The 72,089-nt window shown below is 43.0% G+C and overlaps 1 protein-coding gene across 1 annotated transcript; it reads right to left on the bottom strand.

Moving 5' to 3' along the window:
- Positions 1–42,959: 42,959 nt before the first annotated feature.
- On the bottom strand, positions 42,960–66,705 carry SUB1 (SUB1 regulator of transcription). Its single transcript, XM_029060755.2, has 5 exons — positions 66,636–66,705; positions 60,008–60,080; positions 57,053–57,169; positions 45,806–45,914; positions 42,960–43,909 (listed from the first exon to the last, which is right to left on the bottom strand). Exons 2-5 carry the CDS (start codon positions 60,077–60,079, stop codon positions 43,830–43,832), a joined length of 378 nt encoding a protein of 125 aa, XP_028916588.1. The 5' UTR covers position 60,080; positions 66,636–66,705; the 3' UTR covers positions 42,960–43,829.
- Between the last annotated feature and the right edge of the window lie 5,384 nt (positions 66,706–72,089).

Raw genomic sequence — 72,089 nt, 5'->3', positions numbered from 1 at the left:
TTCTCATAGAGGGCTCGCAGTTTAAGAAAGAGGGAGAACAGAGCCTCACGTGGGACAACCCGATTACCCTGTATCTACCCCAGCGCTTAGAACAGTGCTCGGCACATAGTAAGCGCTTAACAAATACCAACATTATTAACATTATTAACAGTTATTTTGTTCCTATTTTGCAGGTGAGGAAACAAAGTCACAAAGAAGTTAAATGACTTGCCTATGGTCACTCAGCTGGTAGAAGTGGCAGAAACAAGACTAGAACCTGGGTCTCTCGGACCACCAGTCCATCTTCTTTGTGCTGATCCCTACTGCCTCTCTTTTATAAACTATAAAGCTGCCACAATGTAAATTCAGAAGTGTTGAAATGCCACTCTTCTTAACTTGAGACATTTTAAATCAAGACCGTTTATGGTTTAGTTGGTGGACTTCATTCTTTTGCATAACGCTAATCTTGGCCACACAATGAAAGTCCTCTCAGAGAAGCAATGCGACCTAGTGGATAAAGCACGGGCTTGTGAGTCCGAAGGACCTGGGTTCTAATCCTGATTCTGCCACTTGTCTGCTGTGTGACCTTGGGCAAGTCACTTCACTTCTCTGTGCCTCAGTTCCTTCATCCGTAAAGTGGATATTAAGAATGTGAGTCCTATGTGGGCTCTTTGTGGGCAGGGAATGTGTCTGCTTATTGTCATACTATACTCCCCTAAGTGCTCAGTACAGTGCTTTGCACACATTAAACAGTCAACAAATACAACTGAATGAATGACAGAGACTGTGTCCAACCTGATTAGCTTGTATTTACCCCAGTGCTTAGCAGTGCTTAGCACATAATAAAAGCTTTAACAAATAGCAGAAAAAAAACCCTGCAACAATGAAATTTCCAAATAAAGGTAGAAGGACCCCCCCCCCCCAGCCTCCTAGTAGGAGGAAAGATGAAAAGGAGCAGCAGAAGCAGGGTGGTGACCCTCTCTGAGTTTCTTCTCCTTCTCAAGCCTTCTCCCTCCTACTACTGGACATTTTCATAGAGCCAAATCCAGACCAGTTTACCACCCTCCACCTCCTCCTCCTCCCCACTTGCCAGGAGCTTACATGTATGAACAAAACAATACAAAACCCATTTTGTTTTTGTGATTTCATGGGGTTCAAATAAATACCCATTGTGCTGTATTATTCCTTCTGTCTCTTATCAATCCTGAAAATAATATCCCCCACGCAATGGGTAGTGAAAAATACAATATGGTCCTTAATCTGTCTTTCTATGTTTATGTGTTGGCTGTTTGGCACTGGATTGAGCAAGCAGGGTTTTTGTTGAGACCAAGACATGCTTCACTGTAGACAATGCATCTGGGCTGAATGAGGTTATGTTGATAAAGTTTTAAAGATGAACAGACCCATATGGTATTCTAGACTCCACAGCCTCTGTTTGCTCATAGGTTGTTTTTTGAGGGCACATCATGATGCTGGTAGAAGTTAACTGCCCTATCAACTGGGGCTTTTCTGTACAGTGTGTCCCTGTTCAATGAAGCTATGTCTCTGCACATTCATGGACCCTGAACCTTAATAGTATCTATTAAGCACTTACTATGTGCAGAGCAATATATTAAAAACTTGGAAGTTCTCAAGGAACTTACAATTCAGTGGAGGAAATGGGCAGACGTAGGTTTTATAATTACAGGGGGAGAGGGGAGAGAGCACATATATAACACCAAGAGTATGGAAAAATGAATAAATGCATAAATAAGTGGAGTATATAAATCTACATACAGGCATGCCCCCGACACTGAATGATGACAATACTTGCTGTTTGCAGAGTACTGCATTCTAAGTGCCCTGTACAACGATCAAGTCCCTTCATTCTTACATTAAGATGATATTGAAGCTGCTGGTTATTTACCCAAAACTCTGCCACTCTCCCTCCCTCTCACTATGTTTAGAGTTCAAAAGCTTCCTTAGTTGTTTTTTGTTTAATGGTATTTGTTAAGCATCTACTGTGTGCCAGGTACTGTACTAAATGCTGGGGTAGATACAAGTTAATGAGGTTGGACACAGGCCCTGTCCCACATTGGGCTCACAGTATTAATCCCCATTTTGCAGATGAGGTAACTTGGGCCCAGATATGTGAAGTGACTTACCCAAAGTCACCCAGCAGACTAGTGGCTGAGCTGTGATTAGAGTCAAGACATTGCTCTCAACTTGGCTCTGCAAGTTCGCCCTGCTGCTGTTCGCCCTGCTGCTGTTCGCCCCTTCCACGTACAAGCAGGAAATGTTTCTATATACTGTTATATTGGCATAGTGGATAGAATACAGGCCTGGGAGTCAGTAGGTCATAGGTTCTAATCCTGACTCCACCACTTGTCTGCTGTATGACCTTGGGCTAGTCATTTCACTTCTCTGTGCCTCAGTTCCCTCATCTGCAAAATGGAAATTGAGACTGTGAGCCCCAGATGGGGCAGGGACTGTGTGCAACCCGATTTGCTTGTATCCACTCCAGTGCTTAGTACAGTGCCTGGTACATAATAAGCACTTAACAAATATCATAATCATCATCATTATTATTACCTAATTTCCAGAGAATTGAGGAAGTATCCCAGGATTCATAAACCCCATCTAATGGTCCATCCAGTCACTGAAGGAAAGCAGTTCCTTCCCTATCCCTCCCTCCCATATCCCAGACTCACAACTTCTTAATCAACTGCCGGGAGAGGTTCTCGGCTTCGGCAGGGGCTTGGGAGAGAAGCAGCGCAAACGACACAGATCTCTTCTCTCCAACCCTGAGTCTTTGCTGTCTTTGGTCAAAGTGAGACCAAAGTGGTCCCCCACTTCCCACTCATTAACTGCAGCCTCATTTGACTGGGGGGCTAAATACATTTCCACTGCAGCAGGTATTGGGATCACACGACCTGGTATGGTAGAAATTAATCAAGGAATGTCTTCCACAGGCAATGCTAGACTATGGAGGAGAGAGTCTGGTGCATCAGTATTCCTACGTGTGGTTCAGTACAATCCTGTAAAAGTGGAGCATCAGGCAGAGATGCTGACCTGAACTGGTTAAAAAAGTCCTCCACATTTTCACTTCTAAATGTCTTAGGTCACACCCTAGGAGAAGCTGGTCCCCTAGCTACAGAAGCTCAGTGGGCAATTAGCTGGGCCAATACAGGAGTGAGTGCCTCCTGGTGCTAAAGGAGTTAGCTGGTTGTCTTCTCCAGAAAAGTAGTGACAGCATTTGACCCCTGATCTTGATCCAACAATGTTACAAGCTGCCTCTCAGCCCTGGGAAGGTACTCTCCCAAGTATTTAGTACAGTGTTTTGCACACAGTAAGGGCTCAATAAATACAACTGAATGAATGAAAAAATCGTAAGAATGCTGAAAGGAGATCGTTGGAAGGAAAAGGCAGTAATTGCTTAATGGAAAGAAAATGGAATTGGAAGACAGAAGTCTAGGGCTCTGGTACCAGCTCTGACATTGGCTTGCTGTGTGACCTTAAACAAGTCACTCAACTTCTCTGTCTCAGCTTTCCTCATCTGTAAAATAGGGATTACATGAGCCTTTGGTAGGACAGGGATTGCATATGATCTGATTGTTTAGCACAGTTTTTGGCACCTAGAAAAGGCTTAATATATGTCATTACTAGAGTTCCCATGAAGAGCTCCTTACTGGTCAGAAACCTAATGATAGAATCCTTGACTTCTCATTTCAGCCTCCAAGTTTCTGGGTCCCATGTTGAAGACAGACCTGGTGACACTCAGTAAGTTTCAGGTCACAAAGAAAATTCAGAATCAGATAAAGTTTATCCAACCCCCAGGCTTCCTTGGAAATGTTTCCCACCTTCTAATTTACCAGGGAATGCCACTGATGGCCAGAAATCCATTTCCTGCTCACCTCCAAACTCCCTCTACCCTTCCTCCCACTTATTTTTTTTATAGTATTTGTTAAGCACTTACTACGTACCAGGCACTGTTCTAAGCTCTCAGGTAGATAAAACTAATCAGGTTGGGCACGGTCCCTGTCCCACATGGGGCTCGTAACCTTAAGCCCCCATTTTCCATATGAGGTAATTGCAGCCCTGAGAAGTGAAGTGACTTGCCCAACGTCATACAGCAGACAAGTGGCAGAGCTTGGATTAGAACCCAGGTCCTTCTGACTTCCAGGCCAGTGCTCTATCCCATGATGCCTCTCTATCCTCTCCATCCCAACCACTTTTCTGCAAGGGCCAGACAGCGTAGATCAATCACCTCCACATCTGTTTGACCTTCTCTATGCTTCAGAAGTAAACACATGAAATGCAGTGTCAACTCAATAATTTTTATCTTTGACATGGACCACTTAAAAAGGTTGAAATGTAAACTGTTCCAAAACAGGTTATCTTTGAGTTATTGGCAGAATTTTTCCTGACTCCATCCAGGTCTGTAGGCAGGGTCCCTCCTTTGGTCCAACATACATCTGGAGCTCACAGTACACCTGGACTACCCCCAATTGGTCCATCATGATAGAAGACAGAAGGAATTGGTTTAAAAACAATAACAGAGTCATGGCTAGAGAGTCACAGTTTCAGGGTGAGAAATGATGACAGTCAACAGCACAGGACATGGTATTTCTTAGTGCTTACTATGTGCCAAGAACTGTTCTAAGCACTGGTGTAGATACAAGGTAATCAGTTTGTCCCACCTGGTACTCACAGTCTTAATCCCAATTTTACAGATGAGGGAACTGAGGCACAGAGAAGTTAAGTGGCTTGCCCAAGATCACACAGCAGACAAGTGGCAGAGCTGGGATTAGAACCCACAGCCTCTGACACCCAAGCCTGTGCTTTTTCCATTAAACCATGCTGCTTTGATTGATTTGACTTTAGCACTGGAGAAGTAAGTATCCACTGGAAGTAGGGATGACAGTGATGCCTTGATAACTGTAGGGATGACAGCCCCAAGTGGGACAGGGCCTGTGTCCTACCCAATTTGCTTGTGTCAATCCCAGATAATAAGTTCTTAACAAATGTTCTCCAGCACTTAGAACAGTGCTTTGCACATAGTAAACGCTTAACATATACCATCATCATTATTATTATTACTAGTATTATTATTATTACCTTACCTGGCTGATTTCCTACTATCAATCAATCAACAGCAGTTATTGAGCACTAATGTTGTTCTAAGCTGTTCTAAGCACTTGGGGTAGTACAATACAATGACACTACAACCTGGTTGACACCCTTTGCCCAACACCAAGTTACTCACTGTACCTTGATCTTATCTATCTTATCACCAACCCCTTGTCCATGTCTTTTCTCTGACCTGGAACTCCCTCCCCCTCCATTTAGGACAGACTGCGACTCTTCCAAACTTCAAAGCTTTATTAAAATCACATCTCTTCCAAGAAGCATTCCCTTATTAAGTCCTCTTTGCCCTTCTCCCTTTCCCTTCTGTGTTGTTTATGCAGTAAGATCTATACTCTTTAAGCATTTGATATTCAACCCACCCTTGGTCCCACAGCACTTACGAACATATCCACAATTTATTTGTATTAATATCTGTCTCCTCCTCTAAACTGTAAACTCCTTGCGGACAGGGAATATGTCTGCCAACTCTGTTGCAGTGAACTCTCCCAAGTATTTAGTCTAGTGCTCTGCCCAGAGTAAGTGCTTAATCAATACATTGATTGATCCTCCCACTCATTTGGAGCAATTAGCTTGACTACCACTTACATGATTGAAATTTAATGCTGGTTTCTACGGCGCTTTTCTATTTTGCCATACTCTGCAAACAAAATGGATAGAGCAAGGGCCTGGGAGTCAGGAGGTCATGGGTTCTAATCCCCACTCCTCCATTTGCCTGCTGTATGACCTTGGGCAAGTCACTTTACTTCTCTGTGCCTCAGTTTCCTCATCTGTAAAATGAGGATTGAGACTGTGAGCCCCACTTGGGACAGGAACTGTGTCCAACCATGGCTTAGTACAGTGTCTGGCACACAGTAAGCACCTAAATAGCAAAATTATCAAATTATTATTATTATTAAAATCTATTTAGGCTTAAACAATTCCCTCCTTTGACTGCCTGCACTCTCAACCTTTGACTGACTTAAGTGACATAAATCTCATTTCAACAACGATTTATTATCTGTTGGGCATTAGTCAATGAGAGTTCTTTAGTGTGTTAACATGAGATACCTTTCAGCTGAATAGTAAGCATGGGAAGCAGCGTGGCTCAGTGGAAAGAGCACGGGCTTTGGAGTCAGGGCTCATGAGTTCGAATCCCAGCTCTGCCACTTGTCGGCTGTGTGACTGTGGGCAAGTCACTTAACTTCTCTGTGCCTCAGTTCCCTCATCTGTGGCAAGTCACTTAACTTCTCTGTGCCTCAGTTCCCTCATCTGTAAAATGGGGATTAAGACTGTGAGCCCCACATGGGACAACCTGATTCCCCTATGTCTACCCCAGCGCTTAGAACAGTGCTCGGCACATAGTAAGCGCTTAACAAATACCAACATTATTATTATTAGAAGTTTGAAAATTGGATATATACATAGTCATAAAGTTATCTAATTCTTTCTCTTTTACTATTGATATATTTATACTGCTAATTGATTATGTAACAGTATTTGCTGGGGGTTTGTGCCATTACTTTTCATTACACTTGTTTTGTTTTGGTCAATTTTTTTGATCTTGGGAATATATGAATGTACTTTCTCAGTATATCCTGTGAGAAACTATACTTCATTTAGCAGTCTTTCACTTAATACTATTTCCAAGGAACCAATTAAGAGGGCTAACCAGGAAGCCCCTCCCACACCAATTTAAGGACGGCCCTCAGCTCTTTCTCTTTTCAGTTTATAAAAGATGGAGCATCCTGGGATCATGTCTGCACCTCAGTTTTTTTTTTCTTTATCTATTCTACTTCTCCAATTAGCTAGTGTGGAGAAGCAGTGGGAGCCCTAAGGTAATTTTAAGTTGGTGAGTGCATGTGTCTGGTTTCCCATTTCCTAGTTGACTTGAGACATTTTTTTAATGTGGGTTGAGGTGGTTAAAGACCCCCAGGAGGTCACACCTGTTCAGAGTCAAGTGGTTCTCCATGGATCTAAATAACTAATTTTCAATCTCTTCTCTACATAAAAACACTGAACCGAATTGGTACTTCCTTAGATGCTGGGGAAGAGAGGATGTGCAGGAGAAAGGCAGCAGGCGGCTTCAGGAACCATTGGTCTTCCTCATTAAGACATGGGAGTTATACTTGTGACTACTAAAAATTCACTGGACCCCATGTACCATGCAATGCAAAGTTCTAGGCCAGGTCTTCAAAAGGTTTTTTTCTCAAAAGGAACACCAGGGGACACCAGGACAAACCTCTGCAGGCCTATTTTTCAACTTGTCTGCTGTGTGACCCTGGGCAAATCACTTCACTTCTCAGTGCCTTAGTTCCCTCATCTGTAAAATGGGAATTAAAACTGTGAACTCCATGTGGGACGGGAACTCTGTCCAACCTGATTTGCTTATATCCACCCCAGCACTTAATACAGTGCCTGGCATATAGTAAGCACTTAACATATACCGTGCTTATTATTATTATTAACTTGGGATCAAAGGATGTAACTATTAGATTTGAGGTAGACAAAAATGATGGGTTCAAACAACTTCTGCCTGTCAAGCCAGCAGTTTCAGTGGTTAGATGCCTGTCGACTGATGTCACCCCAATAGGGTAGGACAAAGCAGAGTGAGAACTCATTGATCTTTACTCTCTCTCTCCTTGGAGAAATGTGGGCCCCCCCATAGACCACCAAGCAAATGCCTAAATACTCCCTGGGGCAGTCCACCCTTATGTACAAAGAAATCAGCTTCAGCTTGGTGAGAGCCAGAGCTGTGAAAAAAGTCAATGTCCAGTTGAACCCAGTGCCATTGGCCAAACACTAGGACCAAGGTGATCCAAGGCCTCTTTCCACTCCCATCACCCTCAAAGGTGACCATTTAGAATGAGTGACCAAGTCACAGAATAACAATTCTAAAACTAAGTAGGCTCATAACAACTACAAAGAGCACCAAGGCAGGGATCAAATACCTGAAACTAAGTGCTACTACAACTGAGAAAACAAACTCCTGTTAAAAATTGTGTGACTTTATTTTCAACAGTGGTATAGCCAAATGAGCCCTAGGGCCTGAATAAAGTAGTAGAGTGTTTGAAAATGGGCTGTAAAACAAACTCCTTCCAAAGCAGTGGTCCTCATACCTGTTCATCAGTGGCATTTATTGAGCGCTTACTACGTGCAGAGCACTGTACTAAGCTTTTGAAAGAATACTATCCAACAGAGTTGACAGACTTGTTCCCTGCCCACAGCGAGCTTACAGTCTAAAGGGGGACACAGACATTAATATAAATAATTAACATATAATCTAATGTAATTTAAATTAAATTTGACCTGTTAGAAGAAGGTTGAATCGATGCAGCCTGGGGAAAGTGTCTGAGGAAAACATTCTACAGATCAGTTGGTTGGAAGAAGCACACAAATGATGGGATTTAAATGAGAAATAATTACTGCAGGCGGAAGTGCTGAGTCCACTGAATTTAAGGGGAGGGGACAGTGGAGCTTTTATTATTAGCCCCAGCTGGAAATCAAGTGGAGACCCTTCTACATGGGAAAAACAATGCCGATACCATCACTCCCTCTCCACAAAGCAGTCAGTGAGGGTTAGTCCATCATTTATATCAATTTCTGAGACCCCAAATAGATGGCTTTTTAAATAACATAAACCTTAAAAACCTGGGTTCTAAATTCAGCTGGGATTAAAGTCCATCTCCCTCCTTGCTTAATCCCTTCGACTCCACAGAAGATTGGAGGGCTGTAGTCTCAGACAAATCAGCTTTCTGCCACACTGCCAACCACGAGGACCATCCAGGAGCTTGCCCATATAACCCATGGTCTCTGAGAGAAGCTAAGCCAAAGCAAAACCTTCAACCGAGCTTCCACACCTATTTCGGAGATTCCCGAATAGGTTAGCTTTTTAACTAAAATAAATCTGAACATCCTCAGTTCTAAGATCAGCTGGGACTAAAGTCTGTCTCCCTCCTTGTCTAATCCCCTTGACGCCACAGAAGATTGGCGGTCGGTAGCCTCAGACAAGTCGGTTTTCTGCCACACTGCCAACTCCCAGAACCAACCAGGAGATTACCCACATGACCCATGGTCTCTGAGAGAAGCTAAACCAAAGTAAAACCTTCATTCAAGCTTCCACCCCTGTTTCTGAGATCCCAAATAGGTATGCTTTTTAAATAAAATAAACCTTAATATCCTAGGTTCTAAGATCAGCTGGGAATAAAGTCCGTCTCCCTTCTTGCCTAATCCCTTTGACGCCACAGAAGATTGGAGGGCTGTAGTCTCAGACAAGGCAGCTTTCTTGCCACACTGCCAACCACGAGGACCATCCAGGAGCTTGCCCATATGACCCATGGTCTCTGAGAGGAGCTAAGCCAAAGCAAAGCCTCAATCGAGCTTCCACCCTCATTATGCTCTCACAGCAGATCGACGTGGCCTTTAGGATGCTTTCTACCTTATTGGAATGGAAAAAGGATGTGTGGGTGCCAAGCCAATTCCACAGGCTTTTCCACCAAGCATGGAGCAAGGCTGAGCAAGCCAAGGTAAGGACACAGGTTAGTCCAACATTTCTCAACTTTCCGGATTCACCAAACCTCCAAGCATAGCTTTGCCTAACACGTTTCCCTTTCATTGTGTGTCCTGGGAAATTGAATCCTGCTGTTTCACATTTGTTTGTGTTCTGCTCTACCTAATATTGTTTTGCAAGAGCCACCAATGTCTAGGAAGCCACTGGGGCTTGGAAGCAGTCTCTGAAAGCCTTTTGCCCTGCTTCTAAGGAAAAGAAAAATCACATTTTGCCCAAAATAAGCAAACTCAACCTCTCAACCATCTGAGCTGAGTCCGAATCTTGGCGTGAAAACAGGCACAGGATCCGCCCTTTGGCAAATACCTTCTCTGTCCCTGATGTAGATCGCTCCTTCATAGGAGGCCCAGTGACAATGGCCAACTGGACGCAAAGAGAAGAAATGTGTTAGGTTGGGATGACATTTATCTCCTTACCCTCCGATGAGCCCGGACCCTTTGATTATTGTCAGAATCTGTTCCACATTTTGACCTCCAGACCCTGTGATTGCAAGTTGGCCCAGTCTTTAAGAAAGTTAGCTTCAGAAATAATTATTTACAATTAAAAAAACATTCCAAGCTTCTTTCGTAGTGGCACAATTAAAAGCATCATCTCAAAGAGTGAATTCTTTGTCATGGAAAAAAAATAAGAGAAATTTAACTTCAGCCAAGGAATAGGTCTTTCATAAACTGCTAGTATATGAAAGCAGGTAATTGGATAGGTAAAAGGAGGCCGAGGTTTCTTTAGCAGAAAGCTTAGGCTGAGAACCGAGGAGATGTCCTGGTACCATGCCTGCAACCATCTTTCCCTGGGCCTCTTTCAGCTCCACAGAATTTTATAGTTTCCTCTATTCCCAAGGAATGTTGGGAAGTTCAAGATGATGATTTTGAGGGTGACATCCTCCACTTTGGTAACAACCAGGATTGTCTTTAGAAATCCAAGCAGACAGGTCAACCCCAATGGGCTGTGAAAGTTGACTGAAGCTTCGTTCAGCTTATAGGGTTTCCAAGAGAGGCAGATGGTCAGATTCAGAATGTTCCCCAATAATAACCTCTCCGATTTACACCTAGTTTGGAAAGTAAATTCTAGTTCATTTTACTTCTGCCCCCACTGAGTCCTACACATGTGAACTTACATGTTTTTCGAAATACAGGAGAATCAAGCTCACTGATATTTTTATAGGGTTATTGGGGCAGTGTGGTCTAGGGGAAAGAGTAAGGGTTGGAGGGTCCTGAGGTTTGGATTCTAGTTTCAGCTTTGCCCTGGCCTGCTATATGACCTTGAGCAGCTCACCTAAACTCTCCCTCTCTCAGATTCTTTAGCTGTACACTAGGGGAAATTACACCTGCTTCCCCTTACCTCTCAGGGATGCCGTGAGGTCAAAAATGAGATAAGTAATATGAAAGCACTTTAAAAAATTCAAGGTATCATCTCCATATTCTGGAACTGCTTGTTCCATCTCTGGTTTCAATTAATCCCTGAACTTGTCCCCAGGTTTAGGGCAAGTATAAGCTCTAAATAGCTACCTCAAGGGAATGACTTAACAACACAATCAGCCTGAGTTAGATTTAGGCCAATGTCCTAGAAATGAACATTTCCAATAAGTAGTAGTAATACCCTCTGGGTGCAGTAGAGTGTATTAAGTCCTTGAGAAGTTCAAAACCAGGAAGTAGTATATTCCCCACCCATAAGAAATTTATACTCTAAAGGAGGAGACCGATATGAAAATACTTATATTATGATATAAGTAAAATAATAGGAAAATACGAAAATAGTGTAATGAAAAGAAGTAATTGAATATTCAGATGAATAGCATATGCAATAGAATAGCAAGAGAGTTCAAGGTAAGGTCAGAAGCGCTAGAGATGGCTAGTGGGGTTGTACGACTTAAAGTTCTGGAAATTAACTATAGAGATTGAATTGTGGGTACCCCATAATGGTTTGGATTAATCCAAAAGCAGTCCTGGGGAGCTATTCTGGTCTGGGGCATATTTTTCCCTGGAATTATTTATGTCCAAGGCCTGATCCTGCATTGCCATGGGTGGGTCCACATTAGGATGGCTATTTGGTATGTTAACCAGCAGTCTGGGTCTCAGCTGGCTTGTCCCCGTTTTAATACTTATACGGAACTGGATGTCTTTGTGACAATTTTTAAATTTTCATTATCAGACCCAAGACATGGCACTAGAGGTCATTCAGACCTGGAGGGGGAATAGAACAGTCTTGAGGCAAATGGGGAGGGGTTTCAAGGGTTGTCCCAACCTGGAAAATTATTCCAGAGCAATCAAATATGTGCTTCCTTCTACAAAATGACATCTGTCCCATTGCCCTATGATGTTGAGGGTCCAGTGAAATGTATGTGACATCACATCACAGAGAAGCAGTGTGGCTTAGAGGATAGAGCACAGGGCTGGAAGTCAGAAGGACCTGGGTTCTAATCCCAGCTCCACCATGTGTCTGCTGTGTAACCTTGGGCAAGTCACTTAACTTCTCTGGGCCTCAGGTACCTCATCTGTAAAATGAGGATTAAGAGTGTGAGCCCCTTGTGAGATAGGGACTGTGTCCAACCTGATTAACTTGTATCTACTCCAGCGTTTACAGCAGTGCTCGCCACATAGTAAGCACTTAATGGGTACCATAATTATCATTGTTATAATAATTGGTCACCTTGTCCAGAATTCATGAGGTCTATCAGTGCCTACTCAAGACTCAATTGATCCAGCTTCCAGCAGTAAGGAGCGCCACACCAATTTGACAGAAACTCACCCCACTGAATTAGTGTTTAGTACAGTGCTCTACACTCAGTAAGTGCTCAATAAATACGATTGAATGTCTGAATGAATGAATTAGCTCACAGTGGGAAACAAAGCTGGAAAATCATTCTAGATCAACCAAACATGTGCCTATATTAGTACTAATATCATAAAGATTCTGGAATTCATTAAGCACTAAAGTAGACATAGTCCATCCCAAACAGGCCTCATTATCTCTATCAATCCCATTTCATACATGAGGAAACTGAAGGCCAGAGAGATTAAGAACCTTTCCCCTGGTCAAGCACAGGCCAGTGGTGGAGCTGGGACATGAAACTAAGTTTCCTATAGTCTTCGGAATGCATTACCGGGGCTTTTTTGTCTTATTTATTGTTAAAATCCCCAGACTTCAGTGGAGTCAACCTAGGACATCAACTGTGATGCTCTGGGGGTCTGTAAAAAATGGACAAAATTTCCTTGAAGGGGTGTAGAACATCAGAGTATAATAATATTAATAGTAATAATGTTACTTGTTAAATGCTTACTTTATGCCAAGTACTCTTCTGAGCACTAGGGTAGATACAACATAGTCAGGCTGGTCACAGTCCCTGTCCCACATGGGGCTCAGATTCTAAGTAGAAGGGAGTAGAATTTACTCCCCATTTTACAGATGAGGTAACTGAGGCACAGGGAAGTTAAAATCATTTGCTTAAGATCACACAGCAGACAGATGGCAGAGTCAGGATTAGAACCCAGGGCCTGTGATTATTGCCACGGAGTTTGAATGTTACACCTTACACACTATATGAGCCTTATATAACTGTTTCTGCAGGTTTAAATGCCTTCAAATTATCCACATAAACTCTCTGTCGAGCTTGCAAACAAAACAGTCTTTGGCCTACTTAAGACCAGGACCATTCCAAATACATGAGGAAGGCAAAGAATCCAGGTAACCATCTGGCACATGACTTCAAATATGCAAGACAGGTAATAAAAGACAATATCTTACAGTACTTCTTGGAAAAAACGTTAACTTTGGGAGTTTATCGCATACAAAGGATGCTGTCTCTACCCTCCAAAGTCTACCCTGAATTCAAGTGGGAAATCACTGCGTTTGCTGCAATGAACTGTGGACTTGAGAATTGGAATTTTATTGAACCAAACCAAATAGATCCATAGCATTTTTGCTCTCCAGAAACTTACATTACAAAGCCACTTGACACTACCTACATCACACACATAAAATATACACAATTTTTTTTTCCCTACTGAAGAAAGCAGGCCACTCAAAAAAAGGTTGATTTCCAGATTTCAAGACTGGTTGTGAAGCCAGGATGGGGAAAAAAAATATTTTTCAATAAAATCAGTCCTAAAGATTGGATGGACCTGGAGTCTTTAAACAGCTGGGTAGCACTGGCATAAGCAAACTGGCCCTTTAAAAATCCTCTTTCAACCACTCATCATCCCCTAATTTAGGAATCTATTCTCCTGCTCCTTTCATTCACATTTATAAAGCACCTGCTGTGTGGATTTCACATCCCCTTTGCACAGAAATACCTGAACCCTGTGTGAGTTCCTGCAAGAAAAATAGTCCTGGATCGATCTCACAAATAAGCGAACACCAAACATAATATTCTTTTTTCTGGATATTTTCCCCTCTTCTTGCCCCTCTCTTCTGCTTTTTTTCTTACTCAGTAGATTTGATGGGGACAACATGGGGAGAGAAGTTCATTTAGAAGTATGGGAGCTGGAGGAAGGTGTTCTTTTCTATGCCTCAGTTTCCTCATCTGTGAAATGGAGATTCAATCACTATTCTCCCTGTTAGACTATGAACCCCATGTTGAACAGGGATTGTGTCACACTTGATTACCTTACATTTGCCCCAGGACTTGGCACATAACATAAAATACCTTAATTTTTATTATTATTGCTATTATTAGAATCCCCGGATAGGATGGCCACTTTCTTCTAGGAGCCATTTGGGGGATCAGAATGCCAACTTTGAGGACTACCTAAAATCTAAGGGTGTGGCCCAAGAAGCGGTGTGGTTTAGTGGGAGGAGCTCAGGCCTGGGAGTCAGAAGGACCTGGTTTCTAATCCCAGTTCTTCCAGTGGTCTGATGTGAGACCTTCAGCAAATCGTTTCACTTCCCTTGGCCTCAGTTACTTCATCTGAGAAATGGGGATTAAGGCTGCAAGCCCCATGTGGGGCAGGGACTGTGTCCAACCCAATTATCTATTCCTGTGCTTAATACAGTGCCTGGCACACAATAAGCACTTAACAAATATCACAACTATTATTATTCAGTCTAGGGCCCCTTATCCCCCCCGACAAGGTGGGTATACATTCTGCACATTTGGTGACGGCCACTGCTGGAGGAGAGCTTTTTTTAATGGAATTGTATTAAGTGCTTATTATGTGCCAGGCACTGTACTAAGCACTAGGGTAGATATGAGCTAATCAGGTTGGACAGAGTTCATGTCCCACATGGGGCAATCGTAATCCCCCTTTTGGAGATGAGGCAACTGAAGCACAGAGAAATGAAGTGACCTGTCCAGTCACACAGCAGCCAAGTGGCAGAGCCACAATTTAAACCCAGATCCTTCATGACTCCCAAGCCCATGCTCTATCCACAAGGCCACGCTGCTTCTCGCTGCTTTTCCCTGACAAGTCAACCTGGCAACTTGTAGTCAGTTCTGTAACCCGGAGGTTATCTTCTCCAAGAACCACACATTAAAGAGAAATTGCATTGTAATCCATCAGTCAATGGCATTTTTTGAGTGCTTACTGTATGCAGAGCACTATACTAAGTGCTTGGGAGAGGACATTTTAACAGAGTGGGTAGACATGTTCCCTGCCCACAGCAAATTGACAATTTAGAGTACTCACGGTCAGACCTCTGTTTCTTCCACTGTATCCAGACAAAAGTCCATCGTGGGAAGAACTTCCCCTCATTTCCCAATAGCATTCTTGGCAAACTGTGTAATGAAAATATGAGGCATGACGGAACTGACTATACACTGCTATTGCTAACTTCTTTTCTCATCCCCTTTTCTGCCCGCTGGCCTGCCCTAACCCTGGCTTCCTTCAAACTATAGAAGAGGCCAGCCTGAGGAAAGATGCCACAAGAATCCCAGGCTTCCTGAACCTTGGGTAGCTCTTCCTCTGGAGACCCTTGGAGTCACCCTGTAGGCCCTAGAGCTCCCAGAGTCGGGTTCACCCTTTGAAACGGGAGCTGGGTTTGAAGACGCTTGGGCAACCCCAGCCAAAATCAATGGGAATCTTTGAGATACTACAGGCCTGCCATTGAGGGCTGTGTGCCTCTCTGAGCCACGCGCTGATACGATCTCAGCAGAACCTGTGAGAAACAGGGTAAGGTCCTTCCAGCCGGGCTGGCGCCTCTCCAGAAACTGATCTGATCAAGGCAGAATTCTATAAGAAAGCACGACAGCTGATCTCCCTTTCTTGGAAGTCTGGAGAAAACTCATTCAATACCCCTCTGTTTTCCCTTTCAGAATCAACATGCCCCAGGAACACTGGAGAGAGCAGTGGGAGACTTGATTGGGGGGAACTATTCAGAGCCTTCCTTAATGGAGATAAATGAAATTGAATTCTCAAACTGCTTTTACATTTCCCAATATGCAGTTCTGCCTGAGTAACCAACCAATAGTAGCTCGTTAAAATTCATTTGATTATTTTTCCACATTATAAGCATTTTGCATAAAACTTTGAAAGAGGATTCAGGCCCTTGGTGAGTATTAAAAATCATTAAACAGGTTGGGAGGGATATTTAATTACCATCTCTATCTTAATTGTCAGAATTCCCATTCCAGCCCCCTTTTAAATACTCATTATTTCGATTCTGGTTCGCCTTTCTTTTTATAGTCTAAATGTTTTTGACACATTTAACCCAAATAAATTAACAAGAACTAAAACAACTTAAATTATAAAATTGTTGGAGATTTTTTTCAGGGATCACTGCTTTACTAGCAGTAATAAAAGGTAGGCAAAAGATCAGTAATACTAAGCCTTGAACAAAGAAAATTACTGTGTGCACTGGCACAGATATAATAATGAAAATACCTTGAATTTGTAGAATCTGCTTAATTTTCCTAAGTGCTTTGGTATTTTTAGTGGTATTTGTTAAGCATTTATTGTGCACCAAGCACTGTACTGAAAGCTGAAGTACATACAGAATAATCGGGTTGTACACAGTATTCTCTCAGTCAACCCTCACAGCAACCCTATGAACTAAGGAGGGTGGATATTATAATTTCTATTTTTCAGAGGAGAAAATTGAGGCTCAAAGAGGCTATTCATTCATTCAATCATATTTATTGAATGCTTACTGTGTGCAAAGCACTGTACTAAGCGCTTGGGAGTACAATGCAATAACAGTCTTGTTCCCTGCCCACAGAGAGTTCACAGTGACTTGCCCTAGGTCCCACAGCAGACAAGGGGCAGAGCTGGGATTAGAACTCAGGTCACCTGATTCCCTCAACCATGCCTTGTCCACTAGGCCCAATGTCCTTGCAATGCCCCCCCAGTCTCAATCTCCGGGATCCTCAGGGGGTGATTTGTTATTGCAGAATAGAAGTCAACATCTCCCAGCAATTTTGAGCAGCATGGCCTGGACTGGAGCAGGGAAGGAGCTGTTTTCATTTAGTAGAATTGTAACCTGCTGTTTCCCGTCTGTGTGTCTTTTTGCCGCCTTGCACTATGAACCAATTTGAACTGCGAGCCAGGAACCGTGCCTGAATCCCTGTCCAGGGATCCTCCAGAGGGCTGGGCAGCACTGAGCACTCTCAAAGCTCGTAATGAATGTTATTATTGATTGATTAGCAGAGAGCGAAATGAGGGAGAAATTAGTAAATGCATTTTTGGTCTTTCTACCCCACACCAAGACTGAAATAATCATAGCCACATTGAAGACCAAAGAAAAATTACTTTCTCCCAAGCTGCAGGTCTGTGTTCCAAGATTCCCAACCAAAAAAGAGGTCTGGGGACGAGTTATAGAAAATGTCATTCTGTTCCCCACCAGCCAATACCATCATTATTATTAAAATTTCACATTTTAGGTTCATTTTCATTGGTTGAAAATGTTTTCTCCTTTTCCTCAAATGTAAAACAGGGATTCAATACCTGTTTCCTCCATGCACCTGTCTTAGACTGTGAGACCTGTGTAGGACAAAGAGTATGCTCAACCTGATTATCTTGTGTCTTTACCCTAGTGCTTAGTACAGTGCTTGGCATATAATAAGCACTTAATAAATTCCACAGTTATTACTATTATTATTAAATATTAAAATTACTATATCGGTATTAATTCTCCATCATCTCAATGAGAATGTTTAGTCTCCAAGATCCTTTCTAAATAAATCAGGAACTAGAACCCTTGAATCCTTGTATAACCATCAGTTATTTTACCTTTGACCAAACATCATCCCTAATTGTGAGAACTTGGGCTTTCTCTACTGGGAATTATTTGCTCCTCTTGACATTTTCCAGAAGCAAAACTCATTTCCCCCAGAATTTAAGGAAAGCCTTATCACATTTGTGAAAAATATTATCTTCTAGTAAATGACTCTGGGACTGAGAACAAGATCCAATCTGGAGGAAAATTTTTCACATCCAAGTTACTACAGCCTGACAAACAAAACACATAAGAATGCTGACACTACCTTCCCCAAAAGAACATGAACAGTGCCACTATAATGTAATCACAGTATGAGGGGAAATAAAACGATAAAAATGCATGTTTCCAGCAATAGACAAGAAAAAAGATTCCCACACTGAAATAAAACATTTACTGATACTCACTGAGTTCCACTAACCAGAAAGATTTTGCAAAACATGAGGGGACCGAAGGGATTGTAGAAATTCAGTCTGGACAGAATGACCATGCAATTTTCATCATTCAAATATGAGAGACACTGAGAGTCACAGGTCAAGGTAGACAAGATTTTGGTTCCTTTCCTTTCCCCTCTCTCTGAAACTCAAGTTTGCAAAGAAGTTTGACATGGAAGCAGACGAAAGCTCTGACTCACTGATCAAATGGAGTCTGCATGAATCCCCAAACAGTCATTTTCACCTGGCTCTTAGCATCATAATTGAATCATTAAAAAACCTCTCTCTAATCATATCAAGGAGCTCAAGAAACATGGGTCCAATGATTTTTATTTCCATTCTTAATTAAATCAAATGTACCAAATTTCTTGTGGATCTATCCACAGATGCACAGATCCACAGCAGGTTGATCCAAAGCTCCATCTAATAATCTGCAACCTCATTTCCTAAGGTAGTATGCCTAGATGCAAATGCAAATAACAGCAACACATGAAATACATCTTTGTCCAAAAAAGATAAGCACTTCTGTGCTGGTTACCTAATTTATCCACTTAACATCTCCAGGTAATAGGAAGGGCTACATGTTGTTACCCTCATTTTTGCAAAGTAAGACTGATGCACAGAGAGGCTAAGTGACTTTCCCAGGAACACAGAGCCCCTTAATCCAGGTCTTCTGACTCCTGGGTCCTTGATCTATTCACAAAAATATGCCTGTGTTGAAGGTGAAACCAATGGCCTCTAGAAATGGAGCAAACTGTTATGAGATCATTTAGATCCAATTAAGATATTCAAATGTTGCTGGAGCTAGGTCATCCTGAAACAGTGTTCTCTTCTCCTATTCTATTTCTGAGCGTTCATCACATACTAATCCCAGAACAGGCCCCAGGATTCTCTGGGGGTCTGATTCTTCCGTTCTCAAAGAATTAACAGTTTCTCTAGCCTGAAAAAAACAACCATAATTAGTGTTTAGTACTTTATAGGTTATAGTTAGCCCAAATATAAGATTTAATCCCTCCTAAAGTCTTGCTAGCAAACTATTTAGTACCAGCTAGAGCTTTAAATGCTATTTTCGCTTAAAATATCTGGAGCAATACTGACATCTAATGGCTAAAAAGTACAGCATCTACAAGGGTATCTTTCAGTGCATGTCAAGACGAGTATTTAAAATCATCTGAATATGTGATCTTTGTAAACAGCAAGAATGAAAGTAGCAGAGCCATAAGAAAACCAGCCAAAGTATTTGCAGTGACACAGAGATTATCGATTTATCATTCAGTTTGCCAAAGATACACTATTGCTATTGATGACTGCTTTTTCAAAAGCAGAACTGTGAATCTCCCACATTCATTGCAAAGAATGTTTCCATCACATACTTTTCTTGTTAACAACTCGAATTTAAGTGAGGACCATTGGAATTTTTTATTTGGGGGCTATGGAACATGTGTACTGTGCTGAGAAAAAACAGTGATCAAGCAGGATAATAATTGTGGAATTTATTATGTCAGTGGTATTTATTGAGGGGCTTATTGGGTGCAGAGCACCGTATAAAGCCCTTGGGAAAATGCAACAGAGTTGGAAGACACATTTGCTGCCCAATAAATAGCCTACAGTGAAGAGGATTATTATTCACTTAGTATTTGCTGAGCTCTGGAGTAGATACATGTTAATCTAATAGGACATACGCCCTACCCCACAAGGGTCTCTGACTAAGAGGAATGAAAAACAGGTATCATATCCCCATTTTGCAGGTGAGAAAACTGAGGCACAGAGAGGGTAAGTGACTTACCCGTGGTCAACTCACCAGGGAAGTGGCATAGCAGGGCCTGGAAGAGAGATCTCCTAACTCCCAATCTCATTTTCTTTTCCACTAGAACATCCGATTCTAATTTCTAGTCCTGGCTCTGCCACTTGTCTGCTGTGTGACCTTGGGCAAGCCACTTAACTTCTCTGTGCCTCAGTTACCTCATCTGTAAAATGGGGATTAAGACTGTGAGCCCCTAGTGGGATAATCTGATTACCTTGTATCTACCCGATTCAGTGTTAGATCTCCTCCTCTATGAAAAGGTGATTTTAAATATTGCTCCAACCACTAGCTGAATGCGAAAATAAAAATTCCAGGTGTTCATTATGATTGGATATCAGTTTACCAGCTGACCCAGCAGAGTTTCACCTATTCACTCCCACTTGACTCCCTGGCTTACAGTGATGGGGAAAGGCAATTTCCCCAGTTACCTAACTAGAGCTGAACTTGGAATCAGCCCTTAGGCAGCTCCAGAGAGTCAGCTGAAGTCCCAAATTGCTTTGTGACAGTGCCTAGTCTTCTTTCTTATCCAACTGCCTTCTTCAACCGCTCACTCTCTGCGCTTGCTCTCTGCCTTCAGATATGTCCATGTCTCCCCTCCTCTGGATCCCACGGCACCATCCAGCTATGGCCCCCAACTCTCTCCTATTCCTGCCCAAAATCCTCACACAGGTTGAAGATGCCCACTGCTTCCAATTCTTTTCTTCCAGCTCCTTTATTCATCCTCTACTATCCAGTTTCCACCCTCTTTACTCCACTGACACTGCCCTTTCCAAAAGTCACCAGATCAATCATATTTATTAAGCACTTACTACATGCGGTGATGTGTAATTAATTAATTGTGATATTTGTTAAGCAGTCACTATGTGCCAGCACTGTTCTAAACACTGGGGTAGATACAAGGTATTCAGGTTTTCCCACTTGGGACTCACATTTTACAATCCCCATTTTACAGACAAGACACAGAGAAGTTAAGTGGCTTGTCCAAGGTCACACAGCAGACAAGTGGCAGAGCCAAGATTAGAACCCTCATCCCCTGACTCCTAAGCCCGTGCTCCTTCCACTAAGCCGTGCTGCTTCTCAGTGTACTTAGTGCTTGGGAGAGTTCAATATAACAGACATATTCCCTACCCACAAATCTTGACAAATCGAGTAGACTCTACTCTGCCCTAATTCTCCTTGACCACCTTTGACACCGAGGACCACTTGCTTCTTCCAGAAATGTTATCTAACCCTGATTTTTCTGATTTTTCTCTCCTGGTTCCCTTACTTCTCTAGCCAATAATTCTTGGTCTCTTTCACTGGTTTTCCCTCTGCTTCTCACTTCTTCATCTGTGGATGTCCCTCGGGATCTCTTCTGAGTCCCCTTCTGTTCTCAATTTACACTCACTCCCTTGCAGAACTCATCTGCTCCCATAGCTTCAACTACCACCTCTGTGCTGATGATTCCCACATCTATCTCGCTAGCCCTGACCCCTCTCCTTTACAGTTTCACATTGCATTTCCTTCTGCCTTCTGGACATTTCTACATGAATATCCCACCTGCTTAGTTAGCATATCTAACAATGAACTCATCCCCTCACACCCGACAAATCCCCTCCTCCACCTCACTTTCCCATCACATTTGACACCACCACTGTCTTAGGTTATGGGTTCTGATCCCGCTCTGCCACATATCTGCTGTGTGACCTTGGGCAAGGCACTTCACTTTTCTTGGCCTCAGTTACCTCATCTGTAAAATAGGGATCGCTATGTGGGACAAGGACTAACTGACTAATAACCTAACTTGTATCTACCTCAGCACTTAGAACATTGCTTGGCACACAGTGAGTGTTCAACAATAATTATTGTTATAATAATTATAATTATTACCATCCCCATCTCTCCAGCTATAACCTTGATATTATCCTGCACAACTCCCTCTTTGTTGATGCCTCATATACGTACAGTCCACTGCCATATCCTTTTTTTATCACAATATTTCCAGGACCCACCCTCCCTCTTCAAGAAGAGGGAGGTGCTTGTCAGCTTCTTTGTTAATTTCTTTGTCTCCATCTCTCCTCTGCAGGACATACTTCACTCTGCTGCCTGAATCATTTCTCTAAAAGACTAGAGAAGCAGCATGGTGTAGTGGATAGAGCACTGGCCTGGGAGTCAAAAAGTCATGGGTTCTAATCCTGGTTCTGCCACTTGTCTGCTGTGAGCCCCTGGGGGAGTCACTTCACTGGGTCTCATTTATCTCATCTGTGGGATATAGATCAAGTCCAACCCGATTTGTTTGTATCCACCCCAGCGCTTAGTATAGTGCCTGGCACAAAGGAAGCACTTAGCAAATACCACAATCATTATTATTATTATTACTATTAGAACATCATTCTGCACCCACTTTCCACTCATCAAAAACCTCCAAATCTTGCCCATTCCTATCTACATCAAGCAGAAACTCCTGACCAATGGCCATAAAGTTCTCAAGCAGCTCTCTCCCTCCTATTTATCCACTATTTTTAGTGGCATTTAAATGCTTACTATGTGACAGGCACTGCTCTTAGCACTGGAGCAGAGACAAGCTACTCAGGTTGATGCAGTCCATGTTCCACATTGATTCACAGCCTTAATCCCCATTTTAGAAATGAGGTAACTGAGGGACAGAGAAGTGACTTGCTGAAGGTCATCCAGCAGAAAAGTGGCAGAACTGGGATTAGTACCCAGTCCTTCTGACTCCCAGGTCTGGGCTCTACCCAATAGACCACACTGCACTCTTCTCCCACTATAGCCCAGATCACAATCTTCATTCCTCTCCAGCTAACCTACCCACTGTGCCTCATTCTCACCTCTCCCAATTAAGATCTCTTGCTCACATGCTCCCACCCTGGAGGTTTTCCCTGAGTAATCTCTCATCTCCCCACTTCCTATAATAATAATGATGGTATTTGTTAAGCACTTACTATGTGCCAAGCACTTCCTCCAGCTGCCACTTTCAGCCTTTCTGAGCCACCTAGGCACTTAGGTATCATAAACCTTAAATATTCTATTACTTCCCCTATCTCTACTTGATTTAATTGTCCTCCCCACTAGACTGCAAGTTCCTAACCCATTATCTTCTAACCTATTATCTTCTAACCCATTAGTATTCTTCCAAGGGCTTAGTGAAGCCCTCTGCACACAGTAGGAATTCAATAAATGCAATTGATTGAAGAAATACTAGTAAAAATTACATAGATGAAATAATGTTCCCCAGCTCCTGTCCCCAAAAGGGTTTGCCTGTGAAGAAAAGCAGGGTTGTGGAAAGAAAAAGGCACAGAGAGAGAAGAAGCATTTTAAAAGGTTTCTATAGCATTTGTCCCCTGGGTTTTACTATGTTTTACAGAACTATCATATGGAAGACATTCAGATATAACATCTGTGGCATGTCAACTATGCATTACACTTCTACATGAAAACATTCCCCACCCTACCCCAGGGGATGAACAAACAGAGAATGGGAAGTGGCAGGGGGAAATTTCTAAAACAAATGGGAATCATTGAGGGTCTTCCATGAACAAAATTCAGTTGAAATCTTGAGATGACAAAAGGTTGTAAGATTCAGAAAAATGTTGTCTGTAGGGAGTATTTACAATTTCCAAAGATCACTGAGAGAAGGGTGGTTAAAATTAGTGCGAAGTTTATGTTCTTGGCAATCTCCACTTTAAGAAAAACTCAAATGATAATATTCATATCTTGACTAATGCCACACGCTTAAACACAACAATTTCTTCCAACATCACATCACATTCTATCCAGATAGATACACACAGTCAAAAGAACGCTTCCTAATTCCAAACCCGTGGAAAACATTCTAGTAGTGAAAACATTGACTATGGAAGGACTGAGTGTATTAAGGTTCTAGGACTCCCTATGTCTGTAATTTATTATAATGTCTCTCCTTGTAGAGAAGCAGTGTGTCTTAGTGGATAGATCACGGGCCTGGGAGTCAGAAGGACTGGGTTCTAATCCCAGCTCCACCACATGTCTTCTCTGTGGCCTAGGGTAAGTCGCTTTATTTCCCTGTAGCTCAGTTACCTCATCCGTAAAATGGGAATTAAGCATGTGACCCCCACACAGGATAGGGACTGTGTCAAACCTTATTTGCTTGTAACCATTCCAGCATTTAGTTCAGTGCCTGGCACATAGTAAGTGCATAGCTAATACCATAATATATATATATGTCTATATATATTAGAGTGTAAGTTCTTGTGCTTAGGGATCTCGTCTACCAACTCAATTGTAGCGTACTTTCCCAAGTACTTAGTACAGTGTTCTTCACACAGTAAGTGTTCGATAACTTTGCTAAATTAATCTCAAAAGAACTATCTTTCCCCTCAGCCCCCCTTTCCATCTCAGTTGACTTCACTGTCCTTCCCAGCCCAGAAGGCCACAAGCTCACTGTTGTCCTCGACTCCATTTCTGTCACTCACCTCTCTCACATCATTCACCTCTCACATTCTAGCTAAAGCTAAATCCTGATTCTTCCTCCGTGATATTTCCTGCATTCGCCCAATCATCTCCACCCCGCACTGCACCCAAACTTTTGACATAGCTTCATATATTTGTTTAGTTCCCTCATGCCACATAAGAAGTGGCATGATAGTAGTATCAATCAGTCAATCGATCAGTAGGATTTATCGAGCTCTTACTCTGTGCAGAGCATTCATTCATTCATTCAATAGTATTTATTGAGCGCTTACTATGTGCAGAGCACTGTACTAAGCGCTTGGGATGAACAAGTCGGCAACAGATAGAGACAGTTCCTGCCATTTGAAGGGCTTACAGTCTAATCGGGGGAGACGGACAGACGAGAACAATGGCAATAAATAGAGTCAAGGGGAAGAACATCTCGTAAAAACAATGGCAACTAAATAGAATCAAGGCGATGTACAATTCATTAACAAAATAAATAGGGTAACGAAAATATATACAGTTGAGCGGACGAGTACAGTGCTGTGGGGATGGGAAGGGAGAGGTGGAGGAGCAGAGGGAAAAGGGGAAAATGAGGGTTTAGCTGCGGAGAGGTAAAGGGGGGATGGCAGAGGGAGTAGAGGGAGAAGAGGAGCTCAGTCAGGGAACGCCTCTTGGAGGAGGTGAGTTTTAAGTAGGGTTTTGAAGAGGGAAAGAGAATCAGTTTGGCGGAGGTGAGGAGGGAGGGCGTTCCGGGACCGCGGGAGGACGTGACCCAGGGGTCGACGGCGGGATAGGCGAGACCGAGGGACGGTGAGGAGGTGGGCCACAGAGGAGCGGAGCGTGCGGGGTGGGTGGGTGGTAGAAAGAGAGAAGGGAGGAGAGGTAGGAAGGGGCAAGGTGATGGAGAGCCTTGAAGCCTAGAGTGAGGAGTTTTTGTTTGGAGCGGAGGTTGATAGGCAACCACTGGAGTTGTTTAAGAAGGGGAGTGACATGCCCAGATCGTTTCTGCAGGAAGATGAGCCGGGCAGCGGAGTGAAGAATAGACTGGAGCGGGGCGAGAGAGGAGGAAGGGAGGTCAGAGAGAAGGCTGACACAGTAGTCTAGCCGGGATATAACGAAAGCCCGTAACAGTAAGCTAGCCGTTTGGGTGGAGAGGAAAGGGCGGATCTTGGCGATATTGTAGAGGTGAAACCGGCAGGTCTTGGTAACGGATAGGATGTGTGGGGTGAACGAGAGAGACGAGTCAAGGATGACACCGAGATTGCGGGCCTGAGAGACGGGAAGGATGGTCGTGCCATCAACGGTGATAGAGAAGTCTGGGAGAGGACCAGGTTTGGGAGGGAAGATGAGGAGCTCAGTCTTGCTCATGTTGAGTTTTAGGTGGCGGGCCGACATCCAGGTGGAGACGTCCCGGAGGCAGGAGGAGATGCGAGCCTGAAGGGAGGGGGAGAGGACAGGGGCGGAGATGTAGATCTGCGTGTCATCTGCGTAGAGATGGTAGTCAAAGCCGTGAGAGTGAATGAGTTCACCGAGGGAGTGAGTGTAAATGGAGAACAGAAGAGGGCCAAGAACTGACCCTTGAGGAACTCCAACAGTTAAAGGATGGGAGGGGGAGGAGGCTCCAGCGTAGGAGACCGAGAATGATCGGCCAGAGAGGTAAGAGGAGAACCAGGAGAGGACAGAGTCCGTGAAGCCAAGGTGAGATAAGGTATGGAGGAGGAGGGGATGGTCGCACGGTACTGAGCGCTTGGGGGAGTACAGTGCAACAGAATTGGAAGACACGTTCCCTGCCCACAAGGAATTTACAGTCTAGAGGGGGAGACAGATATTAATATAAATATATAATTGCATGGCCTAGTGGATAGAACCCAGGCTTGGGAGTCTGACGGTCATGTGTTCTAATATCGGCTCCTACTTGTCTGTTGTATGACCTTGGGTAGGTCACTTCACTTCTCTATGCCTCAGTTACCTCATCTGTAAAATAGAGATTAAGGCTGTGAGTCCCACGTGGGACAACCTCATTACCTTGTATCTATCCCAGCATTTAGATCAGTGCTTGGCACATAGTAAGTGCTTAACAAATGCCATAGTTATTATTATTAATATATAATTTATAGATATGTACATAAAAGCTGTGGGGTAGAGAGCGAGATGAATACCAATGTCCAAAGATAAGATCCAAGTGCATAGATGACAAAGAAGGAAGAGGGAGCAGGGGAAAAGATGACAATCAGGGAAGGCCTCTTGGAGGAGATGTTTCCTTACTAATGCTTTGAAGGTTGGAAGAGTGTTGGTCTGCAATATTTGGAAGGGGAGGGAGTACCAGGTCAGAGGGAGGATGTGGGAAAGGGGTTGGTGGTGAGATGGAAGAATATTATAGTAATAATATTTATTAAGAACTGTGTGCAGAGCATTCATTAAATCATATTTATTGAGCAATTACTGTGTGCAGAGCACTGTACTAAGCATTTGGGAGAGTGCAATACAACAATAAATAGACACATTGCCTGCCCAGCACTGTACTAAGCACTGTGAAAGAATACAAAGGTAGGAACTAGACTCTTACCTTGCCCCTCCAGGGGCTCACAGTCTATGAGTATAAAAGCGGGAGAGAGATCTGGAAATAGACATCAGAAGCAATAAAACAAAACACTAAAACAGCATAAAAGGCAAGGACAAATATATGAGATTGAAATTGAGAATAAATGAGATTGAGATGAGAAATAGCCTGGCTTAGTTGGAAAGACACGGGCCTGGGAGCCAAGAGGAGGTGGGTTCTAATCCTGGCTCTGATAACTTGTCTGCTGTGTGACTTTTTTGTGGTATTTTTTAAATGCTTACTATGTGTCAAACACTGTTCAAAGCGCAGAGGTATGTACAAGTTAATTATGTTAGACACAAACGTCCCTACCCCACATGGGGCTCACAGACTAAGTAGGAGGGAGAAAAGATTTTTTATTTCAATTTTAAAGTTGTGCAAACCAAGGAAGAGAAAAGTTAAATGACTTTCCCAAAATCACACAGCAAGCAATTGGCAAAACTGGTATTAGAACTCAGGTTTTCTGACTCTCAGGTCCGTGCTCTTTCCACTGGGGCTTGGGAGTCAGTTAACTTACCTCTGACTCAGTTAACTCACCTGCAAAATGGGTATTAAAACTGTGAATTCCATGTGGGACATATACTGTGTCTAACCTGATTAGCTTTTATCTACCCCAGTGTCTAGTACAGTGCCTGGCACATAGTAAATGCTTAACAACCACCATTAATAAAATAAATAAGATCATAAAGTAGACAGGGATATAGAATAAAGATACCTGGTCCCTGAAGTTGAGAAACAAAGTTTTCACCTTTTCCTAGTTTGAAAACAGGCAAGTTGGAAAATAGTGTGAAAAAGAGTCTGAACAGGGCCATTTCTAAGAATTTTTGTTTAATCAAAAAGACTACCACTTTCCTCAACAAAGGGCACTGCCACCTGCAAAAAAAATGACCCTTAGGCCTGCACTTCAAGCTGTGAGTTTGATGCACAATCTCTGCTTTCCATCCTGCCGTTTTCCTAACGGCACCTTCAGTCTTCTGATTTCATAGATCCCAGTCACATCCACATTATTCAACTTCTGTCTGAGAGACCCATCGGCGAGCCTACAGGTCGATCGAGTTCTCCGTGGCACATAGCAGTGTAAACATCACCGGAGTCTGCACCAGCTTCCTTGGTTTACATTCTTACGTTTAATGTCTTCTAGCAAGACAATTTATAGCAGTGCATTCGGGTCCCTGGTCTTTGTGTACTTTGGCCGCTTACAACGGCCACTTCGCAAACGGCCTAGAGCAGAAGGTGAACAGGGAGGCTCCTTACTACTTCAAACCAACCTGAATACCTGTTCTTCCTCCCCCAGGTTGTGAGGCCCATGAGGGACAGAGACTGTGTTGCATTGGATAACCTTGAATCTATGCCAGTGTTTGGCACATAGTAGCACTTGTGAGAAGCAGCGTGGCATAGTGGATAGAGCACAGGCCTGCGAGTCAGGAGGTCGTGAGTTCTAATGTCGCCTCTACCACTTGTCTGTTGTGTGACTTGGGGTAAGTCACTTCACTTCTCTTTGTCTCAGTTACTTCCATCTATAAAATGGGGATTAAGACTGTGAGCTCCAAGCAGAACAGGGACTGGGTCTAACCTGGTTTGTTTGTATCCACCTCAGTGCTTAGTACAGTGCTTGGCATCTAGTAAAAGCTTAAATATCACAACTATTATTAGCACTTAAATACCACAGTCATTATTATTACTAGTAGTACTTTGATACCATCTCAGCTTGAACGAGAATCCAGGGCATTTCACTCAGCTTTGCTTCGCTGGCCTTCGTCTGCTTTTGAGGGGAATCCACCCAGCTAAGGTAGACCTCATAGAAGTGAACCTCATAGGTTAAATGGGATAGGGGAGACATTCACTGGTATTTGTTGAGTGCTTACCTATGTGAAACACTGGCCTAGAGGACAGAGCACCGGCCTGGGAGTCAGAAGGACGTGGATTCTAATCCCAGCTCTGCCACTTGTCTGCTGCATTACCCTGGGCAAGTCACTTCACTGGATCTCAGTTACCTCATCTGTAAAATGGGGGTTAAGACTGTGAGCCCCATGTGGGACATGGACTGTGCCTAACTGATTACTTTTGATCTACCCCGGTGCTTATAACAGTGCCTGGAGCATAGTAAGCACTTAACAGATGCCATTAAAAAAAAATTAAAAATAAAAAACTAAGGACTTGGGAGAGTACAGTACAGTTGCTAAACAAAATCCCTGCCCTCAGGGACCTTACAGTCTAGTAGAGGAGATTTAGTCTAGCAGTACAATTGTTCCAGAGCTATTTGAATGGGTTCCGAAGTACTATTCAGCTTTAGCATGAGAAAGTAGGATCATAGCTGATGGAGACCAGTTAATTCAAAAGCTGTCTGCGGATGATTATATTGGGTTGGTGAAGGACTCATTCATTCATCCATTTGGTCAGTAGCATTTATTAAGCACTTCTGGGTAAAGAACAGTGCTTGGCACATAGTCAGTACTTAAATACCATAATAATAATAAAAGGCACAGAACTAGGTGCTTGGAAAATTAAATAGAAGGAAAAGAAACAGTCCTTGCCCTTAAGGACACTGCAATATAATTGGAGAGACAGTCGCAAAGTCTACTTTCACGCAAGGAGTGGGGGGAAATAATTGGTAGTTGTAAGAAAATATAAAGAATATGTATTTAAATGAACAGAATACACAGAGTAACATGCATATAAATGTTAATGATGCCTTTGGGATAACAAAATCCAGAGCTATGAAAATGAATCGCTCCTCTCCAGCCCTTCCCTCCTCCTGCCCCTTCTTCCATCTTTCCCAACAATACATCAAGAAGCACTCTCCTGCCTCCTATCAAAATCCACCCCTTCCAGCTGTGCTTCCAATCCATCCATTTGCCTCCTCCCTTCTTCCCTCTCTGACTGCCATCTTCAACTGTTTACTGTCCAGTGGCTTTCTTCTCCATGGCTTTCAAACATGCTTATGTCTCCCTTATCCTAAAAAAACCCTCTTTTAATCCCCATGCCTCCCTCTAGTTATCACCTCATCTCCCTCCTACCGTACCTCTCAAAACTTCTTTAGGAAGTTGACTACACCTGCTGTCTCCACTTCCTCTCCTCCAATTCTCTTCTTGATCCCCTAACTCAACACTGCACACAACACTCCACAGAAACTTCCTTCTCAAAGGTCATCTTTTTGCATACCCAATGGCTTCTAATCAATACTAACTTTATTATATTATACTCTCCAAAGAACTTAGTACAGTGTTCTGCACACAGTAAGTGCTCAGTAAATACAATTGATTGATTAATGTGGTAGCAGTTTGGATGGCAAGGAAAGGTGGATTCTAGCGATGTTGTAAAGGATGAATGGACAGGATTTCAGGACACTGAATACGTGGCTTGAATTAGAGAGATAAGTTGAGGATAATGTCAAAGTAATCGCCTTGTGAGACAGGGAGGATGGTGGTGCTGTCTACAATGATGGGAAAGTCACATGGAGGACAGAATTTGGGTGAAATGATAAGGAGTTCTATTTTTGAAATGTTAACTTTGAGGTATTAATAGGACATCCAATTAGAGATGTCCTGAAGGCAGGAGGAAATGCAAGACTGCAGAAGAGAGAGATCAGGCACAGATTGGGGATCATGGGCAAAGAGATGGTAGTTGAAGCCATGGGAGTGAATGAGTTCTCCAGGGGAAGAGGTAAAGATGAAGAATGGAAAGGGACCTAGAACTGAGCCTTGAGAAACTCCCACAGTTAGGGGGTGGGAGGCAGAGGAAGAGCCCAGCCCCTTTTAGACTGTGAGCTCATTGTTGGGCAGGGATTGTCTCTATCCGTTGCCAAATTGTACATTCCAAGCACTTAGTACAATGCTTTGCACTCAGTAAGTGCTCAATAAATATGATCGAGTGAATGAATGAATGAATGAATGAATGAATGAATGAATGAATGAATGAAAGAGACTGAGAATGAGGAGCCAGAGGGTCAGGAGGAGAAGCAGGAGAAGGCAGTATCAGTGAATGCAAGATTGGATGATGTTTCCAGGAGAAGAGGGTGGGGTCGAAAGTTTGAAGGCACCTGAGAGATCGAGGAGGATGAGGATGGAGTAGAGGCCATTGGATTTGACAAGAAGGAGATCATTTGTAATCTCTGTCCTCTCAGGACATCTTTGGAGTGACAGGGGTGAAAGGTAGGTTGGAGGGGTTCAAGGAAAGAAAGCGGAGACTGCGGGTGTAAGACGACTTCCTCAAGGGGTTTGGAGAGGAATGTTATGAGGAAGATGTGGCAAAAACTGGAGGAAACTCGGGGGATTTTTTTCAGGATAGGAGATACGAGCCTGTTTGAAAGCCATGAGAAAAAAGAGTAAACAGTTGATGACGGCAGTCAGAGAGGAAAGAAAGGAGTGGGCAAGAACTTTGATAAGGTGCAAAGTGATGGAGTTGGAGGCGCATGTGGAAGGGATGGATTTTGAGAGGCGGCAGAAAATCTTTTAACATACTGCTGAGAAAGATGGGAGAGTTGAAAAAGAGGCAGGAAGGAGAGAGCAAGACTGTAAACTAGTCGTGGGCAGGAAATGTATTTATTTACTGTTATATTGTACTCTCCCAAATGCTTACTACAGAGCTCTGCACACAGTAAGTGCTCAATAAATGCTATTGAATGAATGAATTGAAGGGCAGGACTGATCAAGAGCAGGAGAGATTTTAGGGAGATAATGCCTGATGTTTTCAATTTTCCCAACATATGAGATTAGGTCATTAGGGGTAAGAGATGGGGGAGGTGGGGAGAAAGAGGTTTGAGGAGGGAGTTAAATATCTGAAATAACTGGCAAGGGCAATGCGCATGCAACTTGGTAAGGTTGGAGAAATAATATTGCCAGATCCGGAATTAAAATAGAAAAGGATGGATGTGAGGTGGACGAGGTCGGCCTGATCTCTGGATTTCTGCCAGCAGAACTTTGTTGCTCATGCAAAGGAGCAAAAGAGCCAGGCTGTGTCAGATATGAAGAGGGAGAGCATTCCAGGCCAGAGGCAGGACATGGGAGAGAGGTCAGTGGCAAGGTAGACAAGGTCAAGGTATGGTGAGTAGGTTGGCATTAGAGGAGTGACGTGTGTGGGCTGGGTTGTAGGAGAGTAGTGAGGTGACGTAGGAGGGGACAAGGTGATTGAGTGCTTTAAAGTCGATAGTAAGGAGTTTCTGTTTGATGCAGAGGTGAATGGGCAACCACTGGAGGTTCTTGAGGAGTGAAGAAATATGGATTGAATGTTTTTGTAGGAAAATGGTCTTGAAAGCAGAATGAAATATAGGCTGGAGTGGGAGGAGACAGGGGGCAGGGAGATCAGCAAGGAAACTGATACAGTGATCAAGATGGGATAGGATAAGTGCTTGGATTAACGTAGTAGTGGTTTGGATGGGGAGAAAAGGACAGATTTTAGCGATGTTGTGGAGACTGAATATATGGGTTGAATGAGAGAGAGGAGTCAAGGATAATTCCTCCACTTTAAACAGAAACTCTTTACCACAGGCTTTAAAGCACTCAATCACCTTGTTCTCGCTCCCACCACACACCCCCTATCTCTCTGATTTCCTACTACAGTGTGATTTCCTCACACTTCTCTCCTCTAATCCCAGCCTACTAACTCCATCACTACTCACTACCTCTAGTCACTACACCTCCATCTCATCTATCTCACTGCTGACCTTGCCCAAGTCCTGTCTCGGGCCTTGAACTCCCTCCCTCTTTATATGACAGACGATCACTTTCCCCACCTTCAAAGCCTTATTGAAAGCATATCTCCTCTAAGAGGCCTTCCCCGACTAAGCCCTAATTTTCCATTCTCTCCATTCCTTTCTCTATTGCCCTTGCATTTAGATTTGCACCTTTCATTCATCCCCCCTCAGTACTTAAGAACACATCCAAAATTTATGTATTTTGTTATTAATGTCTGTCTCCCCATCTAGACTGTAAGCTCGTAATTGGCAAGGAAGATGTCTACCAACTCTGTTATAATGCCCTCTCCCAAGCACTTAGTACAGTGCTCTGCACACAATAAGCACTCAAATATGACTGACTGATTGAATGAATACCTCCTGGAAGACTTTGAAGATGGGGAAAACAGTGGTCTTGGAGCAACAAAGAAGGCGGGACTTCCAGGAACAGGGAATACATTTTAGCTGTAGCTTATATTTTGACAAATGACAATTAAAGATGTTATTGTCTGGACAAATTGGCAGAAATGCAAAATGTTTATAATAATAATAATAATGGTATTTGTATTCTGGGGTCTGGTCAAAAAGAAAGGAACCACACATCATATACAGACCACATCATAAACAGGGGAAGCAGCAGAGCTTAGTGGAAAGAGCACAGACTTGAGAGTTAGAGATCGTGGGTTCTAATCCCGCCTCTGCCACTTGTCAGCTGTGTGACTTTGGGCAAGTCACTTAACTTCTCTGGGCCTCAGTTACTTCATCTGTAAAATGGACATTTAGACTGTGAGCCCCACATGGGACAACCTGAGAACCTCATATCTACCCCAGCACTTAGAACAGTGCTTGGCACATAGTAAGGGCTAACAAATACCATCATCATTATTATTATTACCACTTTCCCCCAGACAAGAATGTCAGAGGAAACAGTGAATGTGGGGCCCCTCTATCACAAACTGCAGAGCCCAATCTTCTGCCCTTGGAGAAATGGCAGAGGTGAGCACATACAGGGTGAAACAGATGATCCATTTCCTGAGAAACCTGCCATCTCTGAGAAAAATCACCATATCTCCTCTTTCGGTGAAGACACCAGGGAGCTGGAATGAAGCTACAACAACTTCAAAGGAATTTGCACAAAACTAATCATGCATTGAATAGCTTGAAAATGCGGATGTGAAACAGTTCTGTTCAAATCAAAGTTAGCAGCCTTGAATGCCAGCAGAGGGGGAGGGGCAACCTAGGGCCATGACAGCAGCATTCATTCAATCGTATTTATTGAGCGCTTACTGTGTGCAGAGCACTAAGTTCTTGGAAAGTACAATTTGGCAACAGAGACAGTCCCTACCCAACAACAGGCTCACAGTCCAGAAGCAGCAGCTACTATTCATTCATTCAATCATATTTATTGAGTGTTTACTGTGTGTACAGCACTGTACTAAGCCCTTGGGAGATTAGAATATAACAATAAACAGACACATTCCCTGCCCACAACAAGCTTACAGTATAGATGGGGGGAGGCAGACATTAATATAAATAAATTACACCATGAAGGAAACATCCCAGATGTGACCAACATTCCCATCTTCCCTGTAATAATAATAATTGTGGTATTTGTTAAGCACTTACTTTTGCAAGGCACTGTACTAAACATTCTGGGGGAATACAAGCAAATTGGCTGGGACACTGTCCCTGTCCCACATGGGGTTCACAGTCTTGATCCCATTTTAAAATTGAGGTAACTGAGGCATAGAGAAGTTAAATGGTACCAACCTTAATTCCACCTTGCTCTGACAACTGAAGGAGGCCATGGCAGAAATAACCTCAGAAGTCAAAATCAGCAGTGGATACAGGGATGTGTAGCAGTAGATGAGAAGTGATAACAGATATCCCAGGCTATAGATATTCAATTTTTCCTTCTGCCACCACTCTGAAAAACAAGCTGTTGCTTACCATAAGGATAGATCTCTCTTCACGTGGACCTTACTGGATTCCATATAACACTGCTATAGTGTTCTTTCTCTGAACTATCAATAAATACGGCTGACTGATGGGGTAGTGGGAGTATTAGGCGCATTTCCTTAAAAAAAAAAAAAATCTGTTCTCTAATGTTTATTTCTATGGCAAGCAACTCGACTCCCAATTTGTTTCAGCCTTGATTCATCTATTTGGTGTTTTTTCCCCTTAGGTTAAAATGAGAGTTTAATTAAAAAGCCAATACTTGAGTTTTATTTGCGCTTTCATTTTTATGATCCACATACACCTGCATAACAAATATTTCTTCAGTAACAGTATATTTCCAGATTTTGAAAATGACACAAATGACTAATCGAAAGATCAAAATCAGTTATCGGTTTCAGGCATTCAGCCATGTTAACTTACTCAAGCCCTGGTGTCAGACTCCAGGATCAATCCTAAACTTAACAATATCCAAAACCTGGTTTTGAGGTGAGGGCCCCTTATCGGGAGAAGAATAAATACACATAGTGTCAAAACACAAACTGGCAAAGATCCTAGGTACCTAAGGAAGCTCTAGACACTTTATGGAATGGAAAGGAAGGAAATCTCTGGCGGGGGGTGGGGGGCAACCAAAGCATTTGATGTCAACCTTCCATCATCCACACCATCAGTATTGTATTGAACACCTACTGTGCACAGAGTACACAGCGCTTTGCACACAGTAAGCACTCAATAAATACAATTGAATGAATGAATGAATTGGGTGCCTGCTATGTGTAGAGCACTGCACAAGGCAGGTGGGAGCATACACAAGAAGGAGATATATGCCAGGCCTTGAAATCTTGAAACCTAACGGATAAGTATATTGACTGCATTAGCAAGAAGAGCTAGTTGACAATTCATCATACAAATGAACTCCAACTAAAGAAGCAGTGTGGCCTAGTGAAAGAGCACGGGCCTGGGAGCCAGAGGACTTGGGTCCTAATCCTGATGTGGCCATGTGTCTGCTGTGTGACCTTGGGCCAGTCACTTAACTTCTCTGTGCCTCAGTTACTCGATCTGTAAAATGGGGATTAAGACTAAGCCCCATGTGGGACCTGAATTGGACTCAATATGACTGTATCTACCCCAGATCTTAGTACAGTTCCTTGCAAATGGTAAGTGCTTAATATCATTAAAAAAACAGGCCAAATGCTAATTAGGATGGATTTAGTCAGTCAGTGGTATTTACTGAGTGCATATTATGTCCAGAGTATTGTAGTAAGCCCTTGGGAGAGTACAATATAACAATAAACACATTCCCCACCCACAAGGAGCTAGGTTGTCAGTTGTAAGTAAAATAATAATAAAAGCTTAACAAAAGCATTCATTAAAAATTAACTTTTAAAGGGGTGAGGGCTTAACCCTAATGTTTAAAAACTGGGGGTAGAAATCAAATGAGATCAGTTTAAACTGGGTAAAGCCCCCCAAAATCTACACCCTCATTATAAATTTTGTTGAGCAAGAATCCATCCATTCGCACTGCAGAGTTCTGCGCACATCTACAGCTGAGCATTCCCATCTGAACCTACCTCTATTGTGAAAAAAATGTCAAACATGCTTTCCCACTCCACCACACAAGCCTGCCTGGGAATGAAGCCATCTGGACTAAGATGACAAGTTCCAAGCAGAAAGAATCACAAACTATTCAAAACACTTTAAAAGCTCCTATGTGAAGCGTTGCAAAAGAGGAATGAATAAGTGATGTGTTCCCCATGTCATTTAGGCAACACAAGAGAGAAAAGGTGGCAGGAAGGAACAAGTAAACATTCTACAGGAGTCAGCTAAAGGGCATCCCACTAACTTGACAAATTAAGCCTCCTAAAATTAACTTTTTGTTTGAAATGGGCAGGGTCAGTGGGGGCATGGGTGGATTTAAAGACTTCAGGAAGAGACGAACAAGTAGGAACATTAGAAAAATGATGGTCTTCAAACAACTGAAGGGTCATTATTATATAGAGATGCATGACCCACTGTCCTCCAACTTCACTGAAGGCAAAATGACCATTCATTCCTTCAATCATCTTCTTTGAGCATTTAATGTGTGCAGAGCACTGTATTAAACGCTTGGGAGAGTAGAATTCAACAATACAAAACAAGGAAACAGTTGGGTTATACTTAGAATAGATTTACCCACTCTAAGGGCGGGGAAGCACTAAAACAAGCAATTGCAGTTTTTGGCATCTCCTTTAATGGAAATCTTTATAAATATGATAGTTGCTTACCCAGAATGGCTTAATGCTGCCTTGCCTAGAGTTTGAGAGTTGATCAAGATGACATTTGGCTACTAGGGCAGAAGAATGTAAATTCTTAAAAACAGCAGTGGGCTTTAGAAAGGAGCATTCTTAATATTGCAGGTCTGAAATACATGTCAAAGAACGTTTTTAAGACTCCAAGAGTCTAAGCAAAGGTTAGATATAAATTAGTTGCTTCAAAAGAAGAGCTGCCTAAAACCTCTTGATTTTCTTTGACAGGGTAGACATCCCCAAAGCCTCCAAATTGGTTGAATCAAATTATTCTTGGGTTCCTTACACTTCAATACCACCTCCCTAAGGCATTAGAGACATTTTTCATACTAAATGTGAAACTCCATAAAAACATGCAGGTTCACTTCCAATCTCCATTTAACTCAGAGGAGGGTAATTTTTTTCCTCATTGTGTTAACTTCTTTTGGCCTATTTTAATTACCAAACCATTCCTGAATCACTCACAGCCACCTGCTCAGGATCAATTTAACTCTAAATTAAATAGGATCATTAATTGTATTAATTGTATCTAATCTATTTATCTAAATGAACTTTAAAAGGTTAAATAATAATGTTGGTATTTGTTAAGCGCTTACTATGTGCAGAGCACTGTTCTAAGCGCTGGGGTAGATACAGGCTAATCAGGTTGTCCCACGTGAGGCTCACAGTTAATCCCCATTTTACAGATGAGGGAACTGAGGCACAGAGAAGTTAAGTGACTTGCCCACAGTCACACAGCTGACAAGTGGCAGAGCCGGGAGTCAAACCCATGACCTCTGACTCCGAAGCTCAGGCTCTTTTGGCTCTCGCATAGCAACTAAAACAACTTTAAAATGGAACCTGAATATCACAAAGTGACAGACAGGTTTGGTAAGCAGAATCAAGACTCCATGAGGATAGGTAAAAGAACCAAGTCTATTCCACATTTAGGAAGATGGCAAGTTGTCATTTGCTGAAAACTCCAATCATGTTCTTCAGACTATCACATGGGTGCAAATGTTGCCCAACCCTTCAATCCGAATGATGGCCTGGGGGTCCCATAATTCTGCTTCCAGTTCCGTAGTTCAACAGATAACCCTGTTGCAATAAACACTTGCCAGGATTCTCCCTGCCAAGGCCATACAATGGCTAGCAGAAACAACAGGCTCTCCACCATCTGTGCCCTTACCCACTCATCCCCTTCTCCATCTTCTCTAGCTCGCATTCTCCACTCTTTCCAAGCTAAAACTCCCAAATGCACTTAGTTCGCAACTTTCTAATCCCTCGCTGCTCACACCTTTCCCATCTGTAGGGGACTCTCTCTCTACCCCCAAAATCTGCCAAAACACATCCTTGTACACCTTCAGAACCCTCCTAAAAAGCCACTTCCCCCAAGAAGCATATCTGATTCATCCTCAGCTTCCTGATCATGTCATCACATTTGCAATTCTTTTTTTAGGTTTGTTAAATTCTCGCTATGTGTCACGCACTGTACTAAACCCTGGGGTACAGCACTTAGAACAGTGCTTGGCACATAGTAAGCACTTAAATATCATAATTATTATAATCTGGTTGGACACACTCCCTACCACACTGGAGCTCAGTCTTAATCCCCACTTTATAGATGAGGCACCAGGCACAGAGAAGTGATTTGTCCATGATCATACAGCAGACAGGTGACAGTCAGGATTAGAAAACAGGTCCTCTGACTCCCGGGCCCATGCTTTAACCACTAGGCTACAATGCTTCTCTATTGTTTATCTGTTCAGCTCATTTGTCTATTCGTTTACATCACTTGTATCTATGCCCTTTTACCTTTTGTGTTTGTTTGTATTTTGGATCTGCTTGTCTCCCACATTGGGCTGGTCAGTTCCTTAAGGGGAGGAGCCTAGCCGTTAATTTCTGTGGTTGCCAGAGCCTACCTACTTCAGTGCTTAGTACCAAGAAATGCAATATGCACTGTTGTTGCTGATTTACCTGCTGTTTTCTGAGGCCAGGGTCTAAGGCTTCTCCCTGCACAGATAACCAGGAAATAAGTTGCAAGTGGCACCACAGAAATTGAAGGCCTATGCCAATTCTCTCCCACTTGTCCATGCCACCACTATGAAGTTGGCAGGGGAAGAATGTTTAAGGTTGGGGAAGACACTACACAGAAAAGAGGCCATGAGAACCCATTGTTGTTATTATTATATTTGTTAAGCACTTCATGTGTCAAGCACTGGGATAGACAAGTTAATCAGGTCGGACAGAGTCCCTGTTCCACATGGGGCTCACATTCTAAGATGAGGGAGAACAGGTATTAAATCCCCATTTCTTACAATTGAAGAAAATGAGGCACAGAGAAGTTAAGTGACTTGCCCAAAGTCACACAGCAGGCAAACAACAGAGACAGAATTAAAATGCAGTCTTCTGATTTCCAGGCCCCTACTCTTAGGCCACACTGCTTCTCACATTATTCATTGCACTTGCTCAATGTGAAGTTATTTTCAGTGAAACAGCTTGTTCTCAGATTCCATGAGTGGAAACCTCTCTGACAAAGAGACAATCCAGCTAACAGTTTGGTTCACAACTTTAACATTTTCCCCAAATTAAAGTGGCAACCTAGGAGCCACATTTTTCAAACACCAAGGAAAGGTTCCAAAAAGGCAAAAATAAAATGAGAACTTTCCAAAGAAAATGTTAAAATATCAGAAAAAAGATTGATGGTACAATGGAAAAGACCCAAGGAAATCTCAATAGATGCATTTAAAAGACAAAAATGTTTTGTATGTATATGTACAAGCTAAGTGGGAGGCAGCCCTGATTCTATACAAGGGAACTACTTTACAGCTTTAGCAATTTAACACTCCTCTCCGTCGCAGCTGTTATGCAAAACAGTACTCTATTCATTAATCAAGTCCATAAAACAGATGTCATCCATTCATTTTCAGATTGTGAAACTGAGATCACATAAACAGCACATTTATCATTTTTATTTGAACGTTTAAGGAGTGTTATATTCAGTGACATCTCCAAGGCAGACAGTACCGTATAAAACATAGACATTACATAATGCTTAGCAAATTGACATCTTGCTTACCAGAAGTCCATGTACTTGTTAAATTTGTGCATTTTTTGCACCAAAGATTGTAGGAAAAACATAGTCAGGGCCCTTCTTTCTTTCACCCTATAAATTTCTCTGGCTTGATTTCTATTGGCAGGAAGAACTAGCATGTATGATTCCTTAGTTCCAAATCACGTGTTACCAGGCACCAAGTATACTGTCCACATTTATAATGTTGATGAACCAACAAAAACACTGACCACTTTGTCATCCATCACAGCTTTGGACGAAATTTACTAAAAAAATGCTATTGTTCTGACATGCGAGTTCTAATTATGGAATGTTTGGAGTAGCCAGTAAACTTGTCAGATTCACTTAAGCAAGAATTGAAACTATTTGCATTTTGTTTAGTACAGCCAAGAGCTTGCAGATAGTTTTCAAAATCTATCGTCTCAAGAGTTTTAAACCATCAGGGTATGATTCAGAAGTTAATGAATCTTCAAGCTTAAATTTAAACAACAGACTGTGAATCTGAATCTCTTTATGACTAAAGTGTTCCAGTAACACTTTAATGAGCAGATTATTGTTTGTGTAATAATAAAATGTCAGAAAATGTAAAGGGTTAGTACAATTATATTGGTCTCCATCACTTTCAAGCATTCTCTTCCCCCATATAACCTACTCAATCAAAATAATTTACTGAACACCTACTGAGTGCAAAGCATTGTACTAAGCATTTTGGAGAGGAGAAAGACATAATTCCTCCCTCAAGCAGTTTATAATCTAGATTTGTAGTAGATGACTGTAAATAACTGATGCTGTGGAATCGCATACACTTTTAGCCATTGGAATCCCACTTATTGAACTCAACCACCCATATTCTAAGTGGTAAGAATGCCATCTGAATTAGAGTTAATGTGTCTTTATTTCTAGAGTTACAGAAGACTGACTTTTTTATTTAAAATGGTCATAAAGGGCTGTAAAAGGGATTGCCAGAATAAGGACATTTTGTACAATAATCGCTGCATCACTATTTGATAGAAAATGCAGCTGTTCCATAACGTCTTGCTGGGGGAAAATAATATTGCCTTGGGAAGATAGTGCAGTGACTTTAAAAACCTCCACTAAAAGTACCTAGAGAAAAAAGGTACCTAAGGCTAGCTTGGGAACCTGAAAGTACTATTTTAAGTGGCCAGCTTTCTTGCAGGAGTACCTTAATATTTTGATTTGAAGAATAAAATAACACTGGACAGAGAGAAAAAGTAAAGGATAAGGCAGTATTTCTACCTTTTAAAAAATAGTAGGCATATACACAGCCACACATTATTACCAAATTAGCTGTACTACCAATAATTCTCTGAATACCAACTGGTCTTGAGGTAAAATTTCAATCAAATAAAGGTCAATATACTCACCATGCCTTCTTAAACCCAGCCAACATTCTATTAGCATATTACCTAATGTTTAGTTGAGAGATCCCAGTCCCATTAGCAAAAGACCCTATAATTATCTTATTAAAATGTGCTAAATTTACAACTTCAAACTTTGTGCTTGTCTTTGCTCCCTTCCTACAATTTCCAAGTCTTTGTTCCACCTATAATCACCTCGAGGTTAAATGAAAAACACAGTGCTCTTGAATCATATCTAGTTAATAAGCTATTCCCTATTTCCTGACCAGAACCAAAATTTCAGCTGAACTTTAACACCTTTAAACTTTAATTATATATAATTACATACATCAATGATATGCTCAATCGATATTATATAAACTATCCCCATAGACCCCTTAAAGTCAAAACTCACCCTTGCTGGGCAGCAGCGTCATGGGAGAGAGTCAAGGATGGAGACTCAAGTTTACTGTGTGGGAGGCGGCAATGGTAAACCACTTCCATCTTTTTACCAAGAAAACTCTATGGATACACTACCAGAACAGTTGCAAATGGAGAGTGGGGCGTTCTGGAAGATTTGTGTCTGTGGTGTCGTTATGGGTTGGAAACAACTTGACTGTATCATAAGACACACAATCCCCATAGATGATGGATTTCAGAGAACATTATAATTAGATTGTAATGATAATAAGCATTATCTCCAATAAGAAAAATTCTTACTAAAGCAAATCACCATTAGTCAGTAATTTTTAAGAAACAATTTAAAATAAATCCAAGAGACAATCATTACTAGGGTGCATCCATCACTTAGGTGTTTGTAACAACACAATGCCAAATACCTAATCTCTCACTTAATAGCAATAAACATTTTATGCTCACTACACATTTGGGAAATTCAATCTCAGGAGTATATCGTTAAATGGTTGTTGAGAAATACTCCAATCATGCAATTACTTTACCTGACAAAATATCAAAGTTGAATTAAATGCTTGTTTTTCCTACTAAAATGGTTGGATTTTTAACTCAAATATTAAGAGAATAAAGCATTAAAAGGCATTTTCTCTCCCATCCCTTTTATGCTTCAACCTATTATTTCATTGTTTGGTCAGTCCAGAGATATTTTTTCCTTTACACTTGGTTTTTTGCAATATTTATCCTCTATTCTAATTTCTATTTATGCTTTCATATTTTTACTTGCTCAATCTTGCCCATTACCTAAGCATCTGAACTTTCTCAGATTTATTTTCCAGTCTTCCTGTAAAAAGCCAAGAGTTGAAAGACAAGTAAAATGAAATGACTCTGCTAGCACTTTATTACAGCAAGACCTGGCAAATCGCCTCCACCACACACACACACACCAACACACCACTCCATACTAGACTAAAACTCCCTAACAACAATAATTTGACCAGTGACAATTAGGTAAATATAGCTTGTATTTCAACTCATTCATTTAGATTGTCACCGTGATACAATGTTAAAGCAGAGCTAAATTTTACATTAAATTGTGTTATATCTTATTTACTAACCACATTTCACTCCCAAGATTTAAAATAAATGAGTTAGGACCAATAAACTTTCACAATTTTTATTAAATCCTAGTCTGAGGTAATTTAACAATATCTGATTTTACAGACATCATCCCATAATTCATAAAACATTTTTCAAGAATAAGGGCAAATCAGGCTTCCATATCCTGATCTCCTGGAGGCAGAACTGAGCCAATACTGAAGGGTAATTGCATATGCTTATTTAATGTTAATACCCCATATAAGCAATGTTACTTTTTAAAAGAGAATGTCTTAATATTCATTACATTAAATTTCTGAGTCAGAGGTTTTCAGATACAGAATTTAATTTTATGTATCGTTTTAACAAAAAGGTACCTTAATGAGAGGAATATTTTAACAATTCAATTATTCCATAGTGGCCAAGAAAACAACACAACATATTTTGGGTGAGGTGGTGAAATGGAAATGTTAGAGAAACAAAATAGAAAAATTCAAGAAATCAGTGTAAGTAAATCTGTCGGTTAAAAAAAATGTAGAAGTATGATGGGAAGATAGATGGTGACCTCCAGCTTTCAAAAAGATATTTTCTAATTTGATGCAATACAATTCCTAATAAATTGAGCTGAAATTAAAAGAACTACAAACTGCCATCTTAGCCTTACCAACAGTGAATACTTCTGATCAAAAAGGCCACAACAATTAAGAATTTGTTGCTTGATTTTATTGTACACCAGGCGGTGGATGCAAGGCATTCCTTATTAATAAAGTATAGACAAGTAGCTTCACTCAGAATACACTTTAATGCACATAAAAAAAATTTTACAAATTGGTTTGCAATCCAAATATACAATAGCTTGGAAAACAAATAAGTTTAGAAAACAAAAGCCAATGTAGAAAGACTAAAACATTAAAGTTTCATATGGCTCTGATTTTACAGTTTTCTTACTGCATCATCAATATCAGAAATCTGTTCCTTCAGTTGGCTCCACTGTTCCGGATTTAAAGAAATACCTAAAACACAAAAACAAATTTTAGCAGTTAAAAACTTAATCAAATTCTACTCATTTCTTCTGTGAAACTGTCATTAAGACCGACTCAATTTTACTTTCAACAAGACACAATTGTAAGAGTTCAGAATTGATTTCCGCATCTTAAACCTGTTGAGAGACTGGAGACAAGGGCTAGCAAGATTTCTCAATAATACTCCTGGATCATCAAAATAATAATTTGGGATGGAAGAGCCATCTTCTCCCATGCCTCATTCATCTTTTCCCTCCATCTGTATTCCTGTGGTGGCTGACATTTAGTGGACCTCTGGGTATTCTGCAGATAAGGACCCTTCTTTTACCTTTCTTTTCCACACAAAAAAATAAAATAAAAATAAAGGCTCCTTGTTCCCAAGGATTTTATTATTTTCTATTAAATCCTTGCCACTGTTCTCTATATTTTGTTCCAGATTAGGCTAAATACATCCATCAATAGAATTTATTGGTGTTATGTGAGCAAAGCACTTGGGAAAGTACAATACAACAGAATTGGTAAAAACAATTCCTGTCTTCAAGAAAAAAGACAATCAATCAGTGATACTGAGCACTTACTGGATGCAGAACACTATTACATGCATGGGAAAGTACAATACATTGGTAAACAACAATCCCTGCCCACTAGGAATTTACAGTCTAGAGGGGGAGCCTGAAATTAAAATAAATTACAGAGGGGGGAAATGGCAAAATGCTAGAATATGTACATAAGTGCTGTGGGACTGGGGTGAGGTAAATATCAAAATGCTGCAACAGAATAGACCCAAGTAGGCAACACAGGTAAAAGGATAAACAGGGTGAGGAAATGAGTCAGGGAAGGCTTCTTGGGGCAGATATGACTTTAGCAGGGTTTTGAAGATGAGGGAATGGTGGTGTGTAGGATACGAAGGGGGATGGAGTTCCAGGCCAGATGAACGATGCGAGCAAGTATTTGGCAGTAGGAGAGAATTCATTCAATAGTATTTATTGAGTGCTTACTATGTGCAGAGCACTGTACTAAGCGCTTGGGATGAACAAGTCGGCAACAGATAGAGACAGTCCCTGCCGTTTGACGGGCTTACAGTCTAATCGGGGGAGACGGACGGACAAGAACAATGGCAATAAATAGAGTCAAAGGGAAGGTGTAGGAGAGAAGAGACTGGCATACACTAAACACCTAACAAATATCACAATTACAATTATTATAGATATCAGGCTTTAAATTTATTTTTAAATGTTAAGCCCGAAAGATTAAATTGCAGATTAGCTAGTATTAGAATGGGGCTCACATTCTAAGATGAGGGAGAACAGGTATTAAATCCCCATTTCTTACAATTGAAGAAAATGAGGCACAGAGAAGTTAAGTGACTTGCCCAAAGTCACACAGCAGGCAAACAACAGAGACAGAATTAAAATGCAGTCTTCTGATCATTACTGGATGCAGAACACTATTACATGCATGGGAGAATGAAAAATAATAAATCCTAAGGAAAGATAAAGACTAATTTTGATTATTTTTAAAGAAAATTGTTTAAGTTGTCAGCACCAGAATAGTGTCGGCATCTCTGGTAAAGGAAATGATTAAAATTCTAATTCTTTAAAAGGCTTCCCTAAAAAGGTTATGAGCTCCACTAGCATTTGCCAGGGAAAATGCAACCAAATGTTATGAAATTATTCTATATTCCAAACTAGTGAAAATGCCCAGATGGGAGATATTTTCTTAGCTTCTTATGCTGTTCTAAAGCAACTTCTCCTAACTGCTGTTAAAAAAAAAACCACAATTTATTTCCTAGAGAGATCTGTGGTATTTTTATACTTAACTTCCTGTAGGAATTTAACAGAAGCTATGCATATAAATTTAATAATTAGGAGTAAAAAAAAACCTCACCTTTTCTGCCAGGTTTCATTTCACCTTCCTGATCCATCCAATATTCCCTAATATCAATTAGGACTTTTCCTTTGAAGTCCCGAACACTGACATATCTCATTTTTCCAATCTGCAAATGAAACAATTTGTGCACAGTTAAACTCATTATGTTTTACTGCCTTTCGCCTATAAAAATACAATTTATTCCAGTAAAATAATTTCTCTTTCACCATCTCAATGGAATAACAACTCAAATATTGTAGTCTCCCAAGCTATTAGTACAGTGCCCTGCACGCAGTAAGCACTCAAACACCACTGACTGACCGCTCCTCAAAATGAACAAGCTTTAGTGCAATTTTCTCCAACACAGGGGCTAAATGACCACACTGCATTTACAACCTTTATTCCTAGTGCAACGAGTATCAGTTTTAAAAAAAAACACCCTTTGGAAATATAAATTACTACTAAAGGAGAGCTAATGGACTCTGTTCTAATGAACTCGCTGTGGGCAGGGATTGTCTCTCTTTTATTGCTGTACTGCACTTTGCCAAGCACTTAGTACAGTGCTCTGCACAGAGTAAGAGCTCAATAAATACGACTGAATGAATAATGGACTCTTCTTTGAATGCAATTCTTGGATGCTTTAACATTTTGGTGTTATACAGGGGATATGGCAAGGAGATTCATCTTGCATATATTCCTTTCACAAAGACTAACATCAGATTCAGTAAAGTGACGAAACAGAATGCCATTGAGGCATTACAGAGCATTCTCCCTAAAATGTGCATTTTGAGAAGCAGCATGGCCTAGTGGAAAGAACAGGGGCCTTGGAGTCAAAGGACTTGGGTTCTAATCCTAGCTCTGCCACTAATCTGCTTTGTGACCTTGGGTAATTCATTTAACTTCTTTGTGCCACAGTTCCCTTATCTGCCAAATGGGGACTGAATGCTAGTTCTCCCTTCTATTAACTACACAGTCCCACCTGGGACTGTGCACCTCAAGTAGGAGTTATCTTGTATCAACTCCAGCATTACAGTGCTTTGCACACAGTAAGCACTTAAATACCACAATTATTAGCCCGGGGGTGGGGGGATTCAGTGATACTTACTGAGCATTTACTGAGCACTGTACTAAGCACCTGGGAGAGTAGAGTTTCACACAAGTGCACAGCACTACAAGGTGAATACTATGAGAGTTTTCGTGAGCCAGTCTGTCAGAAAAACCTCCATGATTAGGTGGAGCAATATGTATTCATTAGAAATACTGACTTTTTTTCATTAATCCTTTCAGTAGCAGAAAGATAGCATGTGGAAAAGAGATTTTGAGGGCCATCTACCAACACTACCATGCTATCTAATTAAGGGTTAAAATATTTAAAATTAGCAAGATATATAAGGTCTTTGGGACATAAGGCATTTAAGTTGAAAATGTAATTTCTTCATTCTGAAGGACCAAGGACTTCAACATCTCTGGTTTGCTTACGTGTTACTAAAGTTGATCCCAATCAATCAGAGCTGAAGATGGTGCCACGGCCCTGGCACCTTCAGGCAGAGTCCATGACCTCTAGGTGCCAGGGCTGAGCAGAGAGGGAACATTGTGTGTGATTGACCTCTTGCCCTTAGCCACTCCCAGAGGCAAAGGACCTTATGCTCCTCAAACACCACCTGGATCTTTTGCACTTTCTAGGCGAGGGAAGTTTCTCTTCATGGTAGAGTCCAGGAAGAGATGCTGGTATTCATCAGCCAGCATGTCTCTTTCCTTCCCTGTTGCTTTCAAGCATGACCCTATATGTCCTAAACCAAAAAAGCCCTCCCTCGAGCCTACGGCTCCCTCCGGTAATCACCCAGCGTTGAGCATGTTGTTTAAACTTGCTGCCTCCGATTTCTCTCTTCTAACTCTCTCCTCAACTTCCAGAGATGGGGCTTCCACCTCCTTACCTCCAAAGAAACAGCCCTCTTTAAGGTCACTAGTAACTGCTTTCTTGCCATACCCAAAAGGACTCTACTCCACCCTAATCCTTCACAGTTTTTCTGCTGCCTTCAACACTGGATCACCCTATTCTCAAAACATTATCTGTGGCTTCACTGACACTACCCTCTCCTAGTTCTCCTATCTGACCGCTCCTCCTGTCTCTTCCACTGGCTCCATCTCTGCTTCCCACCCTGGGGGTAAGAGGGGAGGGTAACCTGGAAGACGCTTTAGTTTTACTACTAGCTAATCTGAAAACACACAGGATTCTAGGCCGAGTGACACATTTTCAGAGTAGACCCTGAATGAATAAAACTCGTACTTGGAGTTTAGGAATTGTACAAGATCTGTTAGAATTTGGGAAATGCATGTTAAGTTTTAGGTTTCTATTTTAATAATTTTTTTTAAAACACTTCTCACTTTATTATAAGTACTAGCTCCAGGATTGAATATAAAGGACCCCTTGTACTGAATAAAGCTAGATTAGACAGTATGCTAGTTTATATAACTTTTAATGACTACAGTGAGAATCACTTTTAAACAGATTCTGATTTCTTTTAGGTGTATTTGATCTACCACACCAAATGAAAAGAATATTCCATGCATAATAATAATGTTGGTATTAAGCACTTACTATGTGCAGGGCACTGTTCTAAGCGCTGGGGTAGATACACGGTAATCAGGTTGTCCCACATGAGGTTCACAGTTAATCCCCATTTTACAGATGAGGGAACTGAGGCACAGAGAAGTTAAGTGACTTGCCCACAGTCACACAGCTGACAAGTAGCAGAGCCGGGAGTCGAACTCATGACCTCTGACTCTGAAGCCCAGGCTCTTTTCCACTGAGCCACGCTGCTTTCTACTACCATAAGTAACTCAGGTTACCTCATCTGTAAAATGGAGATTAAAAGTGTGTGCCCCATGTGGGAAAGGGATTGTATCCAACCTGATTAGCTTGTATCTACCCCAGAGCTTAGAACAGTGCTTGGCACATAGTCAGCACTTAAATACCATGATGGGGGCGTGGTGGGGGGAGAGAATAAACACATTGAAGGTACATTTGGTGAACGTCTCCTTAGCTCCCCAAAAGCAGGGGTCAGGAACCTATGGCTCTTCATGAATCCAGCTCTGGCTCACCAGTCCAGGTGCTCATTTTTTAAGATACCTTGGCACCAGGAGGGGGACCCCATTGCTTTCTCCCTCACAGTTCCCTGATTAGGAAGTGGCTTGCCGGCTCTGACCTTTTAAAGTGAAAAGGCCCACAGGGGTATTAGGATGGCGGACCACTCCTTGGCCTCAGCAAGCACAACAGTCCCCAGCTGGGGCACCCCGATGGATGGCAGGGCAAGATGGCAATTCTCACGACACCCCTCTCCAGCCCTCGTGTAAGTGATAGCGGTGCCGAGGCGGATCGGCCAAGAGGAACATTCAACCTGCCATTACCTATTTGTTCTGGCATAAAATTTCAAACTTAAAAACAATCATTTGAACGGATCCTGAGGGCTCACCCAGCAAAAACACTCAAATATAGGGGAGCAGGCAGAGAGACAAAAGGGGAGCTCTTCCTTCCCCATCCTTTAATCCTTTCAGAAGCACTGCTCTAGCCTGTCGAAGTCCCATTCTCAAATACGAAGTATTTTTAACAGTACCCTGTTCAAAAACATAGTGAATAAGCTCAGTGTTCTTTCAGATCCAAGGCTCCATTTGCTACAGTTAAAGTCTTTCCTGCATACTCCTCTATTACAAGGTCATAGATTTTGTGGAATATGCTCAATTCTACCTTAGGCAAGATTCTATTTATGACAATGAATATGAATCCTCTTTATCCTAACAAGACTATAATAGCAAATTTTCTCACCAAATCAGTACCACCTAAAGAAAAACATGAGAATCAGGAGGCTGCAAAAACTGACTTAAGTCCCCCCCAAAAAAATTCATCCTAAGGCTGGTTTTGGTTCATCATTAAGTACCCTTGACTGCCTGATTATCTTAACATCCATTCGTCCGTGAGGTGATAATACTAAATGCTCCAACTCTCTTCTCTTCTCCATACTCTCTCCCACTCCCTACAGGATTATGTTGACTACTGACCAACTGACTGATCAGTGGATGGGCAGCTACTCAGCTGCGAAATGCTCAGCTACTAGGAATGCACCTGTCCAACTGGAAACAAGAAAAATTAAGGATGACAAAGCCCCAAAGGGAGGGATTCCCAGAAGTTTGGCATAGTCACATCCTGTGCCAAGCAGAGCTTTGGGCCAGTCAGCAAATAATCAAATCCCCACTGCCCAACCCCAATCATCTTTTAGCCTAACAATCTAGGCCTGGGGCCTTTGATCTTTTTGTATAAATAGTGCTACTGAAATAGCTACACTGTATCCTAAGTACTGACCCCGATAAATGCCCAAACCTCAAGTCACTTCTAGTAAGTACATATTTATTTACACCCATCTGCAGTACTTGGGTCTGTGTGTACCTTCTGTTATTTATTCCGATTCCAGTATTTGTAAATATTTTTAGCCCATCTCCCCAATTAGAGTGTTAGGTTTCCTGAGGGCGTAGTGAGAAGCAGCATGGCATTGTGGATAGACCACGGGCCTGGGAGTCAGAAGGCCATAGGTCCTAATTCAGCCCTGGCATTTGTCTGCAGTGTGACCTTGGACAAGTCACATCACTTTTCTGTGACTCAGTCACCCCATCTGTAAAACGGGGATTTAGACTGTGAGCCCCACATGGGAGAGGGACTGTGCCCAGCTCAATACTCTTGTATCCACCCCTGCACTCAGTACGGTGCCTGGCATATAGTAAGCGCCTAACAAATGCCATCATCATTATTATGCTTCTATTGTCCTTTCCAAAGTCCCTAGTATACAGCATTGCACTCCGTGAGTTTAAATACCCTTACAATAACCACCCCTCCTCTCCAGTTCCCCAACCCCCTCCCTTCTACATGTGAGCAGGCACACAAGCCCACACAAATAGCAGTAGCAACCCAAGTAGGTAAGAGGAGAAACATCCTAATGACAGTTGCCAAGAGCTTCTCGAAGCTCCTGTCTTCCCAAACTGTGAGGCCACCTCTTGCTGTACTTGTGACAGCAGCACCCAGTCTGGGGAGTTCACTGCAGCAGCAATAGAGCGGCACTGGCTTTACTACTTACAATATTTTGAGTATCCCTGGTTGATCAAGTCTAGTAAACTAGGTGATCTGAACTCTCATTGCATAATGGCCCTTGAGTCACCAACAGTTGTTCAATACTCGACTCTATCCATAAAGTGCTTGATTTCTACAGAGAAAGGGGTTCTTTACCTTTATGAAATTGTTCTCTAGCAGCCTCAGTTTCACACTGGTCATCTTATATAAGTCGGATTAGTAAACCTCACAACCGTTGCCCACCTCCCAGAATCCCCGATTTTCTGCATGGCCACCTTCTGCCGGACTCCAGTGTTACTTGTGGAGGCCTCACCCTTCAGCCTGGACCTCCTTTCTCTCCCTCTCCCCACCCCTTGCCTGCTTTTTTCCCATTGCCCAAGAACGTACTCTTGACAGTGAGGCAGAGGGCCACCGCTATTACTTATAAAACTGCTGGAGCATCTACATTCTTTGCTTAAGAAAGTTTTCTCAAGCTGCAAGTCCTAGTCATCTAATCCTTCCCGCTTTCAAAAAGAGCTACCTTGACAGTAAGGTCAAGTAAGAAAATTCCACAACTTTCCCTGGATAATATTCTTATATAATAATCCCCCTTTATAACTCTTCTTTGAGCACTTTTCCATGATAGTGTTATTGAATTTTTATGTCACCGCTACTTATAATACTCCTGCATTCTGCAATAGCATTGTGGTTTCTGTAGACTGTAAGCTCATTGTGGGCAGGGATCATGTCTGCTGACTTTGATACACTGTAGCAATAATAATAATAATGGCATTTGTTAAGTGCTTACTATGTGCCAAGCACTGTTATAAGCACTGGGGGGGGATATAAGGTAATCAGGTTGTCCCACATGGGGCTCAAAGTCTCAATGCCCATTTTACAGAGGAGGTAAGTGAGGCACAGAGAAGTGAAGTGACATGCCCAGAGTCACAGAGCTGACAAGTGGCAGAGCCAGAATTAGAACCCATGCCCTCTGGCTCCCAAGCCTGTGCTTTTTTACTGAGCCACGCTATACTCTTCCAAGCACTCAGTACAGTGCTCTGCATATAGTATTTTAAATACTATTAATTGGGTACAGAGATACACAAAAGTCCAGTGAACAGCACTAAGACCTCCCAGCTCCAGCATTTTGCATTGGAATTACTGTAATGACTCCTGAGATATAACTTGTGAAGTAGTGTGGCCTAGTGAAATGAAAGTGGGCCTGGGAGTCAGAAGACCTGGGTTGCAATCCTGACTGACATTTGCCTGCAGTGTGAAATTGGGAAAGTCATTTAGTGGAGGGGGGGGGTGTTTGGTTTGTTTTTTGGTGGTTTTTTTTTTTTAAATCATCTTGAGCACTTACTGTTATGTATCAGGCACCATACTAAGCACTGGAGTAGATACAAACTGATGAGGTTGGACCCAGCACATGTCCCACATGGGGCTCAGAGTCTTAATCCCCATTTTACAGGTGAGGTTGCTGATTTGCCCAAGGTCCCACAGCAGATAAGTGGCAGACCTGGGATTAACACCCAGGTCCTTCTGACTCCCAGACCTGTGTTCTACCCGCTAGGTCACACTGCCTCTCAACTCTTCTCAACTTCTCTGTATCTCAGTTTACCCATCTGTAAAAAATCAATTGCATTTATTGAGCACCCGTTACATGCAGAGCACTGTTCTAAGTGCTTGGGAAAATACAAGACAAAGTTGGTAGTCATGTTTCCTGCCCACAGGAATCTAGATGGGGAGAAAGACATTAACTGGGGATTAAACATCTGATCTCCCTTTAGGCTGCAAGCCTCTGGTGGGACAGGGACAGTGTCTGACCTGCAAACTCTATAACTACTCCAGAACTTAGCACAAAATCACTTAAATATCAATTATATAACACCTCATGACTTCTGAACAAACTTCAAATTAATTTAGCACATTAGTACTTTGCTGGAAAGAGGAAAACAGTCTGAAATGCAGCAATCAGGTGAGTCTCTGAGCAGAATCATATGTTGCAAGGACAAAAGCAATGTTAGAAGTTAAGTCTGATAGCTAAACGCATAATTGTTTTATCAAGTGTTTGACTGTTTAACTCTCGAGTGTTACCTGTATTTGTACTTGTACCACTTTTTTATAAAATGGAATACTGCCTTAGTCAATTTTTTGAATCGTGGGAATGTATCAATGCACTCGTTTTATAGTATTTCTACAGGAAAGCCATGATTTTTTAGGGTTGGTTTTAACACTTTCATAGACCCAGGGTTTTTCAGTAAAAAGAAAAATCAAGAAGTTCTTGTCTATGATAATTTAAAATTATTTTGATGCAATTTAAATCTATTCCGTCCTCTAGGATGACAAAATTAGAAAAATGTTCTTGGTCATCAAATCTTTTTGCAATAATCAATACATAAGTACATTAATTTACATAGCTTGAAAGGAAGATAAGCCTATTTTTAGCAATGTGCATCTAATAAACGACATCTACAAATTCTCATAACCCAAGGTCTTGCAACAATTAACTATTACTAACCAAAATTCTATCCCTGGATGGTAGCTCTTTTGGTAGGCACAAAAATTACTTCATATCACTAATTTGTAAAGAGAAGTCTACAGTTTTTCCAAAAGTTATCTAAGTTCAATCAGTGTAACTAAACTTACTTCTTATTCTGTATACCTGTGTGCACAAAAACAGTTGCAAAACTCAAAATTTTGGCCAACTATAATCTCTGCCTTATTTAGAGTACTTTCAAGGAAAATCTTGGGACAACTTAGGAATTCAAACTATACCATCCCAAGGCAATGGTTGGAACCCCACAGCACTTGTATACATTTGTACGAATTTATTTGCTCTATTTTATTAATGATGTGCATTTATCTATGGTTCTATTTATCTATTTTGATGGTAGTGATGCCTGTCTACTTGTTGTGTTTTGTTGTCTGTCTCCCCCTTCTAGACTGTGAGCCCGTTGTTGGGTACGGATTGTCTCCATCTGTTAATGAACTGTACTTTCCAAGTGCTTAGTACTGAGCTCTGAACACAGTAAGCACTCAATAAATGTGACTGAATGAATGAACCTATATGACAAGGCAATTAAACACCAGGGAGAAAAATTATGTCTCTCCCACAGGCAGATTCCAAAAGAGCAGGGAGACGAGTCAGCAATGCATTCCAAAATGACCAAAAAAACACACACGCATGCGATTTTGTTACTTCCCAAAAATGAGGCTCAGCATTCTCCAGTCTTTCTTTGGCAATAGTATTTTTAAAGACAGGCAATCCTCAACTTAGGACTTTTAAAGTTACGTCAAACCCCACCTGCACATAGTAAGCGCTCAAAACCAATGATGATGCCCCCTTCACTCCAATGAGACCACTTTCTCCAAGGTCATGAGGGAACTCTTTGTTGCTAAATCTAACAGACTCTACCCTGTCCTAATCCTCCCTGACCTATTAGCTGTCTTTGACCTTTCAAGACTCCCTGCTTCTGAAAATACTATCTAACCTGGGTTTCCCCACACACTTATCTCTCAGCTCTCCTCTTATCTCTCTGGCCACTCCTTCTCAGTCTCTTTGCCAGGTCATCTTCTGCCTCCCACTCCCTATATGTGGGAGTTCCTAAAGGCTTTGTTCTGGTTTCCCCTTCTCCTCTCACTTTACACACACTCCTATGACCAACTACCACTTCTAGACAGATGACTCCCAGATCTACCTCACTGGGTCTGATCTCTCTCCTCTGCAATCTCACCTCTCATCTCCAGCATAATTCTATGTGGGTGTCCGTTACCTCGAGGTCAATAAGTCCAAAATTGAATTCCTCATTTTCCCCATCACGAAGCCTCTTTCCCTCCCATCTGACATCATTCTCCCTGTCTCAAGCCCAGAAACTTGACATTACCTGAACTGTCCTCTCTTTCAACCTCTACATTCAGTCTGTCACCAAATCCTGTCAGTTCCTCCTCCACATTATGCATACCTCCCGGCTCCAACAGTCACCACGTTGGTTTGGGCACTTGTCATAACACAGCTTGAGGACTTACTGCATGACTGCTCACTTATATCTGCATTACACAAAAACTCCGGTTCACCGGCTTTAAGATACTGAATCAGCACCCTCTCCTCTTAGCCAGTCTTCTCCCACTATATCCCTGCTGCTCTGTTCCTCTCAAATTCACCTACTCACTGTGACGGGTTCTCATCTCTCCTGCTGCCGGCCTCTTACTCCTCCCCCTTCATACCTGATGGGTCACAGCTCTCCCATCATCAAAGCCCTTCTGAAGTCACATCTCAAGTTATTCCCAAGTTATCACTAATCCACCCACAACTCATCCAAATGCTACTTCAGCCCTTTCGCATCAACTAAACGCTTTTCACCAGTGCTTTTATGTACCTACCTTATATACACTTCCCCTCCAATCTGTCTCTCCCCACTAGATTACAAGTGTCTTGAGATCAGGGATATCTTCTGTTTTAAACTTTTCCAAGCAGCTAACAGCACTCTACACACATTAGGTACTCTAATAAATGCCATTTATTGACTGGGGCAGGGTGCAAAGGTGAAGGGGATTTTACAGAGGTGGGTCTAGAGAGGGTCAAGGAAAAATGAAATGAAGGTATCCTGATTGCCGGGTGGAGTTACAGGAAGGGTCGCCGTATCCAATACAAGCACCCTAATGTAGTTACATTCCTCATAATTGATTGAACACACACTTCTGAGTAATTCTGATTTTTAAAAATGGGTTCTGGAATCTCAATCCTGCATTTATAACAACATTCCTATGATAAAATCTTTTCTGATTTTCTATCTAAAAATTGGGTCCCGAGTCCTAGGATTGCCTTCAAGCTTTAGTTTTAGGAGAAATAAGCAATCGAATGAAGGATGTGGGTATTTTAAGTTTCCATGATGCCTCAACAAATTAGAGGATGCCTGGTATATCAACTCTTTGGGACTCTATTTGCAAGTCATGATGACGATATCAACGGCACAAATCCACTGCATTAGTCAAAGTAGATCTGTGCTGTAACTAATTTTACACATCCTCACACACCCAGTTCTCCTATGTAGCACAGAGTTGTTCTGAGAAAAGAACTGCATTACTTGCGATATTCACCCATGTTCACCCTGTGCAAAACCATTTCTTCCAACAGTACATTGTGCTGTATCCAAAAGAAGCTAAGCTTGTCAGAAAAGCATTCTCTAATAGCAGTCTAGCCAAAACATTCAGTGAAAACATGTATTATGGCGGAATAGAAAAGATGACTCCTAGTCCCATGAAAGGCTTTCACAGTACTGGAAAGAGAGAGAGCGATCCAAAGCCAGGAAGAAGGAAGGGCTGGAAATCTGAATGGAGGTAAGGGGGAAGTTGGGTGGGTTGCACAGGGAGTATAGTGGAACAGGACCCTCCCAGAAGATCAGGGAGCTGCTGCCCCGTCATACCATAACTTCAGTCACGTGGTTAGGAAGGTGAAAAGCAACAACTGCCGATGCATGGGCAATAATCCCAACCAAGAGGAAAGAGCCACCTAACTCTTGCAGCTGCCAAATGGGGGATTCTGAATATAAACTGAGGGACTCCTCAGGTAGGAAAATAGTAAGGAACTGAAAACACCAGGATATTTTTGTGTCGGTTTCAAATATGTCTGTAATACAGAAAATAAGAAATCCGTGTTGTACTGCTTTATAGGATTTATAAAGGAAAATTTCAAAATAGAGTAAGACATTCGGGAAATGAATAGCTAATTCCGGCGAACAGTCCATTTTCTGGAACTCTAAGGTTCCATTCTAAACAAACCCTTATTAGGGAAAATTCACTTGTTACACTCACTGTGTCCCATGCCTTGCATATGAACACAACCTAATGGCACAACTTCTGACACTGCATCGGGTTCTCTGCAGACAGATGTTCCTTGTCTGATGAAGGATCCCTAATTCAGCTGTAGTTTCTTCCCAAAACGTACAGTTCAAGCCTGTGATATAGCAGAACTGACTGTTCTTATACTGCTCGTCAAATATTTTAGGGACATTTACATTTACAGCTACATTTAGGGACAGTAGCTGAAGGCTGTAAAGAATTAGAATTCTCAGGTGAAGATTCTCAAAAAATACCCTTTTGATTATAGTAGTTACACCCAAACCACATATGGACTTTCTGCTCTAAGGATATGAAATTGCCAATTTTACCTGAAACATATTGTCGTCTCTGCTGCTGCTTTGCTTGGAAGATGCTGCCCCTTTTGAACTTTCTCCAGTCTTTTGTTTCTTTACTGGTTTTTCTGGAGTAGGCTTTTTCCTCTTTGCCTTGGGGTGGGGGGGAAAAAACATCAAAAACATGAAAAGAGAAGGACCTGAGAATCCAGCATAGCTACATCACATATATGGAACTAGAAAAGTCCACCACTGTTTTATTCTTTAGAGAGGTAGCTTTCAGATGGAAGCCTTGGATTGAGAACGCTGGATGAATATTGAGACAAAGAAGGCGGAGTATAGCCTAAGAGAGCTAAGGTCCCTAATCTTCCAGGTGGTCACTGGAGAGGTATACAAAAGTTTTCCACCTACCAGGTCACCTAGTTAATGAAAGAATACAGTTTAAATAGACTAGTTGAATGGAAGTGCAATTTCTCCCTGATGGCTAGGCCAAGCCAAAAAATTTAGCTGGGGTTGTACACCGCAAGCAACTTGTTCTCTGTGGAGTAGCAATTTAAGCAAATAAGCATGGAGTTTTTCCAAATAAAAAACCTAGCCATTTGATCAAAATGGACCAAGACCTCATATTAACTAGAGAGGGAAGTCACACTCTTTTTTTGTGAGGAATAGCATAAACTAATCAGGTTATATTAATTTGGGAAGAACGTCAGTACATTTAAAAATGCACATCTTTGAGTACAACTGAACTTCTGACTACCAGGAACAACTAAGATTAGGCAGAACTAGGTCTATCCACTAAAGTTTATAAAAATTATTCAAAGGTTTCATAAGGAGCAATTTGAAAAAGTCCAAGCGTTTTTTTCAACTATTTACGTCATACGTACAATTTAAGCAGATAGAACATTAGAAATGACAAAGGACCCAACTAAATTATTATTATTGAGTGTTTGTTGTGTGCAAAGCACTGTACTGAGCGCTTGGGAAAGTACAAGATGACATCAGACATTCCCTGCCCACAGTGAGCTCACTCAATTTACTTCCCCTTACCTTTCTTCTATACCCCTTCCTCTAACATCAGCTATGAAAAGGGGAAACATTAAAATATGGGACAAATAGCTATTGTATTTCATAAGCTTATACAGGGAGCTGCAGACAGGTTCAGTCAGGTTGCCTTTGTTGTGAGAGTAATGTGCTTGCAAAAGGGTTTGGCAGCAAAAGGGCATTCCCATCTGATTTGGAAATTAATATAGGGAGGGTTCATTATCTTGAAGGGGTGGGGAACAGGTTAATTGTTTCTGAATTCACGCCCGGCAACTGGGTGTAGTTGGAACGGAGATCTAGTCAGAGTTCTGGAAAATATGCAACGGCTGTATAGATTAACTTTTAACAAATTCAAATAGAGTAAATGTACTACCTATTACAATTAGTATCCATTTAAAGCAGACTAGCAGACACCAATATCCAACCTGATTACCTTCTATCTTTTCCCAGGTCTTAGAACAGTGCTTGGCAGATGGTAGGTGCTTAGCACATACCATAAGTACTAATATAACTTCTTTGATGGCTTGACAGAATACTTGAGTTACCTGGTGGGACTACCTCCATCTAGATAATTTTCTTTCCTTATAGCTATCTCCTTTCTTTACCTTTGTAGTACTCATAAGGATGAAAACTTGGGCTATTCAGCAAAATTTAAAAGTACATAATAGAAAAATATTAGAATATCTAAAATGGCCACGTGGCTAGAAAACAAATTTCAAATCTCGGCTGAGCAATGAGTTGGTTTGTGGCATTGTGAAAAGTCACTGGGCTTCTATTACGCAGCTCCTTAAAATACAGACCAAGATTTTTATTTTATCCCAGAGTCAGCCTCCTCCTCCCCCAAACCTAAAATCTCAAGGTACCAAGTAACAATTTTGATTGATTAGTTGGAGAAGCAACATGGTGTAGCAGATAAAGCACCGGTCTGGGAGTCTGAAAGTCATGAGTTCTAATCCCGGCTCTGCCACTTGTCTGCTGTGTGACCTTGGTCAAGTCACTTGACTTCTCTGTGCCTTAATGATCTCATCTGTAAAATGGGCATTGAGACTGGGAGACTGGGACAGTGGGACAGGAACTGTGTCTAGACGGTAAGCTCGTGTGGGCAGGGAATGTGTCTTTTTATGATTATATTATACTTCTTTATGGTTATATTATACTTTCCGAAGTACTCAGTCCAGTGCTCTGCACACATTAAGCGCTCAATAAATATGACAATGAATTTGCTTGTACCCACTCAGCGCTTAGTACAGTGCCTGATACATAGTAAGCATTAAAATTCACAATTATGATCATTATTATTATTATTAATAAGCTCTGCTACAGGGACATCAGGTAGTCAGATGGGCTCAAAAACATCTGAGCTTCCTACAGAGGTGGTCCCACTCCTACAGCCCTTGCTCCCTTCTGGACTGACAGGACCCTAAGAAAAAAGCAGGACCGGAAACCACTTTTGAGATGACAAATCCCCCTACCATTCAACCCAAGATGTTGGATTAAGGGAGTTTTCAGTAGTGTCATAAACCTCATTGCCAGACCTGCCGACTCTCCAGTGGTTAGGAATGGGGTCGCCTCTGAATGAAGAACTCAAATGTTTCCCCGCACTCGCTTTCTATCCCACCGGACTACCTGATAAGCCCTAAGGCAGAGGCGAAGGTAAAGCTTAACCCAGGGACTGGCTATAGGTTTTTGTAGAGGTTAGACTCAAGCTCTTCTAGGGCAGGAAATGTCTCTCTTCATTCTGTTGTACCTTCCCAAGCACCCAGTATATTATTGGATCGCACCAACTGGGTTCTCCAATACCATTACGACCACTGTGTCCATATCTCCATTATTCCATGTACTCTTCCAAGGATTGTAGGCTGTCCTTGACTACCCAGACTTTGGTTCAAAAACCGTACTCAGTGCAAATGCTTTAGGGAAAAAAATACAAGATGTACTTTCAGTATTCACCTTTTTGTCAACTTCACTATCTGAATCACTTCCAGATGAGCTTGAAGAAACAAGTTCCTTTGATTTGGGCATTCTAAAGGGGGGAAAAAAAACATTGTAGACAGAGTTAAGTAAAACCACCTGTACTTTAATCAAAGCGAGCAAAATGTTAAAATGGTTTTACCATTTGTTCAATCACTATTCGATTTTTAAACTTCAATAAATACAGTTGGGCACAGCATTCCCCCACATTCATGTCACTTCGCTTTCCAGCCCATTAATGACAAAGTTCTAAACAAAATCTTCTCGTGAGGATTCTTTTCCACTCCCATTTTAATCTCTTTTCAAAATATTCCATTCACCAATCATTTCCTCACCACCGATGCCACCACCTCAAAGGAGGATTTTAGAGAACCTAACGTGAATTAGTCCAGCCACCAAATCAATGTTTTGAAATATCTCCTTAGCCAAGGGCATAAAAGGAAGGAATGTGCTCGAAAGTGAAATGCAATTTTTCAGTGTCCTACGACTATCACAATTAAAGGCATTTCTACTAGTGAAATTGCATCACAGCTGAGTTTTTCTGTTGACTCCAGCACAAGAGATCAGGCTAAACAAAAATGGGATAATCTCTCCAAAAATACATGTTTTCTTACCCCTTGGCCCCAAACTAATTTCACCCCTTTCTTATGGAAGAGAGGAGCAGCATGGCATAGTGGACAGAGCACGGGCCTGGGAGTCGGGTCACGGGTCCTAATCCCGGCTCCACCACTTGTCTGCTGTGTGACCTTAGGCAAGTCACTTCACTTCTCTGTGCCTCAATTCCCTCAGCTGCAAAATGGGGATTGAGACTGAGCCCCACATGGGACAAGGATGTGTCTAACTTGATTTGCTTGTATCCGCCCCAGGGCTTACTATAGTGCCTTGCATATAGTAAGTGCTTAACAAATACCATAATTATCATAATTATCATTACTGTTCTTATCCTGGTTCTGCCACTCGCCTGTGACCTTGGCAAAGTCACTTCACTTCTCTGTACCTCAGTTACCTCCTCTGTAAAATGGGGATTGAGGCTGTGAGCCCCACGTGGAACAGGGAATGTGTCCAACCCCATCTGCCTGTGCTCCCTCCCCCCATGGCTCAGTGCAGTGCCTGGCACACAGTAAGCACTTAGTGTGACTTAGCGGAAAGAGCCTGGGCTTGGGAATCAGAAATCATGGGTTCTAATCCTGGCTCTGCTACTTGTCAGCTGTGTGACTTTGTGAAAGTCACTTAGCTTCTCCATGCTTCAGTTACCCCATCTGTAAAACGGGGATTAAGACTGTGAGCCCCACGTAGGACAACCTGATGACCTTGTATTTATTCCAGCACTTAGAACAGTGCTTGGCATAAAGTAAGCACTTAACAAATACCATTATTATTGTTATCATATCACAATTATTATTATCAATTCAAAACCAGAACCCTCAGAGCAGATCTTGCATGAGTTACCATCTTCAAAAAAATAGCAGGAGATGCGAGAAGCAAATGGAACACGGGCAGTTTCCCATTCCTTCCAATGAGAGGCTTTAACCCTAGATATCGGGTTCCTAGAAGTGGTGGGTGGTTGTTTCGGTGTCGTCCCAGAGGAATTCATCACTGAGCTACCACTTGGGGCCCCGCCTTGCACCGGATCATCACGGGCAGGAGGCAGAAAGACCAAAAAGAGCCCACTTCCTCTTGAAAACTCTGAGAAGTTTCCTTCCCTAGGTGGGGTGATTTTCTGAAACTAGAAGTCGAGCTTTTTTTTTTCTTCGATTGCGTGAGCTCGACATTAGAGGTGCTCGCGCAGCCCTGTGTCTCTCGGGGGAGCCGGAAGGGGAGGGGGTTATTTGAGGAAATTCATGATTATTATTATTATTATTACGGTATCTGTTAGGTGCTTACTATGTGTCAAGCACTGTTCTAAGTACCAGGGTAGATCTAATCCCAGCTTCGCCACTTGTCAATTGTGACCTTGGGCAAGTCCTTTCACTTCTTGGGCCTCAGTTCCCTCATCTGCACAATGGGGATGAAGACTGTGAGCCCTATGTGGGACAACCTGATGATCTTGTAATAATAATAATGGCATTTGTTAAGCGCTTACTATGTGCAAAGCACTGTTCTAAGCGCTGGGGAGGATACAAGGTGATCAGATTGTCCCACGTGGGTCTCACAGTCTTCATCCCCATTTTCCGGATGAGGTTACTGAGGCACGTAGAAGTGAAGCGTCTTGCCCCAAGTCACAGAGCTGACAAGGCAGCAGAGCCGGAATTTGAACCCATGTCCTCTGACTCCCCAGCCCATGTTCTTTCCACTGAGCGGCGCTGCTTCTCTAAAGCAGCCTCTTGTATCGACCCCTTAAGCACAGTGCCTGGCACATAGTAAGCGCTTAAATACCCACATCATTATTATTGCCAGGTAATGGGCTGTTCCATGTATCAGCCTTAATCCCCATTTTAGAGATGAGGTAAGCGAGGCCCAGAGAAGTTGGGTGGCTTGCCCAAGGTCAAAGAGTAATGACATAGGGATATTACCCCCCCCCAAAAAAACAGGAAAAAAGGGTAAGGGGGAGCAGGAATTTCCTGGAGTAGGGGGAAGGAGGGCAAGGCAAGAGGAATGAATGTTTTGTTGTCTCTCTCCCCCTCTTTAGACTGTGAGCCCGTTGTTGGGCAGGGATTGTCTCTATCTGATGCCGAATTGTAATAATAATAATGTTGGTATTTAAGCGCTTACTATGTGCAGAGCACTGTTCTAAGCGCTGGGGGAGATACAGGGTGATCAGGTAGTCCCACGTGAGGCTCACAGTTAATCCCCATTTTACAGATGAGGTAACAGGCACAGAGAAGTGAAGTGACTTGCCCACAGTCACACAGCTGACAAGTGCGGAGTCGAACCCATGACGTCTGACTCCGAAGCCCTGGCTCTTTCCACTGAGCCACGCTGCTTCCCTAATAATAATAATAATGATGATGGCATTTATTAAGTGCTTACTATGTGCAAAGCACTGTTCTAAGCACTGGGGGGGGGGACACAAGGTTATCAGGCTGTCCCATGTGAGGCTCACAGTCTTCATCCCCACTTTACAGATGAGGTAACTGAGGTGAGCCCTTTATTGCGCAGGGATTGCCTCTGTTGCCAAATTGTACATTCCAACGGCTTAGTTCAGTGCTCTGCAGATAGTAGGTGCTCAATAAATGCGATTGAATGAATATATGAAGTGGCTTGCCCAAAGTCACCCAGGTGATCAGTGGCAGAGCGGGATTTAGAACCCACTCCCTCTGACTCCCCAGACTGGGCCCTTTCCCCTGAGCCATGCCACTTCCCCATTGTCCACTCCGAGCTCTCAGTCCAGTGCTCTGCACATAATAATAATAATTATTATTATTATGGTATTTGTTAAGTGCTTATTATGTGCAGAGCACTGTTCTAAGCACTGGAGTAGATACAGGGTAATCAGATTGTCCCGCGTAGGGCTCACATTTTTTGATCCCCATTTTTACAGATGAGGTAACTGAGGCACAGAGAATAATAATAATGTTGCTATTTGTTAAGCGCTTACTATGTGCAGAGCACTGTTCTAAGCGCTGGGGCAGATACAGGGTAATCAGTTTGTCCCACGTGAGGCTCACAGATAATCCCCATTTTACAGATGAGGTAACTGAGGCACAGAGAAGTTAAGTGACTTGCCCACAGTCACACAGCTGACAAGTGGCAGAGCCGGGAGTCGAACCCATGACCTCTGATTCCGAAGCCCACGCTCTTTTCACTGAGCCACACTGCTTCTAAGTGACTTGCCCAAGGTCACACAGCAGGCAAGTGGTGGAGTCGGGATTTAGACCCCACGACTTCTGACTCCCAAGCTCGGGCTCTTTCCACTAAGCCACGCTGCCTCTCTAAGCGCTCTAAGCTTACATAGTAAGCGCTCAATAAATACGATTGAATGAATGGGTGCTGTGACTTGTCCAAAGTCACCCAGCAGACAAGCGGCGGAGCGGGGATTAGAACCCACGCCCTCTGCCTCCCCAGCCCGAGCTCTTCCCCCTGAGCCCCGCTGCTTCCCCATCGTCCACTCTGAGCGCTTAGTCCAGTGCTCTGCGCATAGTAAGCGCTCAATAAACACAGGCTGAATGCATGAAATGACTTGTCCAAAGTCACCCAGCAGACAAGCGGCAGAGCGGGGATTAGAACCCACACCCTCTGCCTCCCCAGCCCGGGCTCTTTCATTCATTCAATCGTATTTATTGAGCGCTTACTATTTGCAGAGCACGATACTAAGCGCTTGGAATGGACAATTCGGCAACAGATAGAGACAATCCCTGCCCAATGACGGGCTCCCAGTCCACCGAGCCACTCCACTTCCCCATCGTCCAGTCCAGTGCTCTGCACATAGTAAGCACTCAATAAATACAGACTGAATGGTCTTGTCTAAAGTGACCCAGCAGACAAGGGGCGGGACGGGGATTCGAACCCACGCCCTCTGCCTCCCCAGCCCGGGCCCTTCCCCCTCGTCCAGTCCGAGCGCTCAGCGCAGTGCTCTGTGCATAGTAAGCGCTCAATAAGTACGATCGAATGAACGGATGCAGTGACTTGTCCAAAGTGACCCAGCAGACAGGCGGCGGGGATTCGAACCCACGCCCTCTGCCTCCCCAGCCCGAGCTGTCCCCTCGTCCGCTGCGAGGGCTCGGCCCCGTGCTGTGCGCACAGTGGGCGCTCCATCAACGCGATGCAGGGCCGCAGGGAGGACCTCGTGGCGGGCGGCGAGGCGGAGGCCCCTGCGGCGCGGGGAAGGGGCAGGAGAGGGGGGTAGGGGGGGATGGAGGGCGGAGGACGGAGGATGGAGGAGGAGGGGGGCATCAGGAGGGGCTCCCGGAGGAGGCGGCCGCCTGCCGGGCTGGGAAGGAGGGAGGAGTGCGGAGGACGCCCCGGGCGTGCGGTGGAGGGGAGGGACTTTCTCCCAGCGCCATTTTCTCCTTCTCCGCTCGACGCGGTGCCATTTCCCCCGAAGAGGGTCGCTTCCCCCATCCTCCGCCACTCCCAGGGAGACCCCCCCCCAGACACCCAGAGAGACCCCTCCCCCCTCGGACACCCAGAGAGACCCCCCCCCTCCCCGGTCCCCCACACCCCCACGGCTCCTGCCCCCGAGGGGCTGGGGAAAGACAGAGGAAGGGCGGAGAGGGCAGGCGGCCTCCCGGGCCTGCTCCTCCATGCATCCACTCCTTCATTCGAGCCTATTTATTGGGCCCCTGCTCCGCGCACAGCACTGGACTAAGCGCTCCGAGGGGGCAACAACGGAGAGGGACCAGCCCGGCCCATTCGTTCAACATTTACTGAGCGCTTACTATGCGCACAGCACTGGACTAAGCGCTCCGCAGGGCCAACTGGGCAACCACAGAGAGATACCATCCCTGCCCGGTCCATATTTATTGAGCCCTTGCTACGCGCAGAGCACTGGACTAAGCGCTCCGCTGGGGCAACTGGGCAACAACAGAGAGACCATCCCGGCCCATTCATTCCATAATAATTTATAGAGCGCTTACTATGTGCGGAGCACTGGACTAAGCGCTCCGAAGGGATAACTGGGCAACAGATAGGGACCATCCCTGCCCATTCATTCATTCGATCGTATTTACTGAGCGCTTACTATGCGCACAGCACTGCACTAAACGCTCGGAAGAACTAGGCAACCGAGAGAGACCGCCCCTGCCCATTCATTCATTCAATCGTATTTACTGAGCGCTTACTATGCGCAGAGCACTGCACTAAGCGCTCGGAAGAACTAGGCAACCGAGAGGGACCGCTCCTGCCCATTCACTCATTCAATCGTATTTACTGAGCGCTTACTATGCGCAGAGCACTGCACTAAGCGCTCCGAAGGGATAATTGGGCAACAGATAGGGACCATCCCTGCCCATTCATTCATTCAATCGTACTTCCTGAGCGCTTACTCTGCGCAGAGCACTGCACTAAGCGCTCCGAAGGGATAATTGGGCAACAGAGAGAGACCATCCCTGCCCATTCATTCAATCGTATTTACTGAGCGCTTACTCTGCGCAGAGCACTGCACTAAGCGCTCCGAAGGGATAATGGGGCAACAGAGAAGGACCATCCCTGCCCATTCATTCATTCAATCGTATTTATTGAGCGCTTACTCTGCGCAGAGCACTGCACTAAGCGCTCCGAAGGGATAATGGGGCAACAGAGAAGGACCATCCCTGCCCATTCATTCATTCAATCGTATTTATTGAGCGCTTACTCTGCGCAGAGCACTGCGCTAAGCGCTCGGAAGGATAACTGAGCAACAGAGAGAGCCCACCCCTGCCCAGTCATTCCCTCGATCGTATTTACTGAGCGCTCACTATGCGCAGAGCGCTGCACTAAGCGCTCAGAATGGACAGTTGGGCAACAGACAGAGACCATCCCTGCCCAACGACGGGCTCACGGCCTAAACGGGGGAGACAGACGACACAGCACAACAAGCAGTCTGGCGCGGACGTCACTAAGAGAGCTAAAATCGTTGATCTAAACATATTATTAAAGAAATAAAGAGAGTAATTAAATGATAGCTATAAATATGCCCAGTGGGGGGGGGGAGGGGCGGTGGAAGCCGCCCCCCCCCCCCTCGACTCACGCTCCGCTCCCGTGGCCGCACGCTCGCCCGCAAGCCGGAGACTGACAGAGAGGCGGAAGTGACGTCGACTGAAGGGGCACCGCCCCCCAGCCGCGCCCCGCCCAATCACGGCCGGGCGCGGGGGCGGGGCTCCCTGTGACCCCGCCCCCTCCCGCCACGCCACTCATCCGGCGGTCCGTCATTCAGTCAGTCAGTCATTCAGTCATTCCAACGTATTTATTGAGCGCTTACTCTGTGCAGAGCACTGGACTAAGCGCTTGGAATGGACAGTTCGGCCACAGAGAGAGTCATTCATTCATTAAATCAGTCATTCAGTCAGTCATTCAGTCAGTCAGTCATTCAATAGTATTTGTTGAGCGCTTACTTTGTGCAGAGCAATAATAATAATAATAATAATGTCGGTATTTGTTAAGCGCTTACTATGTGCCGAGCACTGTTCTAAGCGCTGGGGTAGACACAGGGGAATCCGGTGGTCCCACGTGGGGCTCACAGTCTTCATCCCCATTTTGCAGATGAGGTAACTGAGGCACAGAGAAGTGAAGTGACTTGCCCAAAGTCACACAGCTGACAAGTGCCGAGCCGGGATTCGAACCCATGACCTCTGACTCCAAAGCCCTTGCTCTTTCCACTGAGCCACGCTGCTTCTCGCTCATTCCAACGTATTTATTGAGTGCTTACTCTGTGCAGAGCACTGGACTAAACGCTTGGAATGGACAATTCGGCAACAGAGAGATACATTCATTCATTAAATCAGTCATTCATTCAGTCAGTCATTCAGTCAGTCATTCAATAGTATTTATTGAGCGCTTACTCTGTGCAGAGCACTGGACTAAGCGCTTGGAATGGACAATTCGGCAACAGAGAGAGTCATTCATTCATTAAATCAGTCATTCAGTCAGTCAGTCATTCAGTCAGTCAGTCAGTCAGTCAATAGTATTTGTTGAGCGCTTACTCTGTGCAGAGCACTGGACTAATCGCTTAGAATGGACAATTTGGCAACAGAGAGAGTCATTCATTCATTAAATCAGTCATTCATTCAGTCAGTCATTAAGTCAGTCAGTCAATCATTCAGTCAGTCAGTCAGTCAGTCAGTCAATAGTATTTATTGAGCGCTTAATATGTGCAGGACACTGTACTAAGTGCTTGGAATGGACAATTCAGCAACAGAGTCATTCATTCAGTCAGTCATTCAGTCAGCCAGTCATTCATTCAATAGTATTTATTGAGCGCTTACTCTGTACAGAGCACTGGACTAAGTGCTTGGAATGGACAATTTGGCAACAGAGTCATTCATTTAGTCAGTCAGTTATTCACTCAAGCGTCTTTAATAATCATCATCATGTTGGTATTTGTTAAGCGCTTACTATGTGCCAAGCACTGTTCTAAGCACTGGAAGGGGGTACTAGGTGATCAGGTTGTCCCGCATGAGGCTCACAGTCTTAATCCCCATTTTATGGATAAGGCAATAATAATAAGGTTGATATTTGTTAATAATAATAATAATGTTGGTATTTGTTAAGCGCTTACTACATGTGAAGTACATAATAAAAAAATCTTGGTATTTGTTAATAATAATAATGTTGGTATTTATTAAGCGCTTATTATGTGCAGAGCACTGTTCTAAGAGCTGGGGTAGATAAACGCTAATCAGGTTGTCCCACATGAGGCTCATAGTCTTCATCCCCATTTTACAGATGAGGGAACTGAGGCCCAGAGAAGGAAAGTGACTTGCCCACGGTCACACAGCTGACAAGTGGCAGAGCCGGGATTCGAACCCATCACCTCTGACTCCCAAGGCCGGGCTCTTTCCACTGAGCCACGCTACTTCTCTGTTAAGTGCTTACTCTGTGCAGAGCAGTGTTCTAAGCGCTGGGGTAGATACAGGGTCATCAGGTTGTCCCACATGAGGCTCACAGAAGCAGTGAGGCTTAGTGGAAAGAGCCCGGTCTTGGGAGTCAGAGGTCGTGGGCTCTAATCCCAGCTCTGCCACTTGTCTGCTGGGTGACCTTGGGCAAATCACTTCACTTCTCTAGGCCTCAGTTACCTCATCTGTAAAAATGGGGATTAAAAAGAAATGTGAGCCCCACATGGGACAATCTGATTACCCTGTATCTACCCCAGCGCTTAGAACAGTGCTGTGCACATAGTAAGCGCTTAAAAAATACCATCATTATTATTATTATTATTAATCCCCATTTTACAGATGAGGGAACTGAGGCACAGAGAAGTGAACTGACACCCACAATCACACAGCCTAATGGGAGGATTTGAACCCGTGACGTCTGACTCCCCAGCCCATGCTCGTTCCACTGAGCCAGGCTGCTTCACTAGTGAGCGCGTCTCTTCTTTAGTGAGCACTTACTGTGTGCAGAGCACTGGACTAAGCGCTTGGAATGGACAATTGGGCAACAGAGAGAGACCGTCCCTGCCCGATGATGGGCTCGCAGTCATACATTTAATCGTATTGATTATTAATAATGATGATGATGATGATGATGGTATTTGTTAAGTGTTTGCTATGGGCCAAGCACTGTTCTAAGCTCTGGGGGGATACAAGGTGATCAAGTTGCCCCACGTGGGGCTCACAGTCTGCATCCCCATTTTACAGATGAGGTAATAATAATTATGATAATAATAATAGTGTTGGTATTTAAGCACTTACTATGTGCCAAGCACTGTTCTAAGCACTGGGAGCGGGTACAAGGTGATCAGGTTGCCCCGCATGAGGCTCACAGTCTTAATCCCCATTTTACAGATGAGGTAATGATAATAATAATGATGGTATTTATTAAGCGCTTACTATGTGCAAAGCACTGTTCTAAGCGCTGGGGGGATACCAGGTGATCAGGTTGTCCCACAAGGGGCTCACAGTCAATGCCCATTTAACAGATGAGGGAACTGAGGCACAGAAAAGTGAAATGACTTGTCCAAAGTCACCCAGCTGACGTGGCAGAGTTGGATTTACAACACACAACCTCTGACTCCCAAGCCCAGGCTTTTTCCACTGAGCTATGCTGCTTCTCTATTGAGCGCTTACTGTGTGTAGAGCACTATAGTAGGCGCCTAACGTATTTATTGAGCACCTACTGGGTGCAGAGCACTGTACTAAGCGCTTGGGAAAGTACAAGTCAGCAACAAGGAGAGATAATTCATTCAATCCTATATTTGGAGTGCTTACTGTGTGCAGAGCACTGTATTAAGCACTTGGGAAAGTACAATTCAGAAACAAAGACAATTCAATCACATTTATTGAGTGCTTACTGTGTGCGGAGCACTGTACTATGCACTTGGGGAAGTACGAGTCAGCAACAAGGAGAGACAATTCACTCAAATGTATTTAAGGAGAGCTAACTGTGTATGGAGCGCTGTACTAAGCGCTTGGGAAAGTACAATTCAGCAACAAGGAGAGACAATTCATTCAATCGTATTTATGGAGTGCTTACTGTGTGCACAGCACTGTACTAAGCACTTGGAAAGTACAATTCAATCCCTACACACAGGGCTCACAGTCTAGAAGGGGGGAGACAGGCATCAAAACAAGTAAAGAGGCATCAATAGCAACAATAGAAATAAATAGAAGTATAGATATATACATACCTGAGCCACGAGAAGCAGCGTGGCTAAGTGGAAAGAGCCCAGACTTGGAAGTAAGAGGTCATGGGTTCTAATCCCAGCTCTGCCGCTTGCCACCTGTGTGACTTTGGGCAAGTCACTTAACTTCTCTGTGCCTCAGTTACCTCATCTGTAAAATGGGGATTAAAACTGTGAGCCCCACGTGGGACAACCTGATCACCTCGTATCCCCCCCAGCGCTGAGAACAGTGCTTTGTACATAGTAAGTGCTTAACAAATACTACCATTATTATTGTTATTATTGTTGTCAGCTGTATGACTTTGGGCAAGTCACTTCAGTTCTCTGGGCCTCAGTTACCTTATCTATAGAATGGGATTGAAGACTATGAGCCCCACATGGGACAACCTGATTACCTTGTATCTATCCCAACACTTAGAACAGTGCTTGGCATATTCATTCATTCAATAGTATTTATTGAGCACTTACTATGTGCAGAGCACTGTACTAAGCGCTTGGAATGTACAAATTGGTAACAGATCGAGACAGTCCCTGCCCTTTGACAGGCTTACAGTCTAATCGGGGAAGACGGACAGACAAGAACAATAGCAATAAATAGAATCAAGGGGATGAACATTTCATTAAAATAATAGCAAATAAATAGAATCAAGGTGATGTACATCTCATTAACAAAATTAATAGGGTAATGAAAATATATATAGGTAAGTGCTTAACAAATACCATTATTATTACTGTTACTATCCTTAATAAAAATAAATAATACTATAATTATAAATATGTACATATATACACAAGTCCTGTGGGGTGAGGGGGAAGCAGGCAAGCAAAGGGAGTGAGTCGGAGCAATGGGGAGGGGAGAGGGAGCAGAGGAAAAAGGGGACTTAATCACCCCCAGCCCTTCCAGGGGATTAAAGGGGCCCAGCTGAGCTTGCCTCTCTGAGCCAGGCCTTCATTCATTCAATCAATCATTCATTCATTCAATCACATTTATTGAGCGCTTACTGGGAGCAGAGCACTGCACTAAGCACTTGGGGGAGGACAATACAACAACAAACAGATACACTCCCTGCCCACGAGTTCACATCCTCCCACCACCCTGGCCACCTGCCACCATCTGAGAAGCAGCATGGTGCAGTGGATAGAGCAGGCCTGGGAGTCAGAGGGTCATGGGTTCTAATTCAGCTCCACCTCTTGTCTGCTGGGTGACCTTGGGAAAGTCACTTCACTTCTCCTAGCCTCAGTTACCTCATCTGTAAAATGGGGATTGAGACTGTGAGCCCCACATGGGACAGGGACTTTGTCCACCCCAGCACTTAGTACTGTGCTTGGCACATAGTAAGCACTTAACAAATACCATTATTATTATTATTATTATCATTATCTCCACCCCCACCATTATCATCATCATCTCCCCCCGCCATCTCCCCCTACCATCGTCTCCCCCCACCATCATCAAGTCCTAACTGGCCTGGAACACCCTCCCTCCTCAAATCTGCCAAACAATCATTCTTCCCTCCTGCTTCAAAGCCCCAGAGAACCCACGTGGCTTAGTGGAAAGAACCCGGGCTTGGGAGTCAGAGGTTGTGGGTTCTAATCCCAGCTCTGCCACTTGTCTCCTGTGTGACTTTGGACAGTCACTTCACTTCTCTGTGCCTCAGTTACCTCATCTGTAAACTGGGGATGAAGACTGTTAGCCCCATGTGGGACAACCTGATTACCTTATTTCTACCCCAGAGCTTAGAACAATGCTTGGCACATAGTAAGTGCTTCGCAGATATCAATATTATTATTACTGAAGGCTTCCCCTCCCCTCTGCATCGCCTCGACTCACTCCCTTTGCTCTACCCCTCTCTCCCCACCGCA

This window comes from Ornithorhynchus anatinus, chromosome 3 (assembly GCF_004115215.2).
Source record: "Ornithorhynchus anatinus isolate Pmale09 chromosome 3, mOrnAna1.pri.v4, whole genome shotgun sequence".
NCBI lineage: Eukaryota > Metazoa > Chordata > Mammalia > Monotremata > Ornithorhynchidae > Ornithorhynchus > Ornithorhynchus anatinus.
This window is presented reverse-complemented; position numbering and strand designations above follow the sequence as displayed.

Excerpts from the sequence above, each read along its gene's own strand:
- SUB1 (XM_029060755.2), bottom strand. The coding sequence starts at position 60,079 with ATGCCCAAATCAAAGGAACTTGTTTCTTCAAGCTCATCTGGAAGTGAT. Across the intron at positions 45,915-57,052 it reads GAGACGACAATATGTTTCAG|ATTGGAAAAATGAGATATGT; the intron begins GTAAAATTGGCA and ends TTTCATTTGCAG. Across the intron at positions 43,910-45,805 it reads AATGAAACCTGGCAGAAAAG|GTATTTCTTTAAATCCGGAA; the intron begins GTGAGGTTTTTT and ends TTTGTGTTTTAG.